At 35.6% G+C, this 60948-nt stretch overlaps 9 protein-coding genes across 11 annotated transcripts in view; 4 read left to right on the top strand and 5 right to left on the bottom strand.

Moving 5' to 3' along the window:
• Nucleotides 1–1585: 1585 nt before the first annotated feature.
• LOC110692270 (plasma membrane ATPase 4) lies at nucleotides 1586–10585 on the top strand. Its single transcript, XM_021869268.1, has 16 exons — nucleotides 1586–1730; nucleotides 6226–6345; nucleotides 6441–6677; nucleotides 6835–7596; nucleotides 7717–7839; nucleotides 7945–8049; nucleotides 8133–8277; nucleotides 8384–8548; nucleotides 8641–8879; nucleotides 8980–9012; nucleotides 9107–9188; nucleotides 9286–9446; nucleotides 9553–9726; nucleotides 9833–10015; nucleotides 10199–10383; nucleotides 10489–10585. Exons 1-16 carry the CDS (start codon nucleotides 1680–1682, stop codon nucleotides 10583–10585), a joined length of 2862 nt encoding a protein of 953 aa, XP_021724960.1. The 5' UTR covers nucleotides 1586–1679.
• Nucleotides 10586–19263: 8678 nt separating this feature from the next.
• On the top strand, nucleotides 19264–27367 carry LOC110692269 (plasma membrane ATPase 4-like). 2 transcript variants are annotated; one of them, XM_021869266.1, is made up of 16 exons: nucleotides 19264–19538; nucleotides 22527–22646; nucleotides 22742–22978; nucleotides 23252–24013; nucleotides 24128–24250; nucleotides 24349–24453; nucleotides 24531–24675; nucleotides 24772–24930; nucleotides 25023–25261; nucleotides 25380–25412; nucleotides 25497–25578; nucleotides 25685–25845; nucleotides 25974–26147; nucleotides 26241–26423; nucleotides 26675–26859; nucleotides 26958–27367. In XM_021869266.1, exons 1-16 carry the CDS (start codon nucleotides 19488–19490, stop codon nucleotides 27052–27054), a joined length of 2856 nt encoding a protein of 951 aa, XP_021724958.1. In that variant the 5' UTR covers nucleotides 19264–19487; the 3' UTR covers nucleotides 27055–27367. The 2 variants fall into 2 exon arrangements, with proteins under 2 accessions (XP_021724958.1, XP_021724959.1); XM_021869267.1 differs by lacking the exon at nucleotides 19264–19538 and adding an exon at nucleotides 20759–20918.
• A 499-nt stretch (nucleotides 27368–27866) lies between these two features.
• Nucleotides 27867–30998, top strand: LOC110692267. The gene is made up of 3 exons (XM_021869265.1): nucleotides 27867–28124; nucleotides 28543–28710; nucleotides 30349–30998. Exons 1-3 carry the CDS (start codon nucleotides 27976–27978, stop codon nucleotides 30590–30592), a joined length of 561 nt encoding a protein of 186 aa, XP_021724957.1. The 5' UTR covers nucleotides 27867–27975; the 3' UTR covers nucleotides 30593–30998.
• Nucleotides 30999–34882: 3884 nt separating this feature from the next.
• On the bottom strand, nucleotides 34883–37352 carry LOC110692266 (nifU-like protein 3, chloroplastic). 2 transcript variants are annotated; one of them, XM_021869264.1, is made up of 5 exons: nucleotides 36949–37352; nucleotides 36734–36857; nucleotides 35822–36120; nucleotides 35206–35414; nucleotides 34883–35172 (listed from the first exon to the last, which is right to left on the bottom strand). In XM_021869264.1, exons 1-4 carry the CDS (start codon nucleotides 37054–37056, stop codon nucleotides 35223–35225), a joined length of 723 nt encoding a protein of 240 aa, XP_021724956.1. In that variant the 5' UTR covers nucleotides 37057–37352; the 3' UTR covers nucleotides 34883–35172; nucleotides 35206–35222. The 2 variants fall into 2 exon arrangements, with proteins under 2 accessions (XP_021724956.1, XP_021724955.1); XM_021869263.1 differs by having other exon boundaries at nucleotides 34883–35414; nucleotides 36949–37351.
• A 1549-nt stretch (nucleotides 37353–38901) lies between these two features.
• LOC110692371 (serine/threonine-protein phosphatase 7 long form homolog) lies at nucleotides 38902–40300 on the bottom strand. Its single transcript, XM_021869375.1, has 3 exons — nucleotides 39896–40300; nucleotides 39367–39801; nucleotides 38902–39286 (listed from the first exon to the last, which is right to left on the bottom strand). The coding sequence occupies exons 2-3, from the start codon at nucleotides 39799–39801 to the stop codon at nucleotides 39017–39019; spliced, it is 705 nt and encodes a 234-aa protein (XP_021725067.1). The 5' UTR covers nucleotides 39896–40300; the 3' UTR covers nucleotides 38902–39016.
• Nucleotides 39924–43985, bottom strand: LOC110692349. Its single transcript, XM_021869357.1, has 6 exons — nucleotides 43469–43985; nucleotides 41472–43306; nucleotides 40656–40931; nucleotides 40287–40421; nucleotides 40076–40201; nucleotides 39924–39983 (listed from the first exon to the last, which is right to left on the bottom strand). Exons 1-6 carry the CDS (start codon nucleotides 43983–43985, stop codon nucleotides 39924–39926), a joined length of 2949 nt encoding a protein of 982 aa, XP_021725049.1.
• A 1245-nt stretch (nucleotides 43986–45230) lies between these two features.
• LOC110692265 (pentatricopeptide repeat-containing protein At2g18940, chloroplastic-like) lies at nucleotides 45231–48375 on the bottom strand. Its single transcript, XM_021869262.1, has one exon. The coding sequence runs from the start codon at nucleotides 47966–47968 to the stop codon at nucleotides 45419–45421; it is 2550 nt and encodes an 849-aa protein (XP_021724954.1). The 5' UTR covers nucleotides 47969–48375; the 3' UTR covers nucleotides 45231–45418.
• A 1473-nt stretch (nucleotides 48376–49848) lies between these two features.
• Nucleotides 49849–56177, top strand: LOC110692264 (adagio protein 1-like). Its single transcript, XM_021869261.1, has 2 exons — nucleotides 49849–50453; nucleotides 53885–56177. Exons 1-2 carry the CDS (start codon nucleotides 50221–50223, stop codon nucleotides 55506–55508), a joined length of 1857 nt encoding a protein of 618 aa, XP_021724953.1. The 5' UTR covers nucleotides 49849–50220; the 3' UTR covers nucleotides 55509–56177.
• Nucleotides 56178–59375: 3198 nt separating this feature from the next.
• The window catches only part of LOC110692263 (AP-5 complex subunit mu-like), an 11280-nt gene continuing 9707 nt past the window's right edge, over nucleotides 59376–60948 (bottom strand). The window contains exons 7-8 of the mRNA XM_021869260.1: nucleotides 60868–60915; nucleotides 59376–59980 (exon numbers count right to left, since the gene is read on the bottom strand). Coding sequence (XP_021724952.1) covers nucleotides 59909–59980; nucleotides 60868–60915 — 120 coding nt within the window. The 3' untranslated portion in view covers nucleotides 59376–59908. The remainder of the gene's footprint in view (nucleotides 59981–60867; nucleotides 60916–60948) is intronic.

The raw sequence follows: 60948 nt of genomic DNA, 5'->3' as shown, positions 1-60948 counted from the left end.
ATTATGATTATGACATACCAAGTATTTTATCTTAGTATATACAGTTATACTTACGCTCTGTTTTTTTTTTTTAACTTCTAAGTAGAGTAGGTGTTAGCAGAGTAGATTTCAGCAAATCAGCTTAAAAGAACAGGTCTTATACCGTTATATGTAGTTATAATGATTACATTTATCATTTATAAATAGCAAAATAATTATACTTATACCTTTAAAACAAAAAAAAATGAATAAAGTGATGACATATCATAGGAGATGAAAAGGAAATGTTAATAATTGTTTTTATTAAAGAATATTAATAATTACTTCATATTTAATGTTAATAATTATACTGTTATTGAGCTATTAATAAAAGAAAAATGATAAATATAGCCCTTAATAAAATGCCTGCATGTTTTGTAAAAAAAAAAGAAAATAATAATAATTCTGTTTAATGTGTGATTTTATCTTTATCTCACAAACGTATATCTAATTCAAAAAATTCACAAATGTATATCATTTTCTGAAAGATATACGATTATAATCTTTTTATAAAACCCTAATAACTGAATATATCATAAGTAGTTAATTAAAAACATTGACTCGATCTCAAAACTCTCAATTCAATTGGCTAAACTAATGAACTACAAAGTAATTACTTACTTTTTTTTTAATTATTTTTTAGTATAGCTTTTAGTGTTGTTTGATTAACTAGTTGTTGACCCGTCAGATTGAATTTCTTAATTAAAGGTACATATTTGGTTAAAGTATCCACACTGATGCTCAGAATCAAATGACTAAAATTTCTTCTACGTTACTATTTCTACGACACCTTTACCTAATTCGAGGTAAATAAAATAAACAATACTTGTATAAATAATATACGCCGTATTATATTTGGTCCCATCAATTTCCTCCACGCCGATTAGTGCGCGCACATACAAGGGGGGCGCGAGCGGAGGCGAAGGAAGTAGTACCTTAGAAACGACCATTCATAAGAATGTGATTGATTAAAATCAACATTAAATTTTTTTTTAAAAAAAAAGCAATTAATCCTCCAAATTAAACAGAAAAGCCAGTGGCAGTTTATTTACGGTATAAAAAGGATACCAACATACACACAAAAAAGTCTTCACCTCACTCGGGCCTTGAATTGTTTGGTTGACAACATAAAATAGGGAAAGTGAAAATTCATGAGATTTGATAAATTGAAAAGTTGTTTGGTTGAGACAAAAAAGCAAAAATGAGGGAGGTGGGAATTCGTGGGAATTTCAACTTCCCACAAAACAAGGAAACTAAATTACCTAGTCCCCTCTGGATCAATCAAAATTCATGGGATTTCTGAATTCCCATATTGCCAACCAAATAAATTTCAAAAATTCCTAAAACTTTCATTAGGAAAATAACTTCCTATAAAATACAATTTTCTATGAGAATTTAATTCCCATATCAACAAAACGAGGCCTCACTCTCTCCCTCTTCAATCACATTTCACAACTTAACAAAATTTATTTTTCACCCAAACAAATAAAAAAAAAATAAAAAAATAAAAGGGCCAACTTCATTGAACGGCTAACCCACTTTAATTTTTTTCCTCTATATAATCACTCTTTTCCCCTCTTTTTTCTCAGAGTTTCTCTCTCTTTTTTTTCTCTCTCCTCTTTCTCTCTCTACTTTCTCTCTCCTCAGTAGCAGCAGCAGCCATGGCGAAGGCCTTTAATCTCGAAGACATTAAAAATGAGGCTGTTGATCTGGTAATTCTTCACTCATTCCAATTCAATTCTATTTAATTCAACTCTTTTTTTTCATTTATTCTTGGTTAATTGATTTGATGATATTCATGATTTTTTTTTTTTTAATTAGATTAGTTGTTTCCGGGATACTACATCATCCCACCCCGTCCCGATGAATTACAATACATCGCGACGGGATTAATAATAAGACAAAAAGCACAATGAAATTGTTCGAACCCATTTCGAAATCCTCGGAACAGGATTTCGAACTGGGTTTGATTTATATGTTCACTTTAGAGATCTAATTTTTTACTTTACGGGGTTTGATTATCCGCTATTGGGTATTGAAAATTTTATTCGAATCAATTCAATTGTACTAAATTCCAATTGGTCACTATCAAAGTATCAAGTTATTGTAGAATAAAAAAAAAAAAATGAAACGCAAAAAAAAAAAATGTATTTTTGGAAAAATAAAGTCAAATTAGGGGAAGCATTTTTCGCAGAAATAAGTCAAAAATCAACTGATTGACGGTATTTTTTGAGGAATTTGTTTGAAAAGATAATTATATTAATTAATTGTTTTTTTTTTAATTTTCTGACCTATTTTTCTGCAAAAAGATGTACTCAGTCCATCAAAAGATTCTTCCTATTTTACCTGCTGCCGTTGGTCCCATATCTTTTTCTTAATTTTTTTCTATTTAATTATCATTTTTGTTAATTAATTTTTAATTGTCATTTGTATTTTTTTTATTAAGTAGGCAAAAAATGACCGTTGATATTATGGTTTTTTTCACCTCCGTCAGATCTCTACTTCCACTAGTTGTGATAAAAATTGAGTCCACACAAATAATTTCATGAATTTTTTATTTTTTTATTTTTTAAGGCCAAGATCTTGACTTTATAATATCAATATAAGTTAGAAATTATATTGATTGATTTGGATTTGAGATCTTGTTTATATAGGTAGATTTGATTTTCCCATTAATTTGCCTTAATATTTTGACGGTCTACTTAAGATTTGTTACCTTTTGACCATTTATGCATGTATGAGAAGTTAAAGTGTGGAAAATTGAAATTCTAGCCTTACTTTTAGCATTTCTGTTACTAATGTCACACATACTATATCGGTCCTGTTTCTGTAATAGTTGTCTTAGGTAACTCACTCGTAAATAATTAAGACTATGACATGATTTTACGAAGATATGAATCATCGATTGACTATTAACGGAGTATAGCATGATTCTATAAAAACACATTTTCCAAACATTGAAAATATGGGTGGGTATGTATATTTGACTATTAATATAAGTTGGGAAATAGTAGTAAAGTTATATTCTTATTCTCATGTATTATTGGGTTTTGATGAGTCATAAAAAACAATAATTTTTTGTTTCTATGGAGTATTTAATATAATTTGATAATTGGTAAAATAAAGTTTATGTGATGGAAATAAACATGGGAAAAAAGTGTCATGCCACTCAATTTGATGATACCTTTTGGCAATTTGTGTGTGAACTTTTCCATGTAACCAACGGGGGCAAAAAAAAGTATTTCTCTCTTCATTATCTCTAAGATCTACTCCACTAAGGCATTAACCTCTTAAACATATTTCACGTGAATAGCTTTTTAATTTTTTAATTTTTACCCATATCTTACGAGGTTTAAAAATATCATTCACAATAAGTTATACGACACTTACAATAATCAATCAACAATGTGAAACACAATAAGATAAATCAATTCACACTTAATAAGTCATACGATGGCTACAACAATCAATTAGTCATGTTGAAACGACGATAAATCATCCATGGTTACAATTGTGCCGTGACTCGGGTTTGTTAAAAAATGAATTAATTTCACCCTTGAGTATAAAGTCCTTGTTTGTTTGGTTGAAATGGAAGTTTTAATTAATTGATCCACTTTAATAGGGGAAAGCACGGAGATCAAACGGGCATATATTGGGGGAGTAAAAAAAAGGGTGTTATTCTTTAATTACTGACATTTTGTTAAAGTTTCCTTTGTCACGGGGTTACCAAACAACTAGTTATAGTTTAGGTTTACTTTTTAATCAAACTTATCTAAAATTAATGTCTTGGATTTAGCAACTTCATCCTCCGTATTAATTACCGTACATAGATTCTTGCAATTTGACCAATGGATGTTTAGTTATATTATAATTGTATTTTCTCTGTTTTTATTTAGTTATATCACATTTGAAGTGTTAATATATTTCATGGTTAAGATTTTATTATACGTATTTCGTATTGCTATTAAAATAATTGGATACCCACAAGCTAAGAACTACTTTTACAAAGCAAATCGAATATTTTTTATAAATCATTAATTTGGCTCAAAATTTAATTCAATTCCTATTACTGTAATATAATAGGCACTACTTATTAGACCCCCAACAATTATTTATTTAGAATTAACTAAATTAAATGCCTAGTTGGGTATCAAATAATTCAATAACAACTCATATTCCTAACAAGTTTGGGTGTAACGTTTAATTTAAGTACTCATATCCCTTATAACTACGTATGTTAATTTATTGCTTTTTTACTTTTTCAAACAAATTGGTATTTTAATTATAATATCTATTAGCAAAAATAGGCTTATGAAAGAAAACAATTTTGGTGATGTTAGGTCCATTTATTATTATATTTTTAAAAGAATGTCATATTTTTAGTGGAAAAATCTTGGTGAATAAATAAATATCTTGGTCTATTGGAGAGGTAGAGAGCCAATTTCGGTAAAATTTGGCTCTTTCCAAGCTTTTGATCATGTTCTCTCGTTTGGTAGATCAGATTGAAAGGTGTATTGGTTGAGGTGACATCCTTTTATTGTCACCATAAATTGTTAGTCTTAATTTTGTCCCGGTCATTCTAACATATTACTGTAGTTTGTAGTATACGTGACTATTAATTTTTAATGTAATAAATACTCTCGACGGGTCACGACACTTTATGACATGTTTGGATTTGTGTGCTCTATATGAATCTATAGATTAATCAAGTTTCACTGTTTCAGTTTTCTCGAAACGGATTTCGACTAAATTAGAGCTTGTTTGGCATCGTTTTTTGTTTTCAGTTTTCTGTTTTTCTCAAAACAAAAAATCATAAATAGGAAACAAGTTTGTTGTCAGTTTTCAAAATTATCGTGATTTTACTAACTTTGATTATTTTTGATTCATTATATGGCATGTATCATATGATTATGAAAAACAAAAACCGAAAAAAGAAAACCACAATGATACCAAACGAATCCTTAATTCAAATGAATGTATACTTAAATAAATGGAAGCTTCTTTGTTGTAGTTATTGATTGATTTATTTTTTGCAACTAACAAAGTAAAGTACAAAGACTAAAAATAGTTTGCCTGAAATAGATGCAAAGTACCTTCCGTAGTACTCCAAAAAAACCTTAATTAAAAAGGAGAAAGAGTAAAAAGAATTTACTCGTTTTACGCCACTGATTCAGCTGTACTGACAAAACTCTAACTGAATAACTGTGGTTAATTTTGGGGTCCACTTTACTTAATTTCTACCTTGGGAATATGAATTATTGGTCAAATTTTTTGTTTATTTTATTAATATTATTATTATTATTGATGATTACTGGGAAAATAAATGTAAAATTTAAGGAGCGTGTGAAGCACGCGTTTGTAAAGCGCGTGAAATAGCCAGCCTAAAATTTCTCTCTAAAAAAAAAACTCAACTTTTTGTCTGTCATTCACGTTACTCCAGACTGTTTTGTTGGTTCTCCGTACCAACGGCTTTTTTAGGTCTTCGTTTCCTAACCGAGTTGACTCAGTTTATATTTTTATTTTTTTTAACAAAAATAAACAATTAATTTAAATGGAGTAATGTATACGGTATACAGGTATTTTCTGATTCTATTTCCTATTATCTTGATTCTATTTTCTCTTTTTAAAACATTTTATTCCCCTTAAAAAAAATTAACCATATTGGAAATGTAAATATAAATATTTTTATTACTATTTTAAGATGAACAACTTAATTAAAAGTGGATTTTTTTTTAAAAAATAAAAAATAAATTGATTGAAATTAGAAATCAATTATTTTGATTAGTCTATTTTTTATTATTTTGGTCAAATTTGGAAGTCTTTATTTCCCTCCAAAAAACATTATGCCTTGGTTTTTTTTTTTTTTTTTTTTTTTTTTTTTTGAGGGAGTGCCTTGTACATTGATCATGAAAGGATAAGTGTTTTCTTGTACAAAGACCAGATAAAGTAATAGATTTGCAGTTTAACTTGTGGCTTGAGCTGTATTGATAAATTGGGGTATGTTATTTTCAATTATTAGAATTGATTAAACCTTATCAGAACTTATAAATTGAAATAATTTATGTTGTAGTGTTTGTTCATACTCTTGTCACTTACTAATGGGAGCATGAACTTTTGTGGCAAACATACATATACTTAACTAAAGCCGCCTTTTTTGGGCATCTTATCAACAATACTTGAAGCTTAATTTTTACATTTTTGCTACAGGAAAACATTCCTATTGAGGAAGTGTTTGAACAGCTGAAATGTTCAAGGGAAGGTTTGACCACCCAAGAAGGAGCCGACAGGATCGAAATTTTTGGACCCAACAAATTGGAAGAAAAGAAGGTTATATTCTGTGGCTTTAGCTGCTAAAGATTACTCAAAAAACTTGCTTCTGAACATGAATTTTTAACATTGTTCTTTTGTCATGCATTTAACAGGAAAGCAAATTCCTCAAGTTTCTTGGGTTTATGTGGAACCCCTTGTCTTGGGTTATGGAAGCTGCTGCTATCATGGCCATAGCACTTGCAAACGGAGATGGGAAGCCACCAGATTGGCAAGATTTCGTTGGTATTATTTGTTTGTTGGTCATTAACTCTACTATCTCTTTCATTGAAGAGAACAATGCCGGAAATGCTGCTGCTGCCCTCATGGCTAATCTCGCTCCAAAGTGTAAGGTAGGAATTTGTGAGGATACGTTCAATTCAGTTTTTGTCTAATTGAAAAGTCAAAGACATGGACCTTTCTGGTTTAGTAGGAAAGGCCATGTACTTTTTCCATACCCTTAATGATGCACCATATCTAAACTTTTATATTTCTCTTTGGTGTGTTTAGCTTCTTAGAGATGGTCGATGGTCTGAGTCAGACGCTGCATTGTTGGTACCAGGAGACATCATCAGCATTAAATTGGGTGACATTGTCCCTGCTGATGCACGTCTTCTTGAAGGTGATCCTTTAAAGATTGATCAGTCTGCCCTAACAGGAGAATCACTCCCTGTGACCAAGAATCCCGGAGATGAAGTTTTCTCTGGTTCAACATGTAAACAAGGAGAGATTGAGGCTGTTGTGATTGCCACTGGTGTCCACACTTTCTTTGGAAAGGCAGCCCATCTTGTCGACAGCACCAACCAAGTTGGTCATTTCCAGAAGGTTCTTACCTCCATTGGTAACTTCTGTATTATCTCCATTGCTGTCGGTATGGCAATTGAGATCATTGTGATGTACCCTATTCAACACCGTAGATACAGGAGTGGAATCAACAATCTTTTGGTTCTCTTGATCGGAGGTATCCCAATTGCCATGCCTACAGTGTTGTCTGTGACCATGGCTATTGGGTCCCACAGGTTGTCTCAACAAGGAGCTATTACAAAGAGAATGACTGCCATTGAGGAAATGGCTGGTATGGATGTGCTCTGCAGTGACAAGACTGGTACCTTGACTCTAAACAAGTTGAGTGTTGACAAGAACTTGATTGAGGTATTTTGCAAGGGTGTTGACAAGGAGCATGTTCTCCTTCTTGCCGCAAGGGCTTCACGTGTTGAGAACCAAGATGCTATTGATACCTGTATGGTTGGAATGCTTGCTGACCCCAAAGAGGTATTGTTATTACTGTCTTGGTGATTTGCATATTTAGGAAAGCAGGTCCAAATTGTGTGAATACCCACGATTTAATGTTTCAGTTGGCTAATATCTTGAATATTGTATGATGATATATAGGCTAGAGCCGGAATTAGGGAGGTTCACTTTCTTCCATTCAACCCTGTGGACAAAAGGACTGCTTTGACTTACATAGATGGCAACGGAAACTGGCATAGAGTTAGTAAAGGTGCACCTGAGCAGGTAATTTTATTTTTACTTTCTTTGAAATTTGAAAGTGTGCCATTTGGAATCTCATTTTGGGTTACAAAACTGACATTTGTTTTTCTTCTTTTTTTCATCACACAGATTATTGACTTGTGCAATTGCAAGGAGGATGTCAGAAAGAAAGTCCATGCTGTTATTGAAAAGTTTGCTGAACGTGGTCTTCGTTCATTGGGTGTCGCAAGACAGGTTTGAATATGAATGATATGCATGTATATGGATTCTGGTTATTTAACATTAGGCAGGCTTATAACATTGATCTAAATTTATAGGAAGTGCCCGAAAAGAACAAGGATGCTCCAGGAGCACCATGGCAATTTGTTGGTTTGTTGCCACTTTTTGATCCTCCAAGGCACGACAGTGCTGAAACTATCCGCAAGGCCCTCAACCTTGGTGTGAATGTTAAGATGATCACTGGTAAGGAAATCATCTCTTAACGATTCTTGAATTGTGTCATCTCTTTTAGCACACTTTATGTAATTATTAGGAGGTTGCTGATCTTTCTTTTGGTCCAACATTGCAGGTGACCAACTTGCCATTGGTAAGGAAACTGGTAGAAGACTTGGTATGGGAACAAACATGTACCCATCTTCAGCTTTGCTTGGCAACGACAAAGATTCATCCATTGCCAGCCTTCCTATTGATGAGTTGATTGAGAAAGCTGATGGATTTGCCGGAGTTTTCCCAGGTGAGATATATCTTCAACTAAAATGTTGTTAAAGGGGATTGCAGTAACCTCATCTTCTAAAACTTAGCATTGTTACTTTATCTGTTGTGCAGAGCATAAATATGAAATTGTTAAGAAGTTACAAGAGAAGAAGCACATTGTTGGTATGACCGGAGATGGAGTCAATGATGCCCCTGCTTTGAAGAAGGCAGATATCGGTATTGCTGTTGATGATGCTACTGATGCCGCAAGAAGTGCTTCAGACATTGTTCTCACTGAGCCTGGTCTCAGTGTTATCATCAGTGCTGTGCTAACCAGTAGGGCTATCTTCCAGAGGATGAAGAACTACACTGTGGGTTTTGTTTACTTATTTCTTTTTATTCTCCCTTCTCATCATTTTACCGAATTTTTTTTCTTACCTTCCCTTTCTATTATTTTTCTCATTGATGCAGATCTATGCGGTCTCCATCACCATCCGTATTGTGGTATGTAAAAGTCTTACAATTTTTCCGAATTTTGTGATTCATCATTTATCCATTTTCTGATTAACCATCTAATTAATTCTTTTTAATTCTGTAGCTTGGCTTTATGCTTATTGCTTTGATCTGGAAATTCGACTTCTCACCCTTCATGGTTCTGATTATTGCCATCTTGAATGATGGTAAGAATTGCTTAAGTTGATCTTTTATATTTAAACTTCTCTATCTAAGTTATACAAAAGAACACTTAAGCTAAAAATCATCTTTTTCTTCTTTAAGGAACAATCATGACTATTTCAAAGGATCGAGTCAAGCCATCTCCAGTTCCTGACAGCTGGAAGCTCAAGGAAATCTTCGCCACTGGAATTGTTCTCGGAGGTTACCTAGCTTTGATGACTGTCATTTTCTTCTGGTTGATGTCAGACACAGACTTCTTTTCTGTACGTAACCATATAATTTTCATCCTTGGAATAAGTTCATCTTTTTATCAAATTAAAACTACTTGTATTACTCATAATATCCACTGACTGTTTCTTCGTCATGTAGGAAAAATTCGGAGTAAGATCCATTAGAGGTAACCGCGAGGAAATGATGGCTGCTCTATATCTCCAAGTGAGTATAGTAAGTCAGGCCCTCATTTTCGTGACCAGGTCTCGCAGCTGGTCCTTTGTTGAGCGTCCTGGTATGCTGTTGATGGTAGCTTTCGCGATTGCTCAGCTGGTAAGAATGGTGTTGTGAATCATCCTCTTCCTCTGTAAAACAAAGAACATTGTAAAGAAAAGTTGTCTAAATGTTATGATTTATGATTTGTTTTTTCCTCGGTCAGGTGGCAACTCTTATTGCTGTATATCCTACCTGGAACTTTGCCGAGATCAAGGGGTGTGGATGGGGATGGGCTGGTGTAGTCTGGCTATACAACATAGTTTTCTACTTCCCACTCGATGTACTCAAGTTTGCCATCCGTTACATCTTGAGTGGAAAGGCATGGCTCAACTTATTCGAGAGCAAGGTGTGTGATCTCTCATTAACTCCCGTCTATTCTGAGTTAACAATACTTTCCCATAATTACTTTTTGTTAATACCTAAAAACTATGAAACATAATTATAAAAAGGAGTAACAATATTTTGATAATGCTAATGTAGTCGAATTGAATTATTAGTAACTAAATTGGGATGATTTTGTTGGACGCAGACTGCATTCACCAGCAAGAAGGATTATGGAAAAGAAGAGAGAGAAGCTCAATGGGCCCTTGCTCAGAGAACTTTACACGGGCTTCAAGCTCCCGAATCTTCTGCTCCTCTCTTCCAAGACAAGAACAGCTACAGGGAACTCTCTGAGATCGCTGAGCAAGCCAAAAGACGCGCTGAAGTTGCTAGGTATGTTGTCAACGAACACTAGTACACTACTTGCTTTTCCCTGTTGCCTTATATTCTTCGTACTTTGGAATTTGTATAAATGACCTTTTTCTTCTATGAATGTAGGCTTCGTGAGTTGCACACACTCAAAGGACACGTTGAGTCCGTGGTGAAGCTAAAGGGTCTTGACATTGACACTATCCAACAGAATTACACCGTTTGATGAACCCGAGCAAGCGGGAGTACAAGAGTTGAAGACCCCCTCCATAAGGAGGTGTGTAGTTAAAGACGAAGATGTTTGCTAATTCAGTGATGATGAAGGGCAGGAAGTAGAGCGAAAAGGCCCGAAGTAGTGCAGAAAAAATTAAGGAGAACATATAATTTTTATGACATAAAAGTGTCTCCTAAAACCAGCCGAAAATTTTCCCATGCACTTTGCATTAAGGTGCTGAGAGAAAGCTCTTCCCATTTGTTAACAAGAGTGTTGTGGATAGGATTGTGTTTGTGTTTTTCTTTTTACTCCTTTTGTGGCAGGAAGCTACCGTTGTTGTTACATAAAATTTCAAACCACCTTCCTTATTTTGACCGCCCTTTTGTTGTGTTTTTTATACTTATCTCCTTGTAATAATGCATTAGATTCAACCATATTTTGGTGGCTTGAATTCTCTTACTTTGAGTATAAATTATACAACATTTTTGTTTCTCCTATTGTTATATGAAAACTGATTGTGATGCTACTTTGGAGGTTTCAAGTAATTGAACAAATTTCATTTACATTTACAGAGGGTAACACGGTTAATAAGCACACGACTAATGACAGATCGAACTTGTTGCTGATTTTGCAGCTGATCGTTCCATCATCGCCTTAAAAATTATGTGAGCTTTTGAGTTAGATTTGAGCATTACCATTAACCATAAATTCATAATCGTCTTGTATGTTCTAAGGAGAAATTATAAGTCTAGCTGAGCATATATACAATTGAAATGAAAAGTACATGAAGACTAAAAATGGCACCAACATGAAAACAACGAAAAGCCCATTCTTATGTTGCCATGACACAAACCAATGAGCAATAGCCCTCATAGCATAGGGAACAATTTGTCATTGTACTTCTACATTTGATACGTGTATATTTGGTATCGTTCAAGCCAAAATCTAATTCAATATATCTAATTGCGTGCTTAAAGTCTAATTTTGGATGATGTGATATAATCTCACTACAGAAATAGCTAAATTTGAACAAAGTCCGAGATAATAAGTAATACCTATGGAAAAAACATCTAATAAACGTAATTGTACCCTCTTATCCTGTACATCAACACACTGAACCTTCAAGCTAAGGGATATGTAGACGTTAGAATTTCAAGCAATTAATAGGCAAAAGTAGCTTCCATCACAACCTTAATTGAGGCAAAACAACAATTAAGTGGAGTGCATAACATAGAAAGAGAGAATCATAATACTATCATCAAAACACTAACTTTTAGGATTTGCGCACTAAGCCGCAAGAAAAATGATTTAAGAATAAGCATAGGCTACACCACTCTAGTAAGCTCAATTAGGCATAATGACAATAATATAGCTATATAAAGGAAGAAAACTAGAGCAAGAGAAAAATAACCTTGGTGTTACCAAATTTATGAAACCTAGCTTAATTGCTTTCACCATCGTTGTGATGTTGTATACTTGTATGTGGACGTTGTAATCTTCATAATTTTACGGTTTTAGTCTCATTTCACCTCATAAGTAATAGTAATACGCACTTCATAACGAGCAACTACGATGCTAACTATTCAACTATACTCGCTTGTTTGTTGGAAGGTTTTCTTCCCCATCCTAGAGATTTCTCTAGTTTTAAAAGCTCAACACATGATAGACATATATGCTAAGAAAAACAAATCGATTTATTCGTATATATGAGACATATTATGCCTGTGAAATATTCCAATCATGAAGATCACATCATTATTGAAGGATTAAAGCTATGCTCCTCCAATACTTTCATCCATTTATCAAATGCTTTAGCATGTAATATGCTTGGTATATTTTAGATGCGATGTGACTAGTCTAGTACAACTTGAATACTTTATTGGTCACTTTTTGTACGGAGTACAGTACTTGCCAATAGAATTTTGATTTTGATTTTTTTTTTTTTAGTTATATAACTTGTACTTGAATGTGTTTACATATGTTTTTAATTACAACGTATAATATTTGCTTTGAAAAATTCCAAGAATTCACATTGAGGTTTTGTACAGCACGTTGCTTCTTTTGAATTTGAAATATATTTCACTTATTGCGATATACAGAGTATTATTCATATACGTAGTAAAAGTGTGTTACATAGATTTTTTTTTTTTTTTTTTTTTTTTTTTTGTGTGTGTGTGTGTGTGTTTTACATGTATATTCATTTGATTTGCATTTATGAATAATTATTATTTTTACAAAAATACGTGGAAATTAGGTGAAGAAAACAAGTCTTACATTAAATGATATTATGAGATTTTTATTTACATCGCAAGTTTTTTTTGTTTTAATTTTTTACACTTTTATCTAAAAGTTACGGTAGTTACTTAAATTAACACAGTGTAATATGAAATATAATCATTTTCAGAAGGAAAAAAAAAAATGTCAAATAAATATATTACACTTACCACAGATTGATATCATAAATGTGTTTGCATAAGTGCTTCACTTTTTAATTGATAAAGTTTCTTAAAATAGAGACTATGGATGATGTTGTGTGGAATGAAATGGATTCTTATAAGCTTGCTAGTTTCATACTTTAACAAAGGGTTTCAAAAATCTCCAACTATTGCACAAGAGCAATAATTGACACCAACTTGATATTTTTGCAAAAACAACTCATTGGTCATAATCAACAACTCTAGATAATATAGTAGCATTATGGACCTATATGGTCAATGGATCTTAGAAAATGTCTAATCGAGAATATGTCGCAATATGGAATATTCACATGAATTTTCTGCCATAATTCATAATGTTCAAAATGGTTCCTTGGTAAATGGCGGTTGGCTCATTAAGTCATTATGAAGCCCATAAGTTTAATTAAGTTGCTATTTCTAATTAAGCACTAGTATCAGAGACCTCAATTCAAAATCTATGTATCAATTTATCTATAACTATACTAAAATAGAGGGCACTACGAAAAATAGCTCCACGTGTCACCTTCACAAGTAAAATTTTCCCGCCTTTTCCGCAATCCTAATTAAAGCAAATATTCACTAAATAATCTAAGACCTTCTATTTTCTATAAATATTAAGTATAATATAAAAAATAAAAAAATATCAGTCTGTATATATACTAAAATAATATTGATTGATCTTATATAATATCTTTTGCCAAAAACAATATTAAATTTGTACGGGTTCTATAGTTGGCAAATTCCACTATCATACAAAACTTACGTATATATCTTATTATATACATGTATGACGGATTGTACGGGGTATTTGAAACTAAAAGTTAAACGAATCTAACAAAATCCTACATGATTTTTTTTTCCTTACTACTAAAATCGGAGAAAGAAAAAAAAAAAAAAAAAAAAAAAGAGTCTAAGTAGTTAAGGGAATAATGTACAAAGTCAAAGCATGTCAACTTAAAAGAAATGGAGGAAGTTAGAAGTATATGTACCTATATTAAACACAACTGCCTAAATTCTAAATTGGCATGTGACATCTCTAGAATGAAAAATTTTCCGCACTTTTAATCACTCGTAAATTAAAAAAAATAAAAATAAAATTATGTACTACTATGGCCCTGTTTGGGGGTATCGTTTGAGGTAGCGGCTAGCGTTTCGACCAATCAAAACACTACTAAAAAATTTGTGAGTGTTTGACAAGGTAGCGGTTAGCGATAGAAGTAGCGTTTAGGTAGCTTTTCTCAAACGTTAAAAATAGTAGCGTATAGAATTAGCGGGTAGCGTGTGGCAAATTTTTAATACTTTTTAAACAACATGTATATTAATTTTGATATATTTAAGTATTGCAACCACTACTTTTGCCAAACACTCATACTATCAACCGTTACTTTGACAGCTAACCTCTACCCACTACTAATTGACAGCTACTCGCTACCTTAACAGCTACCCGCTACCCAACCGCTAAAAGCTACCCGCCACTGCTACTTTTGCTAAACAGGACCTATGTGTAGTAGTTGTATATCTTTATTGATAGGAGATTAGTAAAGATAAATTCTTATTTATACTAAATAAAATAATAGACCTGTTTTGATTAATTTTTTTAAATAAGATGATTATATATATAGTCATGAAAATGGTAATTTGAAATGTGTTTAAAAACACAAATTTGGAAAAAGGATCTGGCAACAAGGGAATGACATGTGTTAATCTAAAATCACTTTTAGTATAAGTTTATGACCTGGCAAACAAGTCATTCGGGTCGGGTCTGGGTCGAGTCACTTTTGAGTCAGGTCATATTCGGGTCGGGTAAGGGTCAGATCGGGTCAATTCAGGTTTCAGTTATAACTCTGGTTATGTACTAGGTCGAGTTCGGGTCGGGTATGTTCGGGTCATACCATTTTCGGGAAAGTATGTTCAGGCCATATTTGGGTCGAGTCAGAATCAGGTCGGGTTGTTCCATTTTTGGATCAAGCACAAATAGATAATTTTATATTTTGTTATTATTATAATAAGAACTATCAATTCAGTTTATGAGCTTGGCTACGGTTGGACATGAACAATTTGTGTCATTTTTGGCACTAAACATTTTTAGTTCAATTATAAGGTAATTTTAGTGCATGACATTTTGGGTATCGGGTATGTTCGAGTTGAACAATTCGAGTCAACTTTAGGTCAAGTCAATTTCGGGTATGACCATTTCGAGTATCGGGTCAACTTCGAGTCTGGTACAATTTGGTTGGGTCAGTTCGGGTGTCGGGTCAACTTCATTTTTGGGTCGGGTATGGGTTGGGTTGAGTCAATCTTGGGTTTTGGGTCGATGTTTGCGGGTTGATTTCGAGTCGGGTCATTGGATCTGAGTCAGAATTGCCAAGTCTAGGTTTATAGATGTTTTAATTATTTAAAAGTACTTTTTTGTATGCTTTCTTAGACTTGTTAAAATTTATCAATAAATAAGTCAACTATATTATAAACACTTTTTTTTATGTTAGCCGATTTACAATATTAGTAGTGTACATCGAATGTGGATCTCGAAACAGTAAAAATACAATGATAGGATAATGTACTCTTAAGTTATTTTGAGTAATGCTTAACCTGATTTGATTTTGAAGTAAATAAACAATGGGATATTAAGTTTTTATAAGGGTAATGTAGTTACTTTTACTCACTCATATTTTGTTTTAAATAATTTAAATCAGAATGACTTTGATTTATTTTGGGTAACTTTTGATCTATCATTTTATTAGGGCGACTTTTCAACTAATATATTTAATGTTGTACACCTGATTTTTTTATTTTAAAAAGATTGTGACTATATTATGGGATGATAGAGTATGTTTTAATGTTTTATTATATTGATTAAAACAAAAGTGCACATGAAGGGTAATATATAAGATATGTGAAAGAATGTGCATGACTAGATTTAAATAGGTAAAACATGACCAAGATATTAGTAAAGGTTGTCATTTACCTATTTCTAAACCATTTTATTCAACATCGAATTGAAAATATGATACAGACGGAGTACCGTGATAGATGATTAGAGTGGGTTACGTTATTGTGACTAAAATTATTATATACTAAAAGCTTTCAATATAACAAGTAATAGGTTAAAATTTGTGAGATTTAATATTTGAATTATTTAAACCGTGCAATTGCACGGGTACTATACTAGTTAACATTACTATAATTTAATTTGCGAGTAGAGGTGTCAATTCGGATCATTGTGTGGGGCACAATTTGGATATAGTTGGATTGAAGACATGCAAAATTATTATGCTGACTTAATATTTTGATCAAGTTTCTTTTAAATTAAGCCAGATCGAGTCGGATCAAATCGAGTTTTGACATTACTGACACCTCTATTTTTAATTATTTTTTATTGACGAAGACACCTCTAATTGCAGGTGCTAGCTAACTCAATTTGTAGTATTCTAATGCATATGTAACCCACCCCAATAAATAGGAGGACCAAATCTAAGAGTTTGATTAACAATAACTTGAGAACATACTTCCTACAAGTTACAAGAACGTTACCCATTATTATATAAATTTGCCCATTTTCTATTAAGCCTACTTTCTAAGTCAATATTCTACAAAAACAAATAAATTTAAGACAATTGTACATGTCCTTGTTAGGCTTCTACACACCACCCTTTTTCTAGCACTTGGACGAATGCTTTTTTTTGGTTGAAAACCTTGTAGTAGAACCAAGAGTCATGAAATGAAAAATAGAGAAAAAAAATTATTCCAATTTCAATTCCAAATATAGGGGCAAGGCAACTAGGCAAGTTGTGCATGTCTTATAGCACCAAGTATAATTTCCTCCAAAGTCTTCAATCAAGCTAAGTTATGGTACAAAAACATTTTTTATTATTTATTTCGCAAAATAACGTCTTATGAGGACTACTATTTGCTACACAACTTTTTGATAGTAAAGGTCATATAAATTGAATGTCTTATAGTTTTTCTTTGCAAAATAACATTGTTTATTCTAACATTCATGACTAATTTATCAAATATAACCAATCTCAACCCATAATTTGTCACCTAACAAAGATTATCAAAGGAGAATAAATGACTATGAGAGGCAATTGTTCATATATTTAGGCAAGACTTTATCACCAAAATTAATCATTTATGTACATATGTAATATTAACCTTTGAAGTTTTTTTTTTTTTTTTTTTTTAATTTTTTATAAAGGAATAGTTGTATGAAATTTTAATACAGAGCCATAATATTAATTCATTGACAAGAGTCCTATGACATTTACACATTTTTGTTTCAGAAAAAAGATGCACAAAAAATTGGAAGTCTTCCCTCAAATGCTGAAGCCTAATTTAATTTAATTTACAAATATTATACTTTACTTATATAACAAATGCGTAACAGATTAAATCAAATATTGTCTTTCAGCTAAGCCACAAGCCTACAACAATAAATATTGAACAATTTTTATGCCTTCTTCTATTGCATTGTGATTTACAACTTTTTACAAAGAGGTCTATCGATATAGTATAACATGACAATAAAATTCATTTGATCCATCTAATAATAGACGATAAGTTAAAAAATCCTTTTCGATTCACATAAATCTTTCCATGATCATAACTGTAGATATCTTAAATATATGTTGAAATAGTAAGCTTAATGTTACTCTCACGTTACATTAAGTTGAGGGGAATATTAATGTATATAAATACATAATTATGCAATAATAATAATAATAATAATAATAATAATAATAATAATAATAATAATAATAATAATGTAGTAAAATCGCAACATAATGTTGTCCTCAACTGTATGAGAAAGGCCCTGGCTTCTCGGTGACAACAAGAGTGTCATCACTTGGTCAAAGATTTGGGTGGGCCCCACCCGTTTTAGATGACTCATCCTTAGTCACTTTTCGGGTTTCCAATTTGCCAAATGTGTCTCACATCTACCTTTAAACCATTTTCATTTCATTTCATTTCATTTTTATTTTTATTTTTATTTTTTATTTTTTATTTTTATTTTTTTTATTTCACCTACTTAATTTTTTTTTAACTAGCTGCCAAAATTTTATTTATATAAAGTATATAATTATATGTATTATCGTATGATTATTAATTTATTATATCTATTGTTTGTTTCAAATATATATATATATATATATATATATATATATATATATTTCTTTTTTGTTAAATATGGAGTGGCAACTAGGTCAATCAACTTCAACAAATGAGGACATTTTTCAATAAAATATACTTGTAAATACATCACAAACTATATCTTTAAATACTTTATTTTATGAACTTTTATAAGGTTGAATTGTAAACCAATAAACTTATTTACATCATAATTTTCATGAATTTGATAGTTGAATATGTGATTTTGTTAGAACCATTTTAATTCATAATTTGAAATAAGAAGTAATACTCGTAGCCAATGTTGATATTAACGATCATAGAATAGAAGTGGTTAAAGACTAGGCCATAAAAGGCAATCAAGAACTCTATTACTCACTAGAACTTTGCTTGGAATGTTTAAATGAAAACAAGACGCCCACCACTTAATAACCATATGTGCCACTTGAGATGAGTTACTCGAGATGGGTTCAAATTTAAATTAGTAAATCCTCATCTCAATCGGATATCCTAATCCGTCTATGTACGATACCTATATATACTTATTCGCCAATTAATTTATGTGATAGATATATATTTACTAACTGTCCATTACTAGTTTGGGGGCTGTGAGGGTTCTCCAAGGACTTTTGGTATTTATCCAAATTATATCAATTCACTTAATCCAATAACAATGGACTCCTAAGCTAGCTAGTATCACAATAATATCTCATACAGAGTATGATATTATCATATATAATGAGACATTATTATCATAATATTATATTATATCAATATAACGATATTATTATCATAATATTTTTTTATAACGGGATTATTATCATAGTATTATTATATTAATATAATTTTATATCTTATTTTGGTAAACTTTGTACACTTGTCCTCCCTATGAATAATGTCTCTCTTGCATGTCCTTTGTAGAAAATAAACCCTTCATTCTTAAGATTACTTCCCTAAACAAAGGCAATTATGTTAAGTCATATTCTCCAATGCAACTCTCAAATGTCCAATCTCACAACAAAATAAATCAGCGCACGATCAATTCTAACTTTATTAAAAAATGTTTGTCTCAATAATAATGACCCCTATGAAATGTTGTCACAACTTTTTCATTAATTTATTTTAATATTTGGATTGACTTAGACTACTATGAGTTGTTAATTCTTGTGTATTTTTTTCCATATATATACGAGAATGCAATATTCTTTCGGTATTATGATTAAAATCATAAGAAAAAAAATTCACTTTGGTTTTTCTCTCTTTGTTATTTTCTGAGATTTTCTCTTTTTTTCTTTTCCTTTAAACTTTTTGTTTCTTTTTTTTTTTGAACTATGGCTAATGCCAACGATTTTGAAGGCCTCAAGAATGAGGAGGTTGATCTGGTAATGCTTCTTCACACTATCCCTTTTGCTTTGCTTAATTTGATTTTATTACTTTCAAAAACAAAAAAAATTTATATCATTAGTTTGATTTCTTTAGTAATGCATGGAGTAGTTTGTGAGTTTAATCAGTACAAATTACATTTTATAGTTTTGGGTTTGTTTTTCCTAGAGGTTGATGCTCAAAAACTGATTATACAAGCACTTTGACCTTATTATATGTGAGATGTTACTTGATCATTTAGTTGCACGTAAAAAAATTGCTATTCTCAAAAGTTTTCATCACGTCATAGAGATTACAGAAAATTGTTTGATTGACTTTAAAAAGTTGTTCATGAAGCAATATAACTAGATATGAAAACCAAATATACAGGAAGCTAAGAATTACTTCCACCAAGATGTGACTCATTTCTCTTATTAATCTATCATTAAATCTTGGTTATTTTTTTTGGTGCTAATTCATTACATCATGATGATAGAATTATTATACAAATTTCCCATCAATTTACTTCTTCAAAAATGTTGAAATAATTGACTCCACAATTGTTTGTAGAAGTTGGAGTGATCAACTCCCTCCCTTTTTTTTGTTATTACTTGATTTAATTACTAGTGTTTCTATATAAAAATTCTTAGTAATGTCTTGATGACATTACAATTAACAAGTAGTATGTTTTCAATAAATTAATAATTTGTGGAAAAATCTTGGTGTTAATAATATATATCGTCCATAAAAGAGCAATTCCAAGTTGCAAATTTGTGATCACGTTGCCTCGTTTTGTATAGTTTGTGCGGAGTAGTAAGAATATAAGATAAGGTCTCTTTCAAGATATTTCTATAGCCGCCTCCAAAAAATATAAAAAATAAATATGGAGTAATCTTCAAAATAATTCTAAAATTACTTAATACTCTTCACTAAACTAGAACCTGAACTTTGATTTTATTAATTCAAATTACATTATTACTTTGAAAATGCTCAAAGCAATAGGTTTCAAACTTCCTATAGCTACCACCTTCTATATTATTTTGAGATGTTTTTTAAGCTTTCTTTTGTATCTCTTTAAACACTGCAAATATAAAATGGTGAGAAATTCATGTTGTGACTTTAAAATTACAATTTTAAGTCTCGCCATTCACATGAGACCTTAAAATTACAGCCGGAGTTACCGTAATTAATAATTATCCACGTGACATAAAGTGGGTAAAAATAAAGTCAAAATTAAGATATTTTGCCGTACTAATTGAATTAGTTCTCCAATTCTCTACCTCAGTCCCTTACTCATCTTTCTTCTCCAAAAATACAATCACCCCTGCAATGGAAAACAAATTGGAAGCTAAAATTAAATTAATTTTGATGAAATCAAGGAGATACATGAAGATTTTCAGGTGTTTGTCAAACCCATTTCCTACACTATTAATTTTATTTTAGTAATTTTGTTTTATAAATGAAATGTATTGCCAAATTTTGAAATTTGTGAAATTCTTCTAATTGTCTATTGTAATACACTTTCATTTGTTTTACCCAACTTTTGATGCTTATTTCTGTAAATTGGAAGAATTTGATTGTAGTTCGATAGTATATAATGATTACTTTGGTTGTTTGCAATTATTACCATGATGTGCTAAACAAAATACTGTAATAATTTTGGGGAATTTTGGGTTTTTAAAGGAGAAATCGGGTAATTTAGAGACTTTTTTGAGATAAAAAAAGGGATATTTTAGGGAGACCATTGAAAGATTGTCAAAATGATTGAATACCATTGTACTCCTTTTATTTCATAATGTTTGTCACATAATTGTTTGGTTGATGTGGGAATTGAATTCCCAAAGGAATTTAATTCCTTGATGAAATTCCTAGGAATTTCTTAAATGTGTTTAGATGGCAATAAGGGAAATTGAAATTCTCATGAATTTTGGTTTACCAAGGGGGGCTTGGGAATGGAATTTACTTCCATGTTTTGTGGGAAGTTGAAATTCCCGTGAATTTCCACTTCCCTCATTTTTGCCTTTTTATGTCAACCAAACAACTACCTACTATATAAATTCTCATGAATTTACAATTCCCACATTTTATAATGTCAACCAAACAATAAATTAGGATACGGTCTTGTGAGAAGATTCCTGCATATATTGTACCTTTTGAAAAAAAAAAACTGTTTGTGACATTTATAATATTTTATCATTATTGGAAAAAGAATTTTGTTTCAAATTATTCACCGATATATTATGGAATAAACATACTGGAATTAGATGGGTAGTTTTTATATATTAATTTTTCTTTTTACGCGATTATTGTATATATAATACATTGAAATCCGTAAAAAAAGTCAAATGAGACAAACATTAGGTGTCTATAATGTATTTTCATATTTTCATCTGGGCAAAAACATTTTGATGTCTTTTGCTTAAGTAGAGTTCTTCAAATGGGCAAAAACATACTTGAATAAAATAAGAAGAACTTGACGTGTATATTGTTTAACTAAATGCTCAAATATGGTGAGAATATGTAATGAATATAATGGGTAAATTGTGTAATCTAACGTACATATTAGGAAATATATTCAACTCGAAGTATGAAAAATGAAAATGAATTTTTTTTAACATTTGCCTCGGCATTCAAAATCTTGTACAAAATTGGTATGGTTAGTACTTGTACTATTTTTGCTCTTAGAAATACTATGTAAACAATTTGTGGGTGTATATTGTATTTAAGTTACCATCCAAACATTTAGTTTAGCATAAGATTGATGATTAAATGCATTGCAACTCTCTATTATTCACGATCAATTTGAGTTACAAACTATTCGTATGGTTAAGAAGACAATGCCTTCAGAGGATTCCAAGAGCTGTAGGCAGAGGTTCAATGCCTTGATATAAGAACATCTATTTGTTTTGCCACTCTTTAGCATAATTTTTGGGTTCCATTTTATGTAAATGTATGATCATCACCTATATGATCAGTGTAACTTAAAGTTGAATGTTTTTTTTTCACAGGAAAAAATTCCAATTGAAGAAGTTTTTCAGCAGCTGAAATGTACCAGGGACGGTTTAACAACCCAAGAAGGAACAAACAGACTCCAAATATTTGGACCCAACAGGCTGGAAGAGAAGAAGGTACATGATCAGAAAACTTGCTGTACGATATGCGCTTGATTTTTTTGTTTTTGTTTTTTTTAACTGATATCAGTTTACTATAATGAATACAACAGGAAAGTAAATTCCTCAAGTTTCTTGGGTTTATGTGGAACCCCTTGTCCTGGGTTATGGAAGCTGCTGCTATCATGGCCATAGCACTTGCTAATGGGGGTGGGAAGCCACCAGATTGGCCTGATTTTGTTGGTATCATCTGTTTGTTGTTCATCAATTCTACTATCTCGTATATTGAAGAGAACAATGCTGGAAATGCCGCTGCTGCACTCATGGCTAATCTTGCTCCAAAGTGTAAGGTAAGATTTGCTGTGATTATAAGCTCGTCTGATTGAGTTTTTATCTCATGTCAATCAAACTTAATTGTTAGAATTGAATAAGGAAAGGCCATGTACTACGGCCACATCTTTAGTTTTTTCTTAGCTTGATAATGCAAGTATGTATGCTTGTTAAAGGACCAACTCAACCAAAAGCTTAAGTTTATGGTTGAAGCCCAGGATTGGTTTACATACTCTATCAATGTTTCTAATTTTCTCTTTCCTTTTTTTGTTTCTCTTTGGATGGGAGTGTAGCTGCTTAGGGATAATAAATGGAGTGAGGCAGACGCTGCAATGTTGGTGCCAGGAGATATCATCAGCATCAAATTGGGTGACATTATCCCTGCTGATGCACGTCTTCTTGAAGGTGACGCCTTGAAGGTTGATCAGTCTGCTCTTACAGGAGAAACATTTCCCGTTACCAAGAACCCTGGGGATGAAGTTTTCTCCGGATCAACATGTAAGCAAGGTGAGCTTATGGCTGTTGTTATTGCCACTGGTGTCCACACCTTCTTTGGGAAGGCAGCCCACCTTGTCGACAGCACCAACAATGTTGGTCATTTTCAGAAGGTTCTTACCTCCATTGGTAACTTCTGCATCATCTCCATTGCGGTGGGTATGGTGATTGAGATCATTGTGATGTACCCAATCCAGCGTCGTAAGTACAGGGATGGAATCCACAATCTGTTGGTTCTTTTGATTGGTGGTATCCCAATTGCCATGCCTACAGTGTTGTCTGTGACTATGGCTATTGGGTCCCACAGGCTCTCTCAACAAGGAGCTATTACAAAGAGAATGACTGCCATTGAGGAAATGGCTGGTATGGATGTGCTCTGCAGTGACAAGACTGGTACTTTGACTCTCAACAAGTTGAGTGTTGACAAGAACTTAATTGAGGTATTTTCCAAGGATGTTGATAAGGAGCATGTTCTCCTTCTTGCCGCAAGGGCCTCACGTGTTGAGAACCAAGATGCTATTGATACTTGCATGGTTGGAATGCTTGCTGACCCCAAAGAGGTATTGCTATTATAGTCTTGGTGCTTAGTGTATCTAGGAAAACAATTTCGTGTTGTGTAAACGGTTTAATTTTTCAGTTGGATGATTTTTTGAATCTTGAATATTGATATGTAGGCTAGAGCTGGAATTACGGAGGTACACTTTCTTCCATTCAATCCTGTGGAAAAAAGGACTGCTTTGACTTACATAGATGATAAAGGAAACTGGCATAGAGCTAGTAAAGGTGCACCTGAGCAGGTACATTTACGTTCTTTTAGATCTGATTTTATGCTTTTTTGATCCGTATCTTCCTTTTTGGGCTACAAATATGTGATTCTTCAATTCTCATTATGCAGATTCTTGACTTGTGCAATTGCAATGATGCCATCAGAAAGAGGGTTCATGAAGCGATTGAGAAGTTTGCTGAACGTGGTCTTCGTTCATTGGGTGTAGCAAGACAGGTTCGAAGATAAAGATACTGTAAATAGCTTCTGCTTATTTAATTAGGCGGGCTAATAACCTTAATCTAAATTTGCAGGAAGTGCCTGAAAAGAACAAGGAATCTCCAGGTGCACCATGGGACTTTGTTGGTTTGTTGCCACTTTTTGATCCTCCAAGGCATGACAGTGCTGAAACTATCCGCAAGGCCCTCAACCTTGGTGTCAATGTTAAGATGATTACAGGTAAGCTAGTCATCATATAACAATTTTTGAATTGTGATCATCATTTATAAATCACCTGTTTTAGGTTACTATAACTTTTTTGTTCCAACATTACAGGTGATCAACTTGCCATTGGTAAGGAAACTGGTAGAAGACTTGGTATGGGAACAAATATGTACCCATCTTCTGCTTTGCTTGGAAAAGACAAAGATACTGCCGGCCTTCCTATAGATGAGTTGATTGAGAAAGCTGACGGTTTTGCTGGAGTATTCCCAGGTAAGAATTTTCTTTTCGTCAAATACTGAAAATAGGGATTACAGTAAACTCATCTTCTATAATTAAGCCTTGCTGCTACGTTTGTTGTGCAGAGCATAAGTACGAAATTGTCAAGATATTGCAAGAGAAGAAGCACATTGTCGGTATGACCGGAGATGGTGTCAATGATGCCCCTGCATTGAAGAAGGCAGATATCGGTATTGCAGTTGATGATGCAACTGATGCTGCTAGAAGTGCTTCTGACATTGTTCTCACTGAGCCTGGTCTTAGTGTTATCATCAGTGCTGTGCTAACCAGTAGGGCTATTTTCCAGAGGATGAAGAACTACACTGTGGGTTTTGTTAGCCTTTAATTTTTTCTTTCTTTCTTTCTTTTTTCCTCTTTTTTTTAAAAAAAATATTTATAGTCTTACCCTCTGTTTCTTTTTTGCTTCCCACATTTGAATGCAGATCTATGCAGTCTCCATCACAATCCGTATTGTGGTATGTAAATATTCCACAATGTCATGCAATTTCGGATTAAATTATGTACTGATTAACCAAGTTCTCTTGTCTTTGACTCTGTAGGTCGGCTTTTTGCTTATCGCTTTGATCTGGAAATTCGACTTCTCACCCTTCATGGTTTTGATTATTGCCATCCTAAATGATGGTAAGAATCTTCGCAATCTATCTTGGTTTAAGTTCCTTAATTATATGTATGTTTTTTTTTTTGAAAGAGCACCTTAAAATTGTACGAACCATCTTTTTTCTTCAAGGTACAATCATGACTATCTCAAAGGATCGAGTCAAGCCATCTCCAATGCCTGATAGCTGGAAGCTCAATGAAATCTTTGCCACTGGAATTGTTCTTGGAGGTTACCAAGCCTTGATGACTGTCATTTTCTTCTGGGTTATGAAGGACACAGACTTCTTTTCTGTATGTAACTGTTTATATTTCATGTTTCATTCTTGGAAAATATCTTCATTTTACATTTCACAAAATCAAGGAGGGAGTAATCCTATTATGTCTCATAATATCCACTGGATGTGCCCTTTATCATGTAGGAAAAATTTGGTGTAAGATCCTTGAGAGACAGTCGCGAGGAAATGATGGCTGCTTTATACCTCCAAGTGAGTATAGTAAGTCAAGCCCTTATTTTCGTGACCCGGTCTCGCAGCTGGTCCTTTGTTGAGCGTCCTGGTATGATGTTGATGATAGCTTTCGCGATTGCTCAGCTGGTAAGAATTGTTTTGATCAGTCCTCCTTTCCCTACACGTATATAAATGAAGTCTAAAATGTTATGTTTTGTGGATTTTTTTTACTTGGGTCAGGTGGCAACTGTTATTGCTGTATATTTTACCTGGGGTTTTGCTGAGATAAAAGGATGTGGATGGGGATGGGCTGGTGTAGTTTGGATCTACAACATAGTTTTCTATTTCCCACTCGACGTACTCAAGTTTGCCATTCGCTATATCTTGAGTGGAAAGGCATGGCTGAACTTATTTAACAGCAAGGTGCGTGATCTCTTATCAAGTATTCATGTCTACTTCGAAATAATTAATGCCTACATAACCATAAGTACATTTCCTTAGATATATAGTCTTGCGTTAATTGAGTAATCGGAAAATATGAATATTAGATAACAACATGATGGAATCATAAATGGTGAAGGAAGCAACAGATTTTTTTTATGATGCTGCTAAAATTGCTAATGTAGTCTCATTGAGTCTATGTGACCAAGTGTAATGGATGATGGTGCACACAGACTGCATTTTCCACCAAGAAGGATTTTGGAAAAGAAGAGAGGGAAGCTCACTGGGCCGAAACACAGCGGACTCTACATGGGCTTCAACCACCCGAGGCTTCTTCCACCCTCTTCAGTGACAGCGCCAGCTACAGGGAACTCTCCGAGATTGCTGAGCAAGCCAAAAGGCGTGCTGAAGTTGCAAGGTGGAAATGAATACTGCATACTTTACTTTGTTTCCTTGCTTTGGTACTTGGATTTTTTTGTTTTAAACAAATAATAAGTTTCCTTTATATGAATGTAGGCTTCGTGAGTTGCACACGCTTAAAGGACATGTCGAGTCAGTGGCGAAGCTCAAGGGCCTAGACGTGAACACCCAGGATTCTCACTACACCGTCTGAAAAACTTAAGTGAGCAAGAGAGCAAGCTAAGAGATCAAGGCCTTCGTAAGGGGGTGGGTGTAGTTGATGACGAAGACGTTTGCTAATTGAGTGATGCTTTAAGGGCAGGGACTTAATTAAAAGGCCCCAAGTAGTGCAGAAGTTTGTGCATGAAAGTTTATGGAGAACAATTAATTTTATGATGTATAAGTGTCTCCTAAAACAGACCAATTTTTTCTTTGTTATTATTATTTTTTATTGTTATAAATTACAACATATCTTATTTGATGTTACTCTGGAAGTTCAACTAATTTAATAAATTTATTTGATTTTATTATGAATTTCAACTAGTTATATAAGAATTATATTCACTTAATCACTTTACTTTATCAATAATGTGTGCGATGTTAATATTGATGCATTACCGTAAAGATGCATACCTTAGAGATTAAATGAGTTGTAGTTTGTCTTGTGTGTTAATGGTCACACTGTGACCGGTTGTAAAATAATAAAGTAACTCCTATAACATTGTTCGAGTAACCTCTTAAACACTGACGAAACCCTTGTAATACTAACCGAGTAGCTCCTATAATACTAACAAAATCGAAATAATATTGTTTTATTAGGTTGAAGGTTTATAAGATTAACTAAAAAATTCCAATGGACTAGAGCAAAACAAGTGTTTAATTTGAAAATTTTCACAAACTTATTTATTTTTTCAAATAAAATGCTAAATAGATAAAATTCTTGAAAAAAATTATCATCCATTATCCATCTGCCACGTGTGAATATTGCTTATCATGGAAAGTTGAGTAATCCAAATTAAAAATGAACACCAAAAAAATTAAAAGTCACATAAAATTCCCAGCTATTCAGAAAATTGAACTTGTTAATTGCCACTAATATATTTTTTCCCAGTAGAAATTTGAAGAATGTGAAAAAATGATAATGGGATCTTTGCAAAAGAGTTTCTTCTCAAACCCACTACTAATTCAAACCCAGAATTATAAACCCAGAACTCCAATTTCATTTTTCATTGTTTCCTGCAAATACCCACCAAATGATCACCATAATCAAACTGATTCTTCAAGGTAAAAAAAAAATTTAACTTTTTTTTTTCTTTTCTTTTTTGAGCTAATTAATTTTGATAAACTAGTTCTTGCATAGTGTAGTAGTTAAATTTTGTGAATATATGGGGATATCAAAATTATTTTTCTGTGTAAATATGACCACTTTTCTTGCTTTCTGTTTTTGGGTTTAATTTCTGGTAATTGCTTGAATATTAGTTCATTTTTTGTAAAATCAAAGTGTTTTTTTTTCAAAGTAAAAAATGGCTATTTTTCTTCTATTTTCCTGATAATTTTGAGTAGCAATCAGTTTTTGTGTAACTTTGGAAAAAAAAAAAAGGGCTAAATTCTTGCTTCTTATTATGGGTTACTTTCCATAAAATTAAATGATAATTCTATACTTCTAATTTACTGAATAATTTTGTTACATTTGAGTGGTCAGGAAAATAGAGAAGCAGTTGGCAAAGCTAGCAATAGTAACATTGGCAGCAGGAGTATTGAGTGTGGGATCAGTTGGTGATGCTTTTGCTGCCAAGTCTGGTGGCCGTGTCGGTGGTCAGGCTTTCCGCTCTTCGGCTCCTCGTGCTTCTTCTCCTAGAGTTAATTCTAGGTATAGTCTTACTAGTATTACCCTTATTAATTTCTAGCTTTAAAATTTTGATGTTGGTTTTTCGAGCTTTGAGTTGCTTGGATTATACTTAAATGTCTCCATTAGTTGTCATGTTATTTTGTATTATGAGTATGATGGAAATGATGGTCAGTTGCGACTCTAGGGGTAAGGCTCTAGCATTTGATACTACCGGTGATGGTGGTTGTAGTGTTGTGATGTCGATTATGTTTTAGTTCTTATTGGATTTAGAATGAATATATTCTGAATTTACATTGAGGGTTTGTCAAGTTTTGTGATGAGGAAATGTGGATGCATTAGGCGCTTTGATATTCTTGATGGTTTGTTCAAATAGTGTAGTATACTTGGCCACCATAGCTGGAAAGTTCTGTGATTTATTCATACAAATATGACTTGCTAGTTTATATTGTGTTGATGTCTTGATCAACTTCAGCGTTGTGGTATGTTATTTGTTTGTAAGGAAGTATACTTTATTTCTATTCTAAACCACTTAACAACTTGATGAGTGCAATCGATACCTGGTATGACCTATAACATGCTACAGAACTTTGGTGCGCATTTAAGTTAATTCTATTCGAAAGCAGCTCTTCCATTATCCTGGAAAGTCCTCATGGCATTCTTTAACATTAAAATAAGAGTTAAGCTCAGTGGAGTCATCATCTCATTTACTTCAAAGAGTTCAAACTGGAGCGGTGGAGCCATTGATGTGTTGGAATCAAAAGTAAAATATTCTGAGTAACTCTTACTAAATGAGTAAATGATCTTGTTCTTATTTCTGATGCAGTAATGCTGAATGGTTATGTATACATGACTTTTTTGCTGTAGGGTCATGGGTTCTGAAGTTTGGCGTAGGCAAACATTTAGTGAATGTAAATATTATCTTGAACCTTGATTATTTCTATTCTAAACCACTTAAACGACTAAATGAGTACAATCATGATGCAATCTGATTAGAGGGGGACCTTCCACCGGGGCCATTCAGGGCCAGGCCCCCTTAAATTATTGTAATTAATTAGTTAATGAACTTAAATAACCTATATTTACTTATAAAATATTGGGGCATAGTGATTAGTTTTGGGCAAGTGGTAAAATATTTAAATCCCGCCCCCTCTAATATTTTCGGCCAAGATCCGCCACTAAATCTGAAGACTTTTACACCATTTTTAGGCTAAGTGGAATGAAATTCACAGTACCTGCTCCTTGTATGACTACACCTGTACTGAATTGAAAATTTAATAGAATTCTCTGCAATATCCTTCTTTAATGGCATAACCTTGTGTTTCAAGCTGTAAGTAATGTATCATGCAGAAATCAGTTAGTAGATTTTGGTTGGACTTCCTAGAGAACTCACAAGAGAAAGGGTATAATATGGAGGTTAATTTGGTCAGGCATATCACATCCTAAATCACGAGGGAATGAAACATGACTATTTGAGTATTATTTGTGAACGAAAGGGATTATCTTTTGTATATTTATAATCTAGATCCGAAGAAGAAAATTAATATTGGAAGAAGTATAGGAATATCAGTAAAGAATTATCAGCTATACAATTTTTTGGTTGGAGTGTGTGTGTTTTGTCTTTTTTTTTTTTCTTTGATAATTTATGTTCTTTTTCTGCAGGACCAACATCTATGTGAATCCACCTGTAGCTCCACCACTTGTTGGTGGCTATGGATTTGGCCCTGGTATCCCATTCTATGGTGGATGGGGATGGTCGCCGTTTTCATTTTTTGCCCCAGGCCCCAGTGTAGCAGTTGGCATTGGTGGTGGATTCGACCTGCTTGTCTTGTTCATGGTTTTTGGAGCGGTTTCAGCTGTCGTTAGGAGGTTACTTAGACCAAGGGAAGAAGATGATGATTATTAGAGCAGAAGATAGCCAACCGAAGGACTCCATGAAGTTGATGTATAATTGTATATGACTGATGTTTTGCTACATATGTAGGTATTCCTGAAATCCGAGTATTATCCAGATATTATAAAATACACCTATGGTTTTGATTCCACTGTTGATCTTCCTTCCACTGCTTTGAGATGAACTCCCAGAAGAGGATTATAGGCATACAATTTTTTGCACTATGGAAAATCTAGTTGCTATGTGCTCCCTGAAGTATCCGCCTTGTTGGGTAATTGGGTAGAATGTCTTCCATTGCAGGCGTACTCTAATTCCTAAATGGGCTCATGGTATTGAAAAATCACTTTACAGTTGTTTGAGTGATTTTTCATGTATTCAAATAGAATAGATTTTGAAATTCTAATTCGGATTTTTCAGAGTACTCAGTGTATTCTATGCATAATGCTTAGTAGCTACACCAAATAGTTCTTATTAAATTGGACAGAAAGTTGTTTTCCTTAATCCAAAATGCAAAAATTGAAAAATGGTTTGGATTAATTTATTTCTTTCATCAAAATTAATTCTTTCTTAAATCTACATCTAGGTCAGAAAAGATCAGAACACTTGCCCTGGATCAATTTTCGGATCATAATCACTCGATTACCAAAGGGTGTTGTTAAACGTCGTTCGTATTTTACTAGGTGACGTTCACATTTTTTACATGAATTTTCTAAATTGCCCTCCGTATATAAATACTCGATAAAGTAAGTTAGGGCTTTACGAGACATTTCCCATCTCACAAAATCACTCTTTGACACTTTCTCTCTCTAAAACCTTCTAAAATCAGAAATTTTGAAAAAAAAAAATCAGAAATTTTTTTTTTTAAAAAAAAAACCAAAATAGTTGAAGGCTACTCAAACACAAGCAAATCTTGCAATCAAACGTTGAATCCGACAATGGCAGACCGACGGAGAATTAGGCTGACGTTTGGTGGTCGTGGTGGCGGCGTTAGCGGCGGCGAGCCGGTGAGTTTTTTTTTTTTTGTTTTAAATTTTTGAATTTTGAAAATATAAAAATTCTGGACAAGGGGACTTCCGCCCAGAAATTCCGGAAGTCCAGGGGAACTTCCGCCCAGAAATTTCCGGAAGTTCCCCTGGACTTCCGGATTTTCTGGGCGGAAGTCCAGTTTCTAGGTTTTTTTATTTATGTGAAAAACACAACACTCAATCGTACCTGTTTGTCGTGCGCCGCGTTCAGTGTATTGGCGGTTTACATGTTCAAAATAAGAACGATCACGTCTTGTATCATTGTTTCTTGGTCGACCACGAACCCGGTGGTTTACAGCAGGCTCTCTGAGATCGGAATGATCCGGATGCAGCTCCTCTTCAATGATGCGAGACACGTTTCGAAGAACAGCAGGATCACTATCAAACACCTCCTCCATCAGAGAACGAAAATGTGCGGCATCCTCGGTCGAGTCATTGCCAGGCACCGTCCCACCATCTCCAGAACCAATAACCAAGGTCCTCCAAAATGGGTGAATTTGCCTTATGTACAATCCTGTCCCAGCAGCTAGCGAATCATGTATCTGGCATGCACAGGGCAACCCGTGGGTCACACGCATTGCACATCCACATCGTTCGTGCACTTGATAACTCAGCTCCCTCATCCTCCTTGTCTCCTCATCGAGAACCTTCAAACAATGCTGAGACACCTTCCCGTTTATACGTGACAGTGGAAACTGTCGGTACTTTTGACCTATCTTCGACCTAGAAGCCTCCAAACCATTACGAATTGCGATGATTTGATTACCAATGTGGCTATGAACTCGAGCCCATACGGTATCTAAAGAACCTGCACATTACAAAGAAAAACCGTTATGATTTGTAACTCAAATTCCTAAAATAAAGTACATACATGAAGTTCAATAATCTTACACCAAACCTGTCGAGGAATCAAACCACATCTTCACGGACGAATGTTGGCTCTCAACTCTGCAAGTGCTGGTGTTGCCATAATGTAGAACTTGGTTTGTCCAAAATGTCACGAACTTCGTTTTATGACAAAGCCATGTGTTCTCTACATATTGTATCACTGCTGGAAAACTTGCCCACTTATCTTTCATGTTTTCTACAGCGGCCTCATAATCTTCCTCGGTTGCAGCGTCCATGATACGTGTCCATTTTCCGTTTTTGAAAGACGCATCGATTTTCTTGCTTTTGAACATAGCAGTGACCCGAGCCTCCACATCTTTGTTAATGTGCCATCGACAAAGTAAGTGCGAGGTTCCTGGAAACACTTCCCTCAATGCAGCACATAGCCCAAGCTCACGGTATGTCAAGAAAACCGACGGCTCCTTATTATACCCAATCACGTCTCTCAACCTCTGCAAAACCCATAGATAGCTTGTCGTGCACTCGTTGCGCATGAACACGTAATCGACGAGAAAATTCTGATTTGTCGGTGTCACGCTAACTATCTCAAAGAACGGCATCCCGTATCGGTTAGTCTTGTAAGTGGAATCCATACCGATCACATAGGGGTACGTCCGTAGGATGTCTACCATGACTGGATGCGCCATAAAGGCGTGCTGTAAAACGCCTTCATCATCGGACATGACCCAGTAAACATACTGACTCTGTCTCGCCAAATGTAGAAATTGCTGAACAACTCCTCTCCCATCAAACATCTCCTCTCTGAAGTCATTCCGGCAGTTGTAGATGTGTCTGATGTTTGGATGATCATCAGGAAATTGCTCCGCAATAGTCGTCATGATGTTACGCGGTGCAACCTTAGACTTCGTCATGTCACGCACAACCTGCTTCGCATTCGGGCTCAACCCACTAATTTTACGATGGCCCTCTGGATACGCAATCATTGGATGGTTGTGGGTCCCAGTTACATCATCTTTCGCCCGGATAAACCAAGTATTGGTGACGAACTCGTAACATATCTTGATGTAGAAAGGACAACCAATGCCCTTGGTTTTGGTGTCCTTCCGAATTGCGTTCTCAAGATCTCTCGGCTTACTCCTGCGTCCCCGGTCACATCTTAAATATCGAACTGGTCGACCATCCCTCTGTTTGTTGAAAGACGATTTCACCAAAATAAATCCCAGATTTATTGCAACAGCATCCGCCCATGTAACTGCATCGTCACACGTTAGAAAAACCGTGTCTGTCACAAAATGTGCACTGTAATTCACAACGTCACCGTCGTCTTCAACCTCCGAATCCTATCAAAATAACAATACAAACAAATAAAACACGCAAGGATTACTGTTTTAAATTTAACAATAATAATACAAATAATCATAATAATAATAAAAATAACAATAATAACAATAATAATATTAATAGTATTAATAGTAATAATAATAATAATAATAATAATAATAATTACAATAATAATAATAATAATAATAATAATAATAATAACAATAACAATAATAATACTAATGATAATAATAATAACAATAATAATACTAATGATAATAACAATAACAATAATAATACTAATAATAATAACAACAATAACTACGTAACATTAACAAATAATAACTAATATAATAATAATAACAACAATAGTAATAATAATAGTAGTAATAATATTAATAATAATCATAATCATAACAGAAATTTACAAAATTAACAAAACTAATATTAATAACCATAATAATAATAATAATAATAATATTAATAATAATAATAATAACAATAACAATTACGTAAAAAAAACAAAAAAAAAGGACATCCGCTTGTTTTTTCCGGAAATATGGGGGAGATCCGCCCAAAATTTCCGGATGTCCCTAATTACATCCGGAAATTTCATCCGGATGTGTACATCCGCCTGAAATTTCCAGATGTTATTGGGGACATCCGGAAATTTTGGGCGGATCTCCCCCAGATTTCCGGAAAAATCAAGCGGATGTCCTATTTACAAAAAAAAAAAAATTCCGAAATACTTACAGATTCTTCCGTCGAACCTCCGGCGTGTGAACGTTGTCGTCGTCCATCGTAAAACATCACTCCGTACACTTTCCTTTTCTGGCACAGGATTTTTAAATTCCTCGGGATTACCGTACAATGGTGGAACCAGGATTTTTTAATGCTCGGGATTTTTTTAACACAAGTGGTGGGTCGGTAATGTTTTTAATGTTGTCGGTAACTAAATTTACCCATGGTGGACCCTTAAATAGATAAAATACCCACAAGGGCAAAAATGTCATTTCAATTAAAAATGTGAACGTCACCCAGTAATTTGCGAACGACGAATAGCAGTTCAGTTACCAAAAGGGCAAAAATAAAATATGGGAGGTGGAAATGAAAGAAACAAATTCAAGTGAAGGCCTTGAAGCCAATATATTGTAGATAACAAGGTCAGAAAACTTTGTTTCAATATAAATACAAGTAACCACTAAGAATTTTGTGGAACTATACACTAAAATTTAACACTTTCAAGAGAAATGTATATCCACAGCCTTGAACAATATGTAGGGTCTGATAATCTACCAAGTATTGAGGATTTGAGGGAGCAATGATCATCTTAAAAACGTGAACATTCCGAGGCAATCTTCTGAAATAAATTCTAGCAGAGGAAAAAATTAAACTTGGAAGTTCAGCTTCTCTGTCTCCAACAAAATTCTGTTTTGTGGTTGGGATTTTTAGTCAATCAGCTGGACAGCAGCAATGGAAGGGATTTTCTCTCTTAGTTTCTGTGTAATGGCAACGCGTACTGTCATCACCCCAGCTGCAGGTCCACTGAGCCGCACTCTGACAACATAATCTTCAATTTTGTCGAGTTCAAGAACCCCACCTCCGGTGCCCGCCAAGTATGGCCTAATCTCGGCTAGAAGCTGAAGAAACAGAAGTTGTATACTTCATTAGCAGAGCTTTACAGTTACATAATATGTGACTGCTCAAATGTTCTACAGAAATAACCTCATCAGCAAAATTTTGATTTCATATATACGAGATTGCCTTTAACACGAGTATTATTTTTTCATAAATCCCCTAATAATTCTATCTCTTATTGCAAGTTTATAACCAATTAACCAGTAAACCTCTCTAAAAAAATGTTCACAGAGATCATTTGAGGCCCGAAAATGCAAGGGATATGGTATGAAAACAAAGCTAGTTCATGCCAATAATTAAAGCTAATTGACAAATGTACTAGGTGTCTCAACACTTTTAAGTAATTAGATTGGAGAGGATGGCAAGGCCTAGTTTCTTGGAAGATAAACTGCATTGGTCAGGTGCTCACCTTTTCGACATTTTCCTCATTGAGTTCCAGGCCAGTCTCGGTGTCTAGGATCTGCTCTACCTCCAAAATTTCAGGGATCTTATCCAAAAGACGAGTTTCAATCCCCATCTTCAAAGTCATAGCTGAACTTGGGCATGACCCACATGCTCCTTCCAGCTTCAGCACTACTACCAAACCATCGATTTCGTGTAATGAAACATTCCCTCCATCGGCCATAAGGCCAGGGCGTACCTCATCCAGCACCTTCTCCACATTCTCTTCGGTTAATGGGAGCACACAAGTTGGTGAAACCACATTTCCTTCAGCAAAGCAAACATAGATAAAATGCACCATAAGTTGTACAATTATGCCTCGGAGATAAAGTGCATATAATACTATATCAAGCTCTTCTATAATAGAACCATAAATACTATATTGATTCATTTGACTACGATCATATGAGTCATATCAGACATACAGAATTAGAAAAAAAAAAACGGACTTTTTACGGGCTCAATTACAGCACCCGTGCATTTCAATCATTCCAACTTCATTTACTTATTTATTTTTTTGTTACTCGTATATTACGAAATTGTCACTTGATTTACACCCTTGTTAATCGAGGTCCACATTTATTTATTTCGGGACTCGTGCAATCAATGTTGCACTCTCCAAGAACTGCCCCCTTTTCTTACTGTATCCATCAATAAATAATTGCCACTACGACTTGTGTAATTTGAACTAGCAATGCCACAGCAATTAGAAAAATCAAAATTAAAGCAACATTAACAATAATTTATTTATGACTATATTACCATCATCAGAATTCAGAACATAATTTCAATGCAAAATTTCCTATTCCTAATAAATTCCAAAATCAAAGACCAAAAAAGCTTAATTAATTAAATAAAAATGTGTACTCCTCTTACTTACCAGCTTGAATGTTCTTACGTACACAATTATCAAATTTAAAAAAATTGCTTGAAACAAATTGACCTCTAACATAACTGCTTTGTTTCCCAGAAAAAATGCTGCACTTTGAGTTAATTCTCTGCACCTGCAAATAAATAAAGTAATTAAAATTAAGAAATAAAATGGATATATATAAATTCTGAATAACCCAGAAAAATGAATGATAAAGTTTGAACCTTGAGGTGAGAGAAAGCAGAAATTGGGAAATTTTGATGATAATAAGAAGATGAATGAATTAGTAATCTTTCTGGGTTTGGCTTATGAGCCACTGATAATACTCCCATATTTTCTGTTTCATTCTATTCAATAGAATCTGATGACTCCCATTGGTTAAATGTTGATTTTAAGATAAAAAATATTAACGTAATTATGTAATGAAATGAAGTGGAGAAAAAAAATAAAAATGAAAGTTGATACTTTAGATAATTACAATATTTAATTTTGATGCCAAATTGATGTTTAGAAACAAAAAATTCTTATGAAGTTATGATAGGATATTAGGAATTTAGGATTCAAGAGGTTTATGGTTGAAGAAGGGTGGAGAGATTGCCACGTCACAAACCCATAGATAATTCAATTTTTCTAAAGGTGTAAAATGAATAAGTATCATTTTTTTTTTTCATTTTTAAATTTTATGTAAATACATAAGTTTTATGTAAAATGAAAAGTACCATTTATCAATTCAATTTTTCTAAAGGTGTAAAATGAACAGCTTTATATGTAAAATTTAGAAAACCCTTATTTGATTCAATTATATGTATTTGTTGATTTAAATTTCATTTGTAGATGTCGTATGACTTTTGATTAATGAATTGATTTGTTTCATTAAAAAAAAAAAAAAAATTTCATGCACCTAGAGGGCTAGAGGTATCAAGTTTGTGGCACAACAGTTTGTGCTGCGTTCAAGTCATGCACACACACACGCCGGTCTAGTATATATTGTACGCTTTGCCTGTGGCTCAAATGAGAAATATTACAGATAAATGGACTAACAGATAACACTTTTCCTGATCTTATAAATAGTTTGGTTCCACCTTGCTTCTGTTTGGGGTTTTTCCCAAATTGAGCTTTATTGGTAAATTATTTACCAAATTGGTCTCGTGGGAAAAGTATTTCCCAAACTAAGCTTCTGGGGTGAAACGCTGTCTCGGACAGCGTTTTACACCCAGTTTTTTTAAAAAAAAATTCAAGAAGTAAAACGCTGTCCGAGACAGCGTTTTACCTTGTTGACCTGTTGGTATGTATTTTGGCAAAATATACTAGTATATTTTGCCAAATTATACTGGAATATGTATATGGGCTTTAAAACGCTGCCTGAGGCAGCGTTTTATGTTGAAGCATAAAACGCAGCCTGAGGCAGCATTTTATTTGAAGCATAAAACGCTGCCTGAGGCTGCGTTTTATGTTAAAGCATAAAACGCTGCCTCAGGCAGCGTTTTTCTGCTAGACTGCATAACCAGCAGCATCTGCTACACTACATCAGCAGCAGTTTTTGCAATCTGTTGCTGCCCCTACACATAACCCTCACCCAGCAGCATCAGCTCAGCCCCACCATGAACCACCACCCCCACCACCATCCACCACCATCAACCACCTCCCCCACCACCACCGGCCGCCACTCTCGACCACCCCTATGCAATGCAAAACACCCTAAACAACGCAAGGACATTCCCACCACCCCCATCATTAACCACCACCCCCACCACCATCAACCACCTCCCCCACCACCACCGCCCGCCACTCTCAACCACCCATAAACTACCATAAAACACCCTAAACAACGCAAGAGCATTTTCCACTACCATCGACCACCATCGACAACCATCAAACACTGGAAACAACCCCAACAGCATGATTACCATCGTGAAACAGCACTTTAAGTGCAGGAGACCAATTATATGCTGCTTGATACATATAACGGATATAAAAGATATAGTTTCACTAACAAAAGTCAAATTCGGACAAATAAGGGAAATAAACTTCAAATTGTACAGAGAGACATTTAGAAAACATTTCTTGTATTAATAATGTAAGCGTTATATACAACATTGTTAAATATCTGAGTACCACAAAAGGATCAACTAACTAATACTATCCGGACTCATGTATTGGAGTTAACTGATCTCCATCCCGTGTGTCCTCCGTCCGTCTACGAACACACCTCGGACGCCTCGTGTAATGCTGAATGGTGGTGAATGGGTCTCGGGACGATGGAGGAGTCAGCTGGCGAGACGATGAGTCACCCTAGCTGTGGCCGGGAGCGGTGTTATGGATGAAGTAATCCTCTGCCTGTGTAGAGCCCGAAGTATGACCTCCACCACTACTCTGTCCGAAGTCGAACTGTGAATGGAAGGAGTTGGAGTCATGATCGTCCCTGGGGTGGACGAGATGGCCATGGCCATATCTCTGCAAGCTATGTATGCCCATATCTCGCACCCGCTCAACCTGGGCTCTGGTGGGTACGGCTGCTAAGGCATCTGAAAGTGCATCAACCATCGCACCCATATCCCCCGCCTGCAGTAATCATCCATGAATTAGTAATATGATATAGAATTTCAAATAATTTTGGAAAACAAGAAACTGAAAAAACTCACAAGTCCGCTGATAACATCATAAGCTGGATGGTAGTGCGTGGACGGTGGGGTGTAGGTAGGGTTGATGAAAAGGCGTGTAATCTGCCTGTACCATACCATGTAAGGATCACGCGGATCCATAACACCCTGAAACAGGTGACCGTCAACGATGGACTCCAACCGCTGGTCCCAAAGCTCAATGAATTGATGATGCTCCAGTGCCCAGTTTGTCTCCAACTTTCCACGACGGTCAATGCCGTGGAGGCGAATACTAGTGTCACAGGGCATGGGGATAGGCTGCTGAAGTCCGAACTGTCGCAACACTCGGTCCGGTAGGTGGCTCTCCACGACCTCAAAACAGATCATGGGGGTCCTGGCAAGCCACTCAGCACGATGCTCGAGCAAGTGTTCCGGCATGGCCTCTACCAACACAGCAGAATAGGGATCCCATGTCATCTGCAACAAGGATATATCGTGAAAAGGTTAGGGCAATGCCAATAAACAGTATAAAGAGTAAACAAACGATTACAAATGTAGTGCAAGATTCCACCTGTTCATCCGAGAGTCGATCGAGGGCGTCACGGTAGTAGAGAAGACCTCTCGCTGTATGCGCATGTGTTAGTCTGGGAACCACCCACCTGTGGCAACAAATTATTTAAGAAGTTGTACTAGCTAATTATAACAAAATTTGAGTACACAAGTATAATGTTACGAACCTACAACCGTATGCCTGATCGGGTTCAGGGAGCGGGGGAGCATCGTATGCTGCGTACTGATCGTCCTGGTCCAGCTGCCCTGGACGGTGTACAACAGGCCTACCTGGTCTCCCTACATGGATGTGCTCCCAAGCCCATAGCTGTTTTAAAAATCAAATAAAAGGTAAAGCATAAATAACGTCAAGTCATTATCAGACTAGGCTTAAGGATAATGATGAGGTTTACCTGTAGCACAACCAAAGGACCTCCAATTAGCTGTGCTCCACGCTGTGATGCTCTACACAGATGGCGATACAAGACCGCCAAACAAGCACTACCCCAACTGTATCCATGGATCTCATCCCAGTCGTGGTCTAACAGCTGCAGGTAAATAATCTGAAGATGGCTTCCGCTCTTGTTTCCAAAGAGCACGCCCGAGATGAGCAGGAACAATTAAGCTCGGGCGTATCTCTGCACTGTGGCGTCGTCAGCGTCCTGAGGTAAATGTCCAAAAGTGTCGCGTAGCCAACCGGTCCTCAGCACGCTGCCCCTGATCTCGTTTGGATCTGGCTGAACCCCTAAAACCCGACCTACTAAACCTGCGGGGTCAAGTACCACACCCCCTGTCACCGCATTCCCATGGATGGGAAGGCGTGTGAGTATCGCGACGTCCCGCAGCGTGACTGTCGCCTCCCCCACAGGAAGATGGAAGGAGTGTGTCTCTTGCCTCCATCTCTCAACTAATGTTGTGATAAGCCCTCGATCTATTTCTCTGTAGCCCACGCGATGAATACCACCAAAGCCAACCCAGTCGACGTACTGAAGAACGCGTGGATCGACTGCCCAGCCGGACCTCAAGTGCCTGCACCCCAACATTTCCGCTATGTCCACCTGGTAATTCATTTAAAAACTGTAAATAAGGGTCAAGTATACAAAAAAAAACAAGACAAATCTGTATATGAAATGGCACGTGAGAAATTATCGTCTGCTCCCATATGTCAACACTCCGATGTCTATCCTGCAGTGTAAGGACAGAAGGGTCAAGTGGTCCTGGTATCCGATCGTGTCCGACCATGATATCTGTTCATTCAAAACAATATGGCCAAACCAATTAAAAAACAGAATTACTAGTCAATGAAATTGACATGACTGTCACAGGTAAAAGACAAGTACGAAATATAAGTCACCAAATCTCAAATATAATCCAAGCGTTACAAATGTTACATAACGTCATTAATCAACTACTACATGAATCTACTGTTCTACTACTATAGCTAAACAATTACAAGCTTATGTTTCGGTTGATCTAGCTGGGCACGTTTTGCGATTGTGACCTTGTTGGTGACAGCGGCTGCATTTAGTCCTAGGTCGGTTAGTGTCATCCATTTCATTGCGTATGCGCTTTGACTTTGGCCGAACTTTTCCTCTTACCATGCTGGCGTCCGGGATGAGTCTAGGTCCTATGTACTGCGTCCAAGTGGTCTCACATGGAATAGGCCAGAACTGTGGTGCATACGTGTTCATATACGCATCCGATTGCAGGAAAGGGTCCACCCACGGCCTCTCGGACAGTGAATAAGTCGCACACACTGCTAGAACATGAGAGCATGGAAGGTGGAATATCAGGGGTTTGTTGCATGTACAGGTTCTCAACTGGAAGTTAACAGTGTGTCTATGGCCTCCCTTTCTACCAACTCGCTCCCCCCTATGTGTCGTCACTTGGTAAATGTGCAGCCGACGGTTATAGGCATCCACCTTGTGGTATCTTGCTTTTGCTGTGTTCTTCTCCAAAATAGCAGTGACTTTTGGGGGATATGCAAGTCCCTGTTCGGCCCTGGTCTCAGCAGATTCTCTTCTTAAGGTGAAGTACCTGTTAACTCTGTGGAAAGTTAACTCAACAAGGGACATAACTGGAATGAACCGAGCACCTTTCAAAACATTGTTAAATGTCTCAGAGAAGTTTGTTGTACATATCCCATGTCTGCGACCACCGTCGTGAAACAAAGACCACGTAGGAAACGACACTTGGGCAATATACTGTAAAGATTTCGTACATGCCTGACCAATCGAAAACAAGTCAGCTTGCAGTTTTCTTTCTTGTCTTTGGTACGCAGCAGCCTTGAACGTATCTCTCGTGATGGTGCTTCGCACGTGAGATTTCAAGTTTGAAGCCAAGTGACGAACACAAAACCTGTGGTAGGCTCGGGGTTGAGTGAATCCAATGTTAGGATCATTCATTGCTGCAATAATCCCTGCATGTCGATCAGATATAACACACAAGCCATCTCGTTGCGTAACTCTATCCCGAAGACAGCTCATAAACCAAGACCAGCTGGAAATGTTTTCCCCCTCAACCAACGCAAATGCTAGTGGAAATACTTGGAAGTTTCCATCCACACCTGTAGCAACCAAAAGTGTTCCGTTATACTTCCCGTACAAGTGCGTCCCATCGATACAGATGACAGGCATACAATGTTTGAAACCATCGATACAAGGACCAAATGCCCAAAACACTTGTTCAAATACTTCCATGTTGCTGGTATACCTACCCTCCACTAGAGCTTTGTGTTTCCATATGACTACGGTTCCCTGGTTTGACTGTTGCAGTGCTTGCATGAACTGAGGAAGTCTGCTGTAAGAACTCTCCCAATCACCAAAAATTTGAGTGATGGCTTTGTCCTTGGCATACCATGCTCTTTTATACGGAACTTCAAAATGGAATTGCTTGGAGATGAGTTCCTGAATGAATTCAACTTTTAGAGTCGGGACTTTCTGCACAAAGGACTTCACAAACTCAGATATTATGGACGAATCCAAGTGTGGGTGATCATTAGATAGTAATTCGGTAACACAGTTCTCCCGATGCGGGCCTTTGTATGTGACTATGGTGAAGCCACGCGAGTGCTCACTTGTCCTGGTACCCCTTAGAGACCATCCACATTTCTTCTTGCAACGCAGATGAAGGACACTCTCATTTGAGGTCACTGTGGTGTAGAATTGATTTCTCTGTATAGAATACATCTTCACCATTTCTTGAAGCGTTTTCTTACTGTCAAAGTACATCCCCTTCTCGAATTCTCCCCCTGGAACAAATGATGTATGACTCCCTGAATTGGCCCAATACTCATCAACTTCATAATTCTCATTTATCTGACTAAACCAGGGTACTGCAGTTCTAACCAAGGGCTCATCAATTTCCATCTGCCCATCTTCAAGATCCATGTCATCAAGCCTATCATACTCCTCCCCATTATCATCCTCATCATCTGTATCCGCATACACATCGTACACCGACAATTCGTTATTTACAATATTATCAAAATGACTTGGGTCTTCCTAAGACGGTGATTCTTGAACCTCATCTCGCATCGGTGACGGAGCCACGGTGTTTGATGTTGAAGGACCGGATTGGCCGAACATTGTCACACAGCCCCCCGCATGTGCAGGTGATGCTATATGAGGACTAAACGGCATCTGAAATTGATCATCATGCAGCAAGCGACTGAAAGTTCCCATCCCATATTCATTCGATGGAATGTGGTTTGAAGGGCCTTGGAAGGACGCGGTGTTGTAATCGGAGACATATGTAGGATGTTGTTCTGCCCAAGTACTTTGTTGGGTACATATAGGCACTGTTTCTACATATATCTCATTGGGAACACCCTTCATTGTAACAATGCTTCTTAAAGCTTTTAAATGTTTGTTTGTGGAGACAGGTAACACTTGAACCCCATGCCCAGTCTCACACCTCATTTTAAGGTTCAGTTCAGCATTCATTGGGTTTGAGCCGATACTACTGTGAACCTCATTCATCAAATCATTCACAGTCATGCTCGGTTCAAGTGTTATAAGTTCCATATTCCCTCCACTGTACTCAACATTTGATCCATCGCACATAATTTCACCTCCCCACCGGCATAACAACACTACATTTTGTGAAGTCATATTCTACATACCAACCAAAACACATTTAAGGATAATCGAATTCTAAAACAACGTCAAAAAACCCTAATTTAACAATACATAACATACATAGCTTCGATAATGGAAAGTTATATCAAATTTCGAGAACCTACATGTGTAGCTAATATGACAACAATGAAACAAGTCCATTCTCATTATCAACATTTTCATCACCAATTTCATAAACTCTTAGTACCGCATACAACTATCAACATACTAATACCGCATTACCATCAACAATTTTATCATTTTTTTCACAATAATAGACCACATTACCATCAACAATTTCATCAAGAATTTCATCAAAAACCAACCACATTATCATTGACAATTTCATCAACAATTTCGTCGACAATTTAATCAACAATTTCGTCTATATTTTTCCTCAACAATGTACCACATTATCATCAATAATTATCAACAATTTATCACATTTCATTACTAATTAGCAACAAATTAATACAATTTACATCACAATTTGCTACAACATACAACAACTATCTACTACCAACTATTCAATGTAAAATTCAACAATGTACTACGAATTTAGGGTTTACCCGGATTTAAAGAGTAAGTGAGACAATGCCGGCAACAACTTCCGTTCACTTTGGCGGCGGCAGGGGCGGCGGCACGGCAGGGGAGGCGTTGGCAACGGCTGTGGTTCTTTGTTGCTGACAATGAGAGTTAGTGAGAGAGAGAGTGTAAATTGCGTGAAAGAGAGGAAAGAGATTGAGAAAAAAGGCCTGGAATTCGTTATAATTCCCGCAAGAAACGCTGCCTGAGGCAACGTTTAATGTACAGATAAAAACGCTGCCTCAGGCTGCGTTTTATGCTTGTACATTAAACGCTGCCTCAGGCAGCGTTTCATTTAAAGATATAAATATAAACGCTGCCTTAGGCAGCGTTTATTTGTATAAAACAGGTATGAAATACGAAGTTTATGAAAAAAGTCAAACTACCATAAAACGCTGCCTGAGGCAGCGTTTTATGTCTTGAATTTTTTTTTAAAAAACTGAGTGTAAAACGCTGTCCGAGACAGCGTTTCACCTCAGAAGCTTAGTTTGGGAAATACTTTTGCCACGAGACCAATTTCGTAAATAATTTCCGTATAAAGCTTAATTTGGGAAAAAATCCCTTCTGTTTATCATCATAAACAAAAGGTCTATATTTGAGGAATGGAACTTGATACTGTTGGTAACGATATTAAATGTGAATGTACAAAGTAATTGAGCTTAATTCCGAAGAAGAGAACCAACCAGTAACATTCAAGTATAATTTCTTATAAAAGAATTTTTCATCATGTTATTAAAAAATATCATGAATCTCACTTGAATTACAGTGGCTAAACAAAAAGATAGCAAAACTGAGAGACGGGACATCTGAAATTCCCTATTATACAAAATTACATCAGGAAGTTACAGTTCCTCGTCCTGCCTAATGCGAGATATGAGCCGATGCAAAGATTGATCATCAAAAGAGTTATCCTTCTCCTTGATTCTGGAAACAAAATCAAAAGCTTCTCTATATTTGTTTGCTTTACAATAACCATCTACAATAATCTTATAAGTCAGCTCATTAGGCCAACAATCATGCTGCATCATATAGCTTATAACTTCATCGATCTCTGAAAACATCCCTCGCCCTGCATAACCAGCCACGAAAGTGTTATAGGTGACTATGCATGGACGTATACCTCTTGTTGTCATTTCTGACATAATCTTTATTGCCTCCTGCATCAACCCTTGCCTGCAAAATGCTTTGATGACCGTGTTATAAGACACAAGATCAGGTTTTCCACCGCTTTTCAGCAGGTTTCGCAATACCTCTTCTGCCTTCCAACATTCCCCGGCTCTTGCATACATATCCATCAAGCTATTGTAAGTTATTAGATCAGGCTGCAATCCATTCTCTTGAATCAAGTGCATAATTTCTTGAGCACGGTCATACATTTTGTTCCTCGCATAAATCGAGAGCATTGAATTGAATACAACTAAATCGGGCTTATACCCACTTTTCTGCAACTCCTTGAATGCCCTTTCCATACCTGACAGTGCTCTACATTTGAAATTTGCAAGGACAAGGGTCCTTAGAAGCATCCAGCTGGGAAAAATTTGGCCTTGATATATCTCCGTTTCAATTCTTTGTATGCCCTTCATGTTCCCTCCCTTCGCATAACATTGAATCATTGAGGAGTAAGAGGTGTTATTAGGCTTAAATCCCTTGTTCTTCATATCAAGCATGATTGATTCTGCTGCTTGCCAATCTCCCTTTCTAGCCAACGCATTCAAAAAAGCATTGTATGTTGTGACACATGGGCTAAATCCTGCTTCCATCATCTCCTCAAATATCTTGGTAGCATTAATTCGTGAACCACACCGACCATATGCACTGATCAAAGTGTTGAACGTGTCTCTGTCAGGCTCAAAACCACTTCGCTTCATCTCCTGGAAAACCCGGTTCACAAACTTCTCCTTGCCAGTACTACCACACATTGCGAGCATCGTGTTCCATGTGATTCGATTAGGGGAGCACCCAGTTACCTTCATGTCAAACAATATCTCTATCATCTCTTCTGATCTTGACTTCTTTCCTAGCATCCCGAGGATAGAATTGTAGGTACAAACATTAGGAACACAACCAGAAACCTTCATATAATTGAACAAAGCCAAAGCCTCATCAACCTTTCCAGCTTTCCCATATGCATCAACCACAGTGGTATAAGTAATTGCATTCGGCATTATCCCTTTACGAGTCATTGTATCTATCACAGCAGCTCCTTCTTCAAGAAACCCCGCCCTCACATAAGTAGCAACAAGCTCATTATAAGTTACAGAGTCAGGAGGACAGCCACTCTCCTCCATTTCTTTCAAGATATTCAAAGCCTCAGAGTAAACTCCGGCTTTCCCAAACACTTGAAGCAGAGAGTTATAAGTAACAGTTCCTGGTTTATAACCCTGTGATTTCAATTGAGCAAAGAAATTCCTTGCTTCATCTAACAACCCCTCCCTACCACAAGCAGAAATCACAGTACTACAAGTGAACTCGTCGAATTTAAGCCCTTTACTCTTAATCTCTCCTAAAAGACACAAAATCTTATCCCAAGACCTACCCATCTTTCCATAAACATCTAGCATTACATTATAAGTCACCAAAGTTGGAACTAGACCCTTCTCCTTCATGTTCTCGAAAATCGAAACCGCCTTCTTATACTTGCCCGTTCGAGCATAAGCATGAAGAATCGAGGTATAAGCTCGAACATCTAATGTATATTCTTCAAGAGGAATAACATCAAACAGTTTAACTGCAACAGTATGCTGTGATTCTCTACCTAAAATCCTAGCCATTAATTCAACAACCTGATAATTCATCTTCTTATCTTGTAACCTAACATTCATCAAACCCCATTCAAACAACAAAACAGCCTTTTCCCAATTCCCCAAAACATCTAACCCCTTCAATAAACTGATTAAATCAGCTTCTAACAAATCAAATTTCACAGAATCAAAGAAATCAATCAAATTACACAAGGGTATTCCCAACATAGAATTCAATAACAACTTACCCTTATCAGACAAGAAATCGAGTGAAGCAACACTATTCCTGCCCACTTCATCCGCCACCATTCGAGTGGCGGAATTCGAGTCTATGCAATGAAAACCATTATGATTGAAGGAGTTTAGAGATGAAAGTGGCAAAGAAGGCAAAAGGGTAGTATTGGAATTGGTGAATTTAGAGAAATGGGTATTGGTTGGAGTAGAAGAAAGATGAAGAAGGTGTTGAAGAAGAGAATCAATGGCTAAAGAAGGAGGAGGGTTATGGGATTGAGGAGGAAGAGGTAAAGTAGCAGAGCTAAATTTCAAGGCTATGTTTGGTTGTTGTTGTTGATGATTTTGTGGGTGAATTGGTTTTGGTTTTGCTTGTTGAATTGGTAATGTTGGTTTGTTGGGGAAAATGGTGCCTTCCATTGGAGCTAAACATGTAAAGATTGAAGCTTTATTTTAATGGAAATGGAAGAGAATGAAGAAGATAAAAGGGGCTAAAGTTTTGTGGGAAATTGAGTGAATTGGATAATTAAATTAGCGGTTTGAAAAGGGATGAATGTGAGAAAGAAAGAAGATAACAGAAAGAGAGAAGAGGTCACCATTAAAAGAAGATTGGGAGTAGTTTTTCAGTGATTGTGCACTTGTGTGCATTTGCTTCACCATAAGATCTTTTGAGATAGATGACAAGAATTGAGAAACTATCTACTAGTATAAGTATTTATTTATTTATTTTATTTTATTTTATTTTACAATAACCATAAACAATTATAGTCGTTTTAGAAATTACCACTTACAATTTTTTTTACCACCATCTATTTCCCAAAACATATGAATTTTTCCTACTAAATTACGCAAATGACGTCATAATTTCTTCTCCTCCTTCGATACTCCGGTTCAATTGCAGTTTTTAACAACAAACATTAAAATCGGGTTAGGTAAAAGCGTTAGGTAGTAGATTCGACATAATTCAAGCTTACAGAATTATAACCAAGTCACTTAGCATGTATAAATTATAAAGCATAATTTACATTAATTAACTTTATATTGAACTACTATATATGCTCAATTTATAATTATATCTAGTAATTTTGAAAAAGATTGAATTTAAGGAAATGATATATGAACCCTAAATCTACACATCAATAATCCGTGTTAATTTCTTGGCAATAAAATCAATTTTGGCACTAATTGAAAAAATATGAATTGATGTAAATTAGCCTTAATTCCGTAAATTAATCACTAAATAACAAACTCCCAATTTCAATTTAAAATCTTAAATGATGAACACCATCTTATAATTGACCCCAATTTCATAAATTAGGTACTTTTTTTTTTTTTTTTGAAAATATAAATTAGGTACCTAATTATTTGTTTTGTTTGCATAATTTTGATTTGCAAGGAAGAAATCGAAGAATCGACAACTTTTTTAATACCTAATAATTCAATTATCACCAAAATCGAAACGTCTTGACTTAACATGATTAGGATAAACTTGAGGTGATCACGGGTCAGGCTTTGCCCACAAAATTTAGCCCATTTTGGGCCAAGGCTTTGAGCTAGGCCTAACTCTAAGACAAAAAAATCGTGTAGAAACTCGCTATTTTGAGCAAAAATAGCGGATTTTTTAGGTCAAAAATTAACTAACACTGAATTTTTAGGTTGTCCAAACCCAAAAAAGACAATTTAAAAATTAGGGTGGGCCTGAAATTCGTGTCCAAAAATTCTGCCCTAACCAGACAATGTTTCTGGCCGGGTCGGGGCTAGGTTAACTTTGATCAAGTTAAGGATGAACTAGTCAAAACCTCAGCTAAGTCTAAGAATAAAATTGTCTCAAAAGCTTACTATTTTCCAGCTACATTTTCCCAGCACAAACTATTCTTATTTCAAAACTAAAATGATAGACAACCAACCTAACCTGACCTATCCATACCTAATTTGACATAAACTGAACTTTTCTTACACAATAATCCCAAATGATACACCACCGAATTAACATGTCCTAAATTATCTTAAACCAAATCCAAAATGATACACCATAATATGTCCTAACTGAACTGAACTGAACTCGATTTAATATAAAAATTACATTGATCTATCTTAACCCGACTCTAGTTGCCCGGGGGGTAAGCAATTACTCTTGTATTGACCCATATAAACTCCCCCCCTTCCCCTCCCAAGACCCACCAAGAAGTTAGAAAGCCAAAAAAAATCAAGTCTTCGTAGTCTCTAGTACGATTACTTCGTACGAGTACAAGTTCCTACAAATCCCCAAGTAATAAATAAACCAGGTTCGCTTATCTAGCAAGCGTTAAAACTAAAAAGACGAACAAACGCAAAAACAAGACACAACATCATAAATATTACTCCTCAAATTAAAATCAACCAAAAATCCAATCTTTCATTGCTCAGATATTTTTGTGTCATCTCATCATTCTTTCTCTCTGTACCTCGTTTTTCTTTCTTCTATACTCACCGAACTTTTCACCCAAAGATCTCTATCTCTCTTTCTCTTTCCTATCCACTCATCTTTAATCTTCTTCAAACCCTAATCATCCCCACTTCCCTTTTTCCTCTGCATTTTCAAAATTCCCCCTTTTTTGATCTTTCTTTTCTGGGTTTTTGATGGGGTAACCTAGTTTTAATTTCAAAGGGTTTTTAAGAAGAGGGGATACAATATGATGGAGTGGGATAGTAGCTCCTCTGATGATAGCGGAGATGAATTTGAAGGATTTTTGCTTAATGATGGTGTTGGTTCTGTGCCTTTTCCTGTTCAAAATCTCCTTCAAACGACGCCGTGTGGTTTTGTTGTTACTGATGCTTTGGAAACTGACCATCCTATTATTTATGTTAATACTGTTTTTGAGATGGTTTCTGGATATCGAGCTGAAGAAGTTCTTGGTCGAAACTGGTAATTCTTCAATTTATTTTATGTATTTATTCTAAAATGGAGTTGATTTAGTGATTTAATTGGTATACTTGTGATTTTCTTGATGTGGGGTTTTATGGGTTTTTGCAATTAGTAGATGAAATGATTGTTTTTGGCAATTTATTGTCATTTTTTCAAGTGGGTTTTTGTAATTTGCTGGAATTTTGATGGTAATTCTTCTAATTCTTAAATTATGAAGAACATAATATGGAGTTAATTTGTTTATTTAATAAGTAATTGGTACTTTTATGAATTTTCTGATGTGGGGTTTTCTGGGATTTTGCAATTAGTGGCTAAAAATGTTGTTTTTGGTAATTTAATGTCTTTTAAAAATTTGGGTTCTTGTTGGGTCTTTGTAATTTTCTAGAATTGGTTAGGTTTGATGGAATAAGAATAATTATGAAAATTTTCCTTTTTGGTATTATGTCTCCAGTTAATTATCTCAGGTTTCATAGCTTTGTTACTTTTGAGGGATACATAAAAGGGGTAATACTTAGGACAAATTGTTGTTTGTGATGTTATAGGAAACTTTAGAATATTGTTTAATTAGGGTTTGATATAACTATAGTGTGTTATGTTTGAAATATGAATGGTTGGAACTTTGTTTCAATTGAACTTTCCATCAGCGGATCATGGGGGGGCTTTGGTTTGTCCGGTCCACTCTTTGGCATGGGGTTCGTACCAAAAAAAATAAACATAAAATAATATCGTAACTTGAGCTAGGCCAGCTCAAGCTGGTCTTCAATTGGGGCATTTTACTGCTCAATGACTTTAGACTAACTCTTTACTTAATCAGCTCTAAATCACTGTTTGTTGCTGTTAATTATGAAAGAGAACTGGCATGCTTTACCACGATTTTCATTGTTATTATTCGCTGTTCTTGAATGGAAACCATAGGCTTTGATGTCAGTAGCTCAGCTTTAAGAATCCTGCCCTGCTGCAGCTGCAGCTGCAGCTGCCTCTTAGTCTGAAACTTATGGGGCTTTACCAACTTTTTGTGTTTAGTATACTGCTGGCTAGCTTGCTCCCTCTCTGTTATTTCTTATTGAGATGCTAGGAGCTCTATTGGGAAATAGTTTAGGTGAATATAAACTGAAGCTTTTGGTGCTGGATATGACCTTAAGTGACAAGTGGGAACTGAAGTGACTGAAGTTTGGAATTGGACCTTTTGTCTGGAAAAGCTTAAACTTATTGGCCTAAGTATTGATTTATCAGCCTGTATGTTGATCACTCAAGGTCTATCTTCAGTGTAAGCTGAATCTAAATGCCGCAACTTGTGTTATGTTTTGGCCTCTGGCCCCCAACCACTTTAGTTCATGCATGCTATTGTGTGATGACTGCACTTAACATGCACCTGGTACTATATGACAATCTATGCATTTTGGTTGGTGTCTGTGCTTGCACCTTCAATTGCCTTAGACTTAACATGCTGGAATCAGCATGTGATTTGGTATATACTTGTGAAATGTGATAATGAAATTTGTCATCTTACTCTTACGTCACATCGATGTTTATTTCTCAAAGGGTATTCTTTCTTTCTTTCTTTTTACTTTTACCTTGGGTTGTAGCTTTCTTGTACCGGTGTGAATTTATTTAAGTAACCTTTTATAAGCAATTGCTTCTTTAGGAAAAGAGGTTAGGCATTCTTGCAATAAGTTTGTGACTTTGGGACACAGTCACTCCGCACCCAGTTAGAATTGGTGTTGTGTTGGTGCTTATTTTATGTATTTAGGCTCTGTGGATATAATGTGGTGAATGTATGAATTTTTGGATGGGGGTATGAAGCATGATAATTTCTGCACAGAATCAGTATCAAGCGTTAGAATGGCTTTTTGATTCTTTGCCATGAGTTGGATTGTTCCTTTATGTTGCATCAGTTCTAAAACATCATATTTGGTCATAGAATGAAATTCCTCATCTTTGTAGTAGCCTCATTATAGTAATTGAGTAATTGTTTGGTGTCTCTCTCTTGCAATTCGTTAAAACAACTGACGTCCAGTGATGTTTGATCTAGCATTAGGAGACCTATGACATGTTTTCTTTGAATATATAATCAATTTCTAGTAAGATAGCCCGTCCTACTACTTCTGAATTATCTCTATGCTGATAGACTGTATACAGTGACACGCACAAACATAATGGGTGCGTCCTTTGCCATTTGGATCATTACTATGTGAGCTTTGCTCTTTTATCAAATTATTAATTATCTGACTCTTACCATTTGAATTTTCTACCTCATATTCCCTCCACCAAACACCCACTTGGACACAAGTCTGCGGCACACACATACAGGTGGTTGTTATAGTGAGGCTATGTTGCAGGATGAATTCCATTTAGTCACCATGTCTTTCTCATGCTGTTTGTTTAATACCCTTTTTATTTTCCCTTCATGCTTTCATTCACCATACTGACCATGGTGCCTAGTGCTTTATGTTTCCATGGCAATGGTTATATTGAAAGAAATGCAAGTGAACACTCTCTGATAAGCAATAGTATGTAAAATCACAAGTAACTGAAGTAATCATTCAAATTTTGTTAAAAAAAATCTGATACCAAAAAGTACTTCACCACATTGTCATCCCACATGGGACCTCTGCAAAAGATATAGCCATACAGGATATTAAAATCTCCATCTTAATGTGTTTGTTTAATTTTTAAAACCCTGTATTGTCATTCTCATGTCAAATGAGACATTACCCACCTTATCATTTACAGTACAGTACAATTGCTAGTATGTTAGAACTCAGAAGTGTGTCAAATCAAACAATCATTATGGAGTAAATCATTATCTAGGAGCTGGAAGCATATAGGCAAATCCAACTTTATACAATATTTTAAAGTTTCGGGTGTCTCTAATGATTTTTCCCCTACAATAACCCCCAAATAAATTTCCATTTTTGCACCATCAGTTTAAGAAGTGTACTGTAGTCCCATTTATGTAATAGCTGTAAGCAGTTCCTTGTCTTTAAAGACAAATGTTTTGGTGTTGATTGGTGTTCGACCTGACTGTTGCTGCTTTTTTAGTACTCCCTCATCCCAATATGATTTTTACTTTTACCTTTTGGGCGACTGTTCATTCCCTTTATACAATTATGTTTTCATTTTTTCCTCTTCATCCATATATCTTTCTCTCCTTTTCTCTGCACTATCTCATTCTTGATTTTCTCTCTACCCACTTTCAACTCTTAAATTTGTATTAAACTACTGTTCTTAATCTGCATGTCAATCCCAACTGTGAAGCTCATGTTGTGGTGGGGGAGGTATTACTGTAAATAATAATATTTTGATTAATAGGCACTTGGAGTTTCAGTATTCTGGATGTCCTCTGTGATCATATTCTCTGCTTTTAAACTAATTTTATTGTGCTATTCTGTTTATCATAGATGAAATTGACTCTGTATGCTGCTCTGCAGTCGTTTTTTGCAATGCAGAGGTCCATTTGCTAAGAGAAGACATCCATTGGTGGACTCTGCTGTTGTTGCAGAAATAAGGAGGTGCCTTGAGGACGGGACTGAGTTCCAAGGTGAATTGTTAAATTTTAGGAAAGATGGCTCTCCTCTCATGAACAGACTGCGGCTGGTGCCTATATATGGAGATGATGAAACCATTACTCACTTTATTGGAATTCAGTTATTCTCAGAAGCTAATGTTGATCTCGGTCCACTTCCTAGCTTCACAGCAAAAGAATCCATGAGGTCATCTGATCTATATCGTTCCAGTCTTTCATCATTTCAACCTTTTCAATCTCGGGAGCGAAACATGTGTTTTGAGGTGTGTGGGTTGTTTCAACTGAGTGATGAAGTCCTTGCTTTGAAGATATTGTCACGGCTAACGCCAAGGGATATTGCTGCTGTGGGTTCTGTCTGCAGGCGGCTCTATGAGCTAACAAAAAATGAGGATCTTTGGAGAATGGTTTGTCAAAATGCTTGGGGTAGTGAAACAACCCGCGTTCTTGAGACTGTTCCTGGGGCAAAGCGACTTGGGTGGGGCCGGCTGGCTAGAGAACTGACTACCCTTGAAGCAGCTGCATGGAGGAAGGTGATTGTTGGCGGTGCAGTGGAGCCATCACGTTGCAACTTCAGTGCTTGTGCAGTTGGTAATCGGGTTGTCTTGTTTGGTGGAGAGGGGGTTAACATGCAGCCTATGAATGACACCTTTGTGTTGGATCTAAATTCTAATAACCCTGAGTGGCGGCATGTCAAAGTGAGCTCTCCACCTCCAGGTCGTTGGGGTCACACTCTATCTTGCGTGAATGATTCAAACCTGGTTGTTTTTGGTGGTTGTGGAACTCAAGGCCTGCTTAATGATGTTTTTGTCCTCGATTTGGATGCCAAGCAACCAACCTGGCGTGAAATTTCTGGATTGGCTCCTCCTCTTCCTAGATCATGGCACAGCTCTTGTACACTTGATGGGACCAAGTTAATTGTGTCGGGTGGATGTGCAGATTCAGGGGTACTGCTGAGCGACACTTTTCTTCTTGATCTCTCATTGGATAAGCCCGTGTGGCGAGAAATTCCAGCAGCTTGGTCTCCACCTTGTCGTCTTGGCCACTCATTGTCAGTTTATGGTGGGAAGAAAATCTTGATGTTTGGAGGTTTGGCTAAGAGTGGACCTCTTCGCTTCCGTTCAAACGATGTATACACAATGGACTTGAGTGAGGAAGAGCCATGCTGGAGATGTGTTACTGGAAGTGGGATGCCAGGTGCTGAAAACCCTGGAGGCATTGCTCCTGCTCCTCGGTTGGACCATGTAGCTGTGAGCCTTCCAGGTGGTAGGATCCTAGTGTTTGGTGGATCAGTGGCTGGTCTGCATTCTGCCTCACATCTGTATCTACTTGATCCTACTGAAGAGAAGCCAACGTGGAGGGTGCTAAATGTACCAGGTCGACCCCCGCGATTTGCTTGGGGACACAGCACTTGTGTTGTTGGGGGCACGAGAGCTATAGTTCTTGGTGGTCAGACAGGAGAAGATTGGATGTTAACTGAGCTTTATGAGTTATCCTTAGCAAGCAAAGTTGAACTTGAGGATCTGCTATAGCTAAAACATCAGCGTCATTTCTTCCTGGAAGTAATAAAAGATGAAGGATGTCGTTGATTATACGTATCTGTTCAACAGCCAAATTTGCTGTTGTCCAGACTGCAGATAGAATTTGTCATCGGCTGTCTCAGCCTCAGGTGGGTACTCTTGGGCGAGCTCTGGGTTTGCGTCTTTTGTCAGATTGACTTCATTCCAGCTTTTGATTTTTTGGGTTTGTATGAAGTTTCACTCTGAAAATATGTGAATCATTCTTCCACTTTTTACTGCAGATCTTTTAGGTGGGTTAGTTCCTATAGTGTAGGTTGTCACTTTGCTATTCTTCTTGTTCTAGATCCTGTGCTTTTTTTCCCCCTCCTGTTTGAGGTCTGTAGTAGTTGTCTAGGATAATGGGCAAAAATAAAGTTTTTTTTTAAAAAAAAAAAAAGGTAAGATGGAAAGCGGGTTTTTACTGCTTTAGTATGCATCTGTAGTGAGAAATACGCTTTTGCTCTCTAATTATCGTACAAAGATCAATCTCTCTTCAGGTTTATACATACTGCAACTGAGGAGGTTCTGATGAGAAGCTGAAGCTGAAGTCCGGTTTTATTACTGCAATAGATTGATTTTACTATATTTTTGTTCTATTTTACTGCTGAAAATCTATCTGAAGAGTTTTCTCTTTCATTCACATATTTCTAATTTACACATCTATTCATTTTGTGGCGTGAGTTGCTGCATTTTCTGCAGTCATCTCGCCTGCTGATATTTATTCATTTTTGTCATGCCTTAAGATTTTTATTATAGCCTGTTGTCATATTCTTTTCTTTCAGTCCAGTTAAGCATTAGAAATTTTCAGTTTGTCCAGGTGATACAATATCCAATATACTTTGTAGTTAAGATGTGAGAGTTAATGATATAATCACGCGTTCATTTCATGTACTTTCTCCGTTTTTTTAGTTGCATCACTTTTATAATTGCAGACTCCTAGACAATTTTTGGATATAAAGAGGGCCCATGTGATAGAACAGATATAAAGAGAATTTATTAACTAAAAGGGAAATTGATGCATCTAAATTGAAACTTCTATTTTAAAGAGTGATGCATCTAATAAAAAACGGAGGAAGTAATTAAAGCTCAATATATGTACTTTTAGTTGCTTTATAGATCTACCCAAAAACCCCAGAAAGGGTGTCTTTGGCAAATTCAATAAACAGATGGTGGTGATTGGTAAATTTAATTAGCATCTCTTATAAATTAATAATGGTACCTTGTGGTCCTTTTTGACAATTGCTCCATGTTCATGTCTGCTCATGGTACATTGATACCATACCCATTGCCAAGGTGGTAACAATTTGAAAAAGAGATGATAAAACAAGTTTAGTAGACTTGTTCTTTTCAACCTATTCTAAACAAAAGAAATTGACATATTCAAAAGCAAAACAAATACTTTATCCGTTCCAATAATATTGCAACAATTGGATTTTTGCACTATTCATCAATCTTGTTTGACCATATAATATGATTTATACGTTAAGCAAATTATAGTGATCTTGTTCGATTCACCTCATAAAATACTTTCGCAATATCAACTTTTTATAATTTTTACTCTTATATAATTATAGATATTTAACATATAAAATGTGCTTTAGAATGCGTAATTTCATCCTTGTTGCAATATTATTGAAACGGAAAAAGTACCATATAGAACTGGGTCAAATAAGACAAGTGCATTAAAAATAAGTCGAATGAATCAAACTCATAACATATAGAAATACATTTATTTTGAAACAAATTGGCCAAAAAAAAAAAAAAAAAAGAAGATGGCAACCTTTTTTATTTTTTTATTTTTTTTTATCCCAAGTTAGGAGAAAAACCTTGACTAAACCTTAACTTTTTAAAACAACATATATAATTCTCCTTCCTTTCTCTCCTCCTTCCTTTCTATAAAACCCTAGCCTCCATTATTGAATTTTGAAGGGGCTTTCATCGGTTTTAACCGGTGGAAAGCCCCAATCCTTGTTTCTTTAAAGTTTTTTTAGGTTTATAATAATGCTTCCTCCTTTTGGGAGGAACTTTTCTCTCTCGAAAGAAAAGGTTTCTGATTTCCTTCAAAAGACAAGATTTTTCGACCTGCTTTGAAAGACAAGGTTTATCTCCTCTTTTTAGGGGAGAAATTTTTTAGTTTTGAATCCATGATATTAGATCTAATGGATTGTCGTGAAATTATTTCGTTGGTGAAAAAGTTATCAAGTTTTAGAATACAGATAGATGAATCAGAAGAAAAACATCCTCACGGCTACAAAGGATCGTTAGATTGTCTCTCCAACAAGGCTGTATTTTCCAGCGATATAAGCGGGAGATGTTCCACAGTGCAAGATCTACTCGACGATCGTAGTTTTTAAGAAGGAAAATTTTATATGATTCAATATCTTATGTATTTGTTAACGTCAAATCTCTATTGTAGATGTCGTATGACTTTTAATCAATGAAATATTTTTGCTACTAGAGAGAGAGAGACAAAAACCTAACTTTTCACGTTTTTTTGGGTTGAATTTTCAAGCCAAACAATATGAAGTAGGTAGAAAGTAAGAATTTCTCTACGCTACAGCATCCTTAATCTTGAACAATGGGGTTCCGTCCAAAAAGATGCAAAGACATCTATGTTTATCAAGGAGCAATTCAGAACCGACGCCATTATTTTAAAGGTGTTTGATACTTGTATTGAGTTTTTAGATCCGGTAAGAAAGATTGTAAGTGTTGTATATTTTTTATTATTTATTGAAATCACCCCTCTCTATTCAAAAATAAATAAATAAATAAATAAAAATAAAAATAAAAAGCATCCTTAATCTTATCGAGTAAGACGGATATTGTACGTTTTATAATAAATTAGGAAGAGTGTGGTATACAATAGGCTAACACAAATTCTTATATGTAGCTGGCCACACCGTGTGGCCACCATCATAGGGGTTACCTCGTTATTGCTATAGGGGTTACTTCGTCAGTGTTACACGGGTTACTTAATCAGTGTTACCCGGTTGATCAGTATTATAAGAGTTACTTTGTTCTTTTATAAGCATATGGTGTGGTCAGGTGCACACAAGATGAGCTGATAGGCTAAGCTTGGTATCAACATAGTACATAAAAGTCAGTATTTTCGGATTGGATTAGTTTTTATCGTCGAAATCGGGGTTTTAACCCTCCAGCCTATCTTTGAAAAGTGATTGGAATCTCCTATCCTCCCTCACTCAAAATTGGTCCTTAATACTACCTCCGTTACATATTAATTGCAACTTTGAAATATTTTATATCTCGCAAATAATGTCTCAAAGTTGCAACTAATATGTAACCCTACATGTGGATGCATCCTTTGGTGGTGCTATGGTCCATGCAAAGCAAAAAAGCTAAGCAACGTGGTTCGGAGGATTCCAGGAGAAGATTCATGCCCCTGATGTCTTATGTAACTTTGTTATCTTTGCTCAAAAAGCCGAATTCAAAGAAGCCTATCTTCTTTGGTCTATCCGAGAATTTCGAGTACTTCATTATCTATTCTACAAAAAGAAATGCATTATCATTGCTTATGCAACATGATTTTCAACAAGTCTTGAACAACAACTAGTTACCAATGTACCGGGATTCGACCTGAATTTAACAGGAAGTGATGTTCATTTCTTTAGACTCGCAGTTGCTGTGGCGAGGGGTTAACTTTGAGGAGTCAATGAATAGTCTATGAACCTTATCGCCAAACCTGTGCAAACTTTTCCACCTTTTTCCGCCAAACACTGAACCCTAAACCCTAAAATAAATTGAATAAAATTAAACCTGCAATGCTTAGGTAACCCTTAATGTTACTTAAGATGCTGTTATTTGATCAATGCTTATGAAAGATGCAAGAAAATCAACAGAATAAAATTAGTTGTAAGAATTGGATTACAAACATTTATACAGGAGCATAAAGTAATTATTTGATGTGCCATGAAAAAAAGAAAGAAGGAAAAGAAAAAAGGGGCAGTACTATGCTCTGATGCTTGGATTCGGGAAAAGAAAATGAAAATTTTAGAAAAATGTCCTTTTATTTCTTCACTTTCTCAAGAATATGAGATGCACTTTTGAGGATTACGTGGATATCCCCAGATGCCCAAGATTAGCTGTACAAAATTGTCCTTGCATTGTCATAAACAAGGGGTTCCTGTAACTAAGATTAGAGAGCAAAGATTTCTCATTAGTCGCTAATCATCAGCGGCAATTGCCAGAATATACAACTTTTCATTGTATCACAACAAAATTGATTAATCCCAAGTAGATCTCTCCTTCGACTGTATACATGCATTAGAACTCGACCAATAAGCTACAAGCAACTTTGCTAAGTATGGTAGGTTAAAAGAGCAGTTGAGTAGTTGAGCTTCAGTCCTTGCTCATCCTTAGGCAGTAGGCATGGCAGCAGAAGGGCATTTCCCCAATGTATTCCACAAAATATACTCCCCTGAAGTAACCTGTCAAGTTGAAACACGCTTCACATCAGTTGATCAGATAAATTTTGGGCAAAGGAAATTACCCCAGAGAGGGGGAGGGGGGAACATTGATATGAAAGTCTACTGTTACATAATTTTGTTCAAACATAATATATGCAGACCAAATCGCACAGACGAGTTGCCTCCTCAATTGTAGCTAATTAGCTATCCTACATAGTTTACTAAATGCCACAACACATAGAGATGCCCCAAATCCAAGTGCCACCAATTGGTCAGTGCCATAAATAACTGTGGTCCCAAGAATATGTAGTGCTTACATAACAAAGTATTACAAAAGGTTCAGTGCCTTGAGTCTTATGACTCATCTGAAAAGACACACAGCAGAGCACCCCAAAAAGCCAAAAGGCTCCTTTTGCTTTTTTTGGATGTTAAAACCAAGAGTAGCTAAAGCTTACAAATGAAGCAAGAAAGGAAGCTCATACACTATCCACATCTACAAAGCATCCAAGACATACATGCTCCAGGGAGCATAGCTAATGATAGTTAATTTGGAAATAATTCCAAGTTCAAGAATATGCTAGAGACGACATCTTTACTGCACAATGATGCAAGCAATAGGAGGCTAAAATTGAGTGTGGGGAGAAGGGGAGGTGCTCTTTTATCACACAAGGATGAAAGCAACAGAAAGTGTGAGTGTATTTAAGGAATGCTTAAGATTGATTGCGCAAGGATACAAGCAACAGAAGACTAAAAAAAGAATTAGCAAAAGCTATTTACTTAACTCATAACAAGTGCCAAGTTTCAATATAATGCAGGAAACAGATTACCACAACAACAAAGCCTTAGTCCAAATATAATTCAGTGTTTATAAGTGGAATTATAATTGCAATTATAAACAGGAAAGTTACCTGAGTAGAAAACTCAATAGGCGCTTTAACAGCAGGATAGATGTTTACCTGATGCAAAGCATATAACAGTATAAGAAACAA

The sequence above is a fragment of the Chenopodium quinoa genome, unplaced genomic scaffold, assembly GCF_001683475.1.
Source record: "Chenopodium quinoa cultivar QQ74 unplaced genomic scaffold, ASM168347v1, whole genome shotgun sequence".
Lineage (NCBI taxonomy): Eukaryota > Viridiplantae > Streptophyta > Magnoliopsida > Caryophyllales > Amaranthaceae > Chenopodium > Chenopodium quinoa.
Note: the sequence above shows the minus strand (reverse complement) of the source record. Positions and strands in the feature narration are given on the sequence as shown.

Bases quoted from the DNA above. Each gene is read 5' to 3' on its own strand.
- LOC110692270 (XM_021869268.1), top strand. From the start codon at position 1,680: ATGGCGAAGGCCTTTAATCTCGAAGACATTAAAAATGAGGCTGTTGAT. The intron at 8,880-8,979 runs GTGGGTTTTGTT...TCATTGATGCAG, and splicing joins AGAGGATGAAGAACTACACT to ATCTATGCGGTCTCCATCAC. The intron at 9,189-9,285 runs GTAAGAATTGCT...TTCTTCTTTAAG, and splicing joins TATTGCCATCTTGAATGATG to GAACAATCATGACTATTTCA.
- LOC110692269 (XM_021869266.1), top strand. From the start codon at position 19,488: ATGGCTAATGCCAACGATTTTGAAGGCCTCAAGAATGAGGAGGTTGAT. The intron at 19,539-22,526 runs GTAATGCTTCTT...TTTTTTTCACAG, and splicing joins AGAATGAGGAGGTTGATCTG to GAAAAAATTCCAATTGAAGA. The intron at 24,014-24,127 runs GTATTGCTATTA...ATTGATATGTAG, and splicing joins TGCTTGCTGACCCCAAAGAG to GCTAGAGCTGGAATTACGGA.
- LOC110692267 (XM_021869265.1), top strand. From the start codon at position 27,976: ATGATAATGGGATCTTTGCAAAAGAGTTTCTTCTCAAACCCACTACTA. The intron at 28,125-28,542 runs GTAAAAAAAAAA...TTGAGTGGTCAG, and splicing joins AATCAAACTGATTCTTCAAG to GAAAATAGAGAAGCAGTTGG. The intron at 28,711-30,348 runs GTATAGTCTTAC...CTTTTTCTGCAG, and splicing joins TCTCCTAGAGTTAATTCTAG to GACCAACATCTATGTGAATC.
- LOC110692266 (XM_021869264.1), bottom strand. From the start codon at position 37,056: ATGGGAGTATTATCAGTGGCTCATAAGCCAAACCCAGAAAGATTACTA. The intron at 36,858-36,948 runs GTTCAAACTTTA...ATTTATTTGCAG, and splicing joins CTGCTTTCTCTCACCTCAAG to GTGCAGAGAATTAACTCAAA. The intron at 35,415-35,821 runs GTGAGCACCTGA...CTGTTTCTTCAG, and splicing joins ATGAGGAAAATGTCGAAAAG to CTTCTAGCCGAGATTAGGCC.
- LOC110692371 (XM_021869375.1), bottom strand. From the start codon at position 39,801: ATGACATGGGATCCCTATTCTGCTGTGTTGGTAGAGGCCATGCCGGAA. The intron at 39,287-39,366 runs GTGAGTTTTTTC...TGATTACTGCAG, and splicing joins ATGATGTTATCAGCGGACTT to GCGGGGGATATGGGTGCGAT.
- LOC110692349 (XM_021869357.1), bottom strand. From the start codon at position 43,985: ATGACTTCACAAAATGTAGTGTTGTTATGCCGGTGGGGAGGTGAAATT. The intron at 40,932-41,471 runs GTAAGAGGAAAA...ATGAATTACCAG, and splicing joins TCATCCCGGACGCCAGCATG to GTGGACATAGCGGAAATGTT. The intron at 39,984-40,075 runs GCATACGGTTGT...TTGTTGCCACAG, and splicing joins CGCTCCCTGAACCCGATCAG to GTGGGTGGTTCCCAGACTAA.
- LOC110692265 (XM_021869262.1), bottom strand. From the start codon at position 47,968: ATGGAAGGCACCATTTTCCCCAACAAACCAACATTACCAATTCAACAA.
- LOC110692264 (XM_021869261.1), top strand. From the start codon at position 50,221: ATGATGGAGTGGGATAGTAGCTCCTCTGATGATAGCGGAGATGAATTT. The intron at 50,454-53,884 runs GTAATTCTTCAA...GCTGCTCTGCAG, and splicing joins GAAGTTCTTGGTCGAAACTG to TCGTTTTTTGCAATGCAGAG.